The 72089-nt window shown below is 37.1% G+C and overlaps 1 protein-coding gene across 1 annotated transcript; it reads left to right on the top strand.

The window, feature by feature from the left end:
- The first annotated feature begins 19351 nt into the window (after positions 1-19351).
- Positions 19352-67547, top strand: zgc:165507 (monocarboxylate transporter 2). The gene is made up of 5 exons (XM_007229749.4): positions 19352-19554; positions 45579-45811; positions 55598-55741; positions 57313-58113; positions 59285-67547. Exons 2-5 carry the CDS (start codon positions 45598-45600, stop codon positions 59566-59568), a joined length of 1443 nt encoding a protein of 480 aa, XP_007229811.1. The 5' UTR covers positions 19352-19554; positions 45579-45597; the 3' UTR covers positions 59569-67547.
- The last annotated feature ends 4542 nt before the right edge of the window (positions 67548-72089 follow it).

The following is a 72089-nucleotide window of genomic DNA, read 5'->3' as shown; positions in this document are numbered from 1 at the left end:
CACTGCAAAAAAAAAAAAAAAAAAAAACCTAAGCAAGGCTTCATTTAAGTCGTGCTTAACTCATTTTGAGACTTTGCGATTGCTTATTTTAAGAACTCTTTCTAACATAGATTTGCTTACCCCATTGGCAGATATTTTGCTTAACATAAGCATATATATTTTAATATAATTTGTCTCATTTTCCAATGGATTTTTTGGGAATGGTTGTCTATAATACTTAAGTATTTAGTAAAATTTCCTGTATGTGAGAAGTGCAATTTCATCATTTACCTTTTTAGGTATTAAAGATATTGGCTACAGATTAGGGCCAAAAGCAGCTAGTCATGCAATTTGCAGAGCACGTACATTCCAGCGTTTTTCTTAAAAATCGGCAGTCTTGTTTCATGTTTTTTTTTTTCTTGATTGATGGCCTTCCTGTTGCATTCTTACTGTGCTATCCATGTTTTTATATTAATCCATGATAGAGTTAACAAAATATTTGACCAGTATAAATTGGAGAAAATATACAGATTTACAGAAAAGAAAGAGAAAAAGACAAGAGGGGAAAAAGCGAATGATTGCACTTCTGCCAAAGACGTTAACGCCCCTGACTGAGCTTGGTCCACCAGTATTAAGAGCACCCTGAGGATATCACTCCAGACAAAGTGATGATGCAGCACCTCCTCAGAAACAAATGGGAACAACAGTCATGGAGGTGATTCTTCTAGTAAACGTGTGAGTGTGTGTGTGTGTGTGTGTGTGTGTGTGTGTGTGTGTGTGTGTGTGTGTGTTGGGAGGGGCGGGGGTATGAGCGGAGCATATATGTGACCGATGTTATCCATCACACAGCAACATGTCTCTCATATAAGTCTTTTCAACCTGGCAGTAATTCTACACCATATGGTTTTGTCCTCACACTAAGGATTCTTTACAGGTCTTAAGTGAGCACAGAGAGTGTTTGTTGTACACTTGTACTATAATGCACCTTTTTCTTTTTTCTTTCAGCGAGGCTTTTAAGGTTTTAAGTCCTTTCAGTATATTTTCATTTTAAAGACTGCACTCTAAATCAAGGATATCAAGACACTGCTAATTTTGATTTCACCAATGTTATGGTGCACCCATTAATTGTATACAATCATTTTTCCTAGGAAAGCACTCCAAAGTAGATTCTCAGAGATGCCTAAACTCACTAATCCAATTGTTAAACTTCTGTTTAAAGACACAGAGGATACAAAGCAGAAAAACTGCAAGTCCTCTAATGTTGAGCTCCCTTTGAGATAAACTGCAGTCATCCAACAACATTTAACCTTATACACTGCCTGGCCAAAAAAAGTCTCCACCTGGATTTAACTAAGCAAATGATCTGGAATTGCTGCAGTTGGTCAGGTCTAGTTTCAGCAACAGTATGTGCTGAAAGAATGAGGTCAGCTGACTACCTGAATATACTGAATATAGACCAGGTTATTCTGTCAATGGATTTTCTCTTCCCTGATGGCACGGACATATTCCAAGATGACAATGTCAGGATTCATGAGGCTTGTTCACCACAGAGACCTGACCTTAACCTCATTGAGAATCTTTGGGATGTGCCGGAGAAGACTTTGAGCAGTGGTCAGACTCTACCATCATCAATGCTGCAAGATCTTGGTGTAAAATTAATGCAACACTGGATTGAAATAAATCTTGTGACATTGCAGAAGCTTATCGAAATTGTTCTTGGATTAATGCAATACAATGCTACTAAGTACTATTCAAACATCTAGTGTAACAACTTCCTTCAAGAAATGTCTTTTTGATTCCACTTATCTTTTTGATTCCAAAAGAAACCCTGAGTCTAGAAACATTTGGACATAGAGTATACTGAACTGTGTACTGTTGGTGTTCCACATTTGGAATTGGATTCAGACTAGTAATGGTCTATATTTTCTTTCACTGGACGACTAGGTGTAATCCCTGCTCAGGAAACCAACCCATAGTCTATCACGATGAGCAAAAACATTGATATATGACACTCTAATGGAACTTCAATTCAAGTGTTTACATTGGCTGAAGGAATGTTATAGCATGCAAAAGTATAGATTTCACCTCAAATGCCAGACAAAACTGCAATAACTGGGTAACTGGAGATATCCAGAAGTAAAAACAAGACCAAATCACAAATTTCTTCTTCTATACTACTATGGAATAAATGTAGTATATAGTACTGGATGTTTATTCTCAGACGAACAGTTTGCAGGTAGAAGAAATGTCTTTAAAATTAACAAGTGTCTCTAAACTCCTCACCTCGCCGTTCAAACAAAGCCATCCTAACCTCCCGCAGAGTGCCTGTCACCTTAGAAAGGGGTATCTGTAATGGAGTCAAATGCATTGATAAGAGGAGGCCAGCTGTTAAAACACTTTGCGAGAACCAAGCACCATGTGGGCCATTGGTCATGGGGTTAATCGGCGGGGGTTGTTTGGAAGTGTAAACACACACACACAGTGGTTCTCTGTTATCATTTACTAGTTTTAGAAAAGGGCGTAAATTTGTATAAAAAAAAGCCAAACATAAGGTCATAATGAATGTCATGATTAAATAGTTGTGGTGTGAGAATTGTGGTGTGGCATATTGACCAAGAAAGCAACCTACAAAAAATTATAAAATTAACATCCTGAGCTACGAAACACATCATGAGCCAAAAGTATACTACCACTCAGAAGTCTGGATTCACTTGAAACATCCATCATTTTCTTCTAATTTTGTACACTAGACAGCATTGTAGTGTTTTTAATTAGGGCTGTGTATTTGCAAGAATTTGGTGATATGATATGCATCATGATACAAGGGTTACAATTCAATATATCGCAATATATTGCAATACTGTCAGCAAGCAATATATCACGATACTTGTCAATTAATAATTAAAAATCAGTACTCTGAGTTTGAAAATCGATACAGTGTTATCAAAATTATCAAAATTAATATCACAATATGTTATATATTAATATTTTCCTACATCCCTAGTTTTAAAGTGCAAAAACAGCTATTTATTAATTTATAATATATTTTACTCAAACCTTTTTCCAAAGTCATTTCACATCTTATTTTTTTATTATTTTTGTGCCACTTTAAGACATACAATATTATGTATATTTAAATAATCTCTTCTTTAATTGACTGTCTTGTACAGTGTCTCAGTCAGAAAGCTACTCAGGTTGAAGTTTACATCACTACTATAGGTATGTTGGTTGAACCTGAACTGAAGTGGGCTGGCTGAACAAGTTGGAATACACAAACCAGCCATTACATTAAAACCAACTGCCTCAGAATGTGTGGGTCCATCTTGTGTCACCTAGTCTGCACTGACCTAATTTTCTAGCCAAAATAATTTGGCTCTTGTAAAGTGGATTAGATATTTTTTACACTTGCCAATTTTTCCTGCTTTAACACATTAATTCCTTGAATTAATTTGCTGTCTTGGTGTGCATGTGCACGACATATACAAAAGTGTTTTTTTTGGAGTAACTGCTTCTACTGTGCAGAAATGTTCTATGTTTATATGCACAAATGCACAGGGAGTCATCTTGTTCTATCACCATCTTTTTTTTTTACAAGGATTAGACAATCTATGTCTGTGCATTTGTACTTCTGGGTCAGCAATGGGTGCAACTTAAAAGTACTAAATTCATTTATAAGATAATACTACAAATATTTGTTTATAGTAAAAGTTGTGAAAAAGTGTGAGAAAATTAGGTCAGAGCAGATAAGGTGGCACAAGATGGACCCACACATTATGAGGCAGTTGGTTTTAATGTAATGGCTGGTTTGTGTATTCCAACTTGTTCAGCCCACTTCAGTTCAGGTTACTATACAGCTCTGGAAAAAAATAAGAGACCACTTCAGAATTCTGATTTTGCTATTTATAAGTAAATGATTGAGTAAAGTGATTATTCTATAAGCTACAGACAACATTTCTCCCAAATTCCAATTAAAAATATTGTAATTTAGAGCATTTATGTGCAGAAAATGTGAACTCGCTGAAATAACAAAAAAGATACAGAACTTTCAGACCTCAAATAATGCAAAGAAAACAAGTTCATATTCATAAGGTTTTAAGAGTTCAAAAATCAATATTTGGTGGAATTACCCTGTTTTGTAATCACAGTTTAAATGCATCTTGGCATGTTCTCCTCCACCAGTTTTACACACTGCTTTTGGATAACCTTATGCCACTCCTGGTGCAACAATTCAAGCAGTGCAGCTTGGTTTGATGGCTTGTGATCATCCATCTTCCTCTTGATTATATTCCAGAGGTTTTCAATTTGGTAAAATCAAAGAAACTCATCATTTTTAAGTGGTCTCTTTTCTTCAGAACTGTATATGTTAATGTGAAGTTTGATGTAAGACCAATTTTCTAATCTGTCCAATCTGTAGACATGCAGGTTAAATATAACACAAGTATTTGCAAAGTAAATTAAGTGTACTTTGCTTAAAAAAATATACAAGACAATTTACAAAATACAATGTTTTGCAGTTTACTTTCCATAAATGGGCTTCTTCTGCGGACTAGTCAGTATAAAAACACAGATCTAGAAGCCCCTGAAGGTCATTTCAGCATATGGACAGAGAATGCTGTTTAACTCTGTCTGTTTTGCTTGGGCTGGTGCAGAGCGGAGAGCCTCCAGGAGACTGACAGCTAAATGATGGATCATCCCTCCAGCTGGCTGTCAGCGCTTATGTGGTGTTAACTCAAACAAGGACTTGCTGGCAAGGTTTGCCACAGCTCTCTGGTGAAAGTTAACCCTTAGAACTTAAAGTAATTGCAGATGATAACAAAAGCATGTGGAAGAAATTTGCATATGAATTCCTTCCCACTTAAAGCTCATTAGCACAAGGAAAGCCATTCTGATGAAAGTGTGGAGTCTAAACTTTCAGTCAGCACATTATAAGTGGATGAGGAGATATTTTACTGTGATTTGAATTTGATGAAAAGTTATTGAAGTTTGTAACACAAAAAAGGCAAACTACACATTTTGCTGCGTTGTATTATTGACTATTAGTTAAATAAGCTGATTAAATTTGGAGGTACAAACTGTAGGCAAAGAATGTAAACTGAGTCCCCAGTTCAATATACAACTACGGTTATGTGAAAAAAATGAGGACACCCTATCAAAACCTTGGTCTTTTATAACATATATACATTTCAGCTATCACTAAAATACTAAAACTACTTTTAAACATTGTAAGTTGTAAAATGTAAAGAACAAAACCGTGAATTTTTTAACTGGTATTTCTGTCTTTGGCTGAAATGTCCTCAAAACAACTTCTCCTGTAACCATTTACCAGTCTCTGATATCATAGAAAACATTTTCCATTCAGAATTCTTTCAGCTGTGTGATGTTCTGCAACACCCCTTACCTAAGAACACTCCGTTTTGATGTTTGGGCATCAGTTACTTTCATTTCCAGATATTTACACACTAAATATAGGTTAATATAGGAGAGGATCTTTACTACTGCTACTAACAAAGACAAAATGTGTCATGTATCCATGTAGAGTCGCAGAATGTTACTGTCACTGAAAGGATGCTATGGCTGTTGGTTTTGTAAAAAGTTAAAAGAGAAAGAATGTTCATAAAGCTTGGAAATGTGTGTCACATGATGCTAACTAATGTCTAAACATCTAATAGGGTGTCCAAATCTTTGTGCTCTTTTACTTTTACTATAAACTCTAAACTGGCTGGTAATGTTAAAATTTTAATCTTTAACTGTATACATTTTGCATTTTACTAAATTAACTATATTTAACAATATTAAACTCATAATAAACTATATTTAACTAATATTTAACCACTGAATGATTAGATCAAGATCTGTGTTTTTTGTGTTCTGTAACACATCATATTCCCATATGGTCTTGATTAAATAAAGAGAACTGGAGATTAATATTAAAAACATCAAAACAGTTAAGGGGTATACAAAGTTTGTGTTTGGTCTCCACAATTCCCTGAACTCAACCCAACTAAGATGGTGATTTTTGGACAAGTGAAGGAAAAGCAACAGCTGTGTTCAGCACCTCCAGGAATTCCTTCAAGATGCTGAGAAAACTATTCCAGGTGACTCTTACTCATGAAGACACTGAGATTAAAATAAAAAGAGTGTTCAGATCTGTCCTCAAAGCTAAATGTGGTGACTTAGAAGAATCTAAAGTAAATTAAAATGGGTTGAATATATTTTTTATATATAGCCATGACAGTTAAAATAACTGTAGGCTTACCAATGACAGATTAATAAGGCCAGTCCCATTGGGAAAATCTTTTGAACAGAATAGAGCATAAAAGTGTACCAAATAAGCCATATCCCTTATGAAATTGTATCCCTATTGGTGGTAACCCTTATTCAACTTCCACCAAAACATGTATTTTTTTTGTTATAAATTCAGTGATATAAAAATGTCTTTCATTATTTTGTCACAAACATTTATGGCATGAAGTAGATGCCATTATCCAGAATCATTCACATGAAACTTCCAAAGCTCTATTTCCTGGTAGAGGCTGAGACTTGATATAACACAGTGGACCAACACCAGCAGATGACATGTCTTTCCAAACCATCACTGATTGTGGAAACTTCACACTGGACCTCAAGCAGCCTGGACTCTTTGTCTCTCCACTCTTCTGCTCCCTTGATTTCCAGATGAAATTCTTCCAAATGAAATATACTGATGGTTAGTGGTGGCCATATTATAGCCATATCAAGTCCAAATTTTACAGTACTTCTTGCTTCCCTCTGCTGACAAGCTTTATGGAGATGCAGATTTCATTTTCCAGCAGGACTTGCCACACGGCCCACAGTGCCCACAGTACCAATTGGTCTTATATAATATTAAAATATTCTAAATGCTGACATTTCTGTTTTCATTAGCTGTAAGCCATAGTCATCAACATTTGAAGGAATAAAATCCTGATATATATATATATATATATATATATATATATATATATATATATATATATATATATATATATATATAATGCACCGCTATGTGCACGTAAGGTGGAAGTATTTAGTAAAAAATATTAAATTACAATATATGAAGACATTTTAATGATATACAATGTTTACTGAGATACATGTGATTGCAGACAAAATGCAGCAGAAGTCTTAGATCCTTAAAAAATCTAATTTAAATACTTTTATCTACTGAGTATAGTGACTTTTGTTCTGCATATATACTGTAATGTACTGCATTTCATCCAATTACTCTCTTCGTAATTAAATGTACAGTTTGTTTTTTTAAGCATTAATCGTCCTTGATATGTAAAAACAATACACTTTATTACAATATGTGCATCTGAGAAATGAGAAATTCATTTCTTATTAAAAGATTGTTGTAATCGTTTTGGAAGAGTATTCAACTCTGTTGCTAACCCTTTTCAGTTCACTGGTAAATTTAACTGCAAGTTCAGCAAGATGGGAAGATTATTTAAAGTAGCTAAAAATAAATAAGTACAATCATTTTAATAATACTCTTAAATCCAGTTGAGAGATATATTTGATTTTTTTGCTCACATGTAAGTCAGTGTTTGCAGTGTAGGGAGGAATGAGCGAGCACTGGAGAGAATGAAAAAAGAAAGAAAGGAAAAAATCAGGAGGGACAGAGTAAGTTGTGTGGGGGAGCGTTGGGGGTGTAGAGACAAAAAGGCCCACCACCTGAGGAGCAGGGGAAGGGGTGAGGGGGTAGTTTTGTTTTACTGTGGCTGTGAGGTTGGGGGGATGGGGGTTTGCGGGTGTGAGGGGGTGGTTGGTGGTGCTTGACCCCTGTAGAGAGCTGATTATAGGTCACCAGTCTTCCCCCACAAACTCCTGCTGACATCACACCCCCACCCCCGGGCTTTTGTTAAAGTGTGAAAATGCTGTGGTGGTGCTGTAGTCCATCATATGAAGCTGTTAGCTCCTCTTTTGTGTTTGAATGGCAGACAAAGTTTAAAGATGATGAAATGTCAGTGCTGGATGTGCAGTGTGTGTGTGTGTGTGTGTGCGTGCATGCTTGAGGTGCTAGGGAAAAACACAGCTGCTGGATGTCTCATCTCCCACCCACCTTGAGGCAAGTGGTGAGAGGTTTGTGTATGTGAGAGTGTGAGTGTGTGCACATGCATATACATACATTATTGAGAGAGAGTGTGTGTGTGTGTGTGTGGGCACCACAGTTCTAATTCAAACATACCTACAGATTTTCCAGAAGAACACCCACCCACCAACGCACAGACATACACACACTATTCAGACATATGAGATACTCACAGATATAGATTTACAAAAACTAATTGCTGTAATGTTATACAAAAAAATATTTGCACAACTAATTTGATGTGATATATTCCATGTGGAAAAAATACTTTTTATTCTTTTACAGTGGTGATGATACAAACCCATACCTGTCAAGTCTCCCGTTTTGGCCGGGAAACTACCGTATTGTACTCCTCTTTCCCGCCGTCCTCCCGTATTAGTATTTTCCCGTAAATTTCCCGTATTATATTAAAATTAAAAAATATATATTATTGAGGAGACAGGGCACTGACCGCTCTGTGTCTCTTAACCAATCGAGGAGCCGGTTCAAGGAGAAAGTCCCGCCTTTCAGGAGAAACAGCCAATCAGCCTGCAAAGGAGGGTCAGTGTGGGGAAGCCCCCTCCCCCCCCCACCCCCCCCCCCCCCCCCCCGTCGCTGTGAGTTCAGGCAGCTAGTCGGAGCTGCTGATGTTAAAACATATCTGGATATTCAGCGATTTTTCTAAAAGAAAGGTAACGGTAGGCTAATCATGGAAACTGTGATGAGATTTTTCTGATAGCTGCTTAAAAATACTCGTCTCCGAAATAAAACAAACAGATTAAACCTTTTAAAATAAAAACAATTACAGCTTGAGTTTAACCAGAAATGTGGAGAGGACCGAAATTAACTGAACTAATCAGGGGTGGAGTGATCAAAAGAAAGAAGTATTAATTAAAAATTATTAATTGTGTAGGCCACTTAGGACTAATTTTTACAGATGGAATATATCTGGTCCATGTCCTTTTAGTAAAAGCTCATAATACTATTTTAGGTCACCTACAGTCATTTTGCAGAATTTGTGCACCCTTTGTTCAATTTTAAATCTATTAAATAAATAAATAGATATATAATCTAAAAGAGTGCATTTATGGCAAAAATGACATGAAATCTTAACTTTTTTTTTTATATCTAGAAAAGGATTTTTTATTTGGCTGTATTAAAAGAATGAAATATGTAGGAATGTCCACAACATTTCAGATTCTGATAATCTAATTGTAGTGTGTAAGTGGTTCACATGTGTCTTAAAATGTAAGGGATACTGAACCTTCGTTGGGCTGGTGGGACGACTTTATGCGGACAGAGGAAAATATCCCTTATTTTTAAATCTAAAACTTGACAGGTATGCAAACCAGGGGTTCTAGCAACATTATTAGGCTAAAATTTCACAGCACACCAATTTATGACACTGTGTGAGAATTGGTATTCCTAGCTCATGTGCTCCCCCTACAGCCAGGAAGTGTAATTTATGCTCTGAGGCATCCCTAAAGGATCCATACACGTACATTTCTGGACAAGCTGAGAGATACAGAGCTCTCACTGAAAGAGAAATAATAAGCATGATGATTGCATTACAGGATTTAACGCAAACTGGTTGATTTAAGCAGTGCAGTTTTTGTGTGCTGAGCCAGAGTACCAATGAAAGAGAAGGTACATAATTTTGAAGTTGTTATTTTGGGGTAGAAAGCTACATAATGCTGCCTTAAAACAAGATTTAACAGAAAATCTTTACAAACAGCTTTAATGAAAAAAAACTATGTTTTTACATTTGTTATCACATATTTACTTAAATATAATCATATTTATATAAATTATTGAGACCACTAATGACACATTTTTTCTTTTTTTTATGAAACCTCTATGGCAGCATGAATTATATTTTTCGTGAGGAAATACCTCATTTTTGAAGGCTTGGGAGACCCTGTGGGTTTTGATAAGAAGCTAATTGTTTGAATTGGGTGTTTTAGAAAATAGAAGCACCCAAAACAGAGATGAGAAACACTGCTTCATCACCATTAATCTAACAAAAGTGCTCTAACTGCACAAGGCAACAGATATAAAACACTGTATTTATAAGTTTACATCAAGAATATAAAAATAGAAACATACAAATATATTTCTTTATATATTCTTGCACATGTACATATTTTTAATTAATTCACGTGTACATCCAATTATATAGGATGTAATTAGGCCATGTAACATTATATTATATTTAGCAGCTAGCTAGCTAGTTAGACAGACAAAGTTTTTACATGCTATGATTTCTGATTCTGTATAATGTGCAAACTTATACACTGGCCACTCTGATGATTCTGTTTACTGTATTTTATGTTGTGAAAGAGAGAATGATTGTGTAGTAGGAGTTGATAATAATGTTTTGGTTTCTTGTGGCTAAATTAGCTCCAGAGTCTGTATTTACCTCAGTTATAAAAGAAAAAGTGTAATTTGGACAAGGGTGCCAAACGTTTGCAAACATTATTGTATAAAATACTGACAAAAGGAATGGTTGTTAACTTTTGCCACATATATAACTGTACATGACACATAAACTGATGCCATGTGAACTAATAACAGTAAAAAAGTTGTAAATGATTCTTTCAGGTAATGAGGCCTAGTAACTTTTCTGTCTCACCTCAGCAGTAAGGCAGATCACATGATCACTGCAGTCTCCAGAGCTTAATGGCAAATGCTGCCACCAAGTGGTGGGAAGTAACATCAAGTAACGCCATTCAAAATATTATATTCAAAGTTCGATACATGAGTATGATGACCAAACTACACTGCACAGGAACATTTAGTATTGCTTGTCACTGTTCGATGACTAGGTAGAACTAAATTAAACTGATATATTTGCTAGATGTTACTGTAAGTACCTTGGTTCACTGCCATATACACACTCAAATACATTAATCTGACAGTACTTTACTAGAGTTTTTGCATATAACGCAACTCAACCCCATTTTTTTCAGAGTGCCTGCTGTAAAATAATGCTAATAAAAGCCTAATTTCACAGTTGATTCACATTCTGCTTGCTTTTCTTCTCTGCTTGCCATTTTCCTATACCACAATCACATTATAAAACACGTGTAAAAACAGACATTCATTTACAGTTGCAAGAAAAAGTATGTGAACCCTTTGGGATTACTTGGATTTCTGCTCATTATTGATCATTAAATGTGTTCTGATCTTCATTTAAGTCACAACAATAGACAAACACAGTTGTTTGGAAGCAACACACAACACTATGTGTGGAGAAAAAAGGCAAAGCACATCATCATCAAAACCTCGTCCCAACTGTGAAACATGGTGGAGGGGGCATCATGGTTTGGGGCTTCTTAGCTGCCGCAGGGCCTGGAAGGATTGCTGTCATTAACAGAAAAATGATTTGCCAAGTTTATCAAGACATTTTGCAGGAATCTTAAGACCATCTGTCCGCCAACTGAAGCTCAACAGAGGATGAATGAAGCAACAGGACAATGACCCAAAACATAGAAGTAAATCAACAACCGAATGACTTAAACAGAAGAAAATACGCCTAGGGGTTCACATACTTTTTCCACCCTCACTGTGAATGTTCACATGTTGTGTTAAAAAAAAAATGCAACCATATCATTTTTGTGTGGTTTTAGTTTAAGCAGACTGTATTTTTCTATTGTTGTGACTTAGATGAAGATCAGAGCACATTTAATGACCAATTTATGCAGAAATCCAAGTAATCCAAAAGGGTTTACATACTTTTTCTTGCAACTGTAAATAAAGCACCAACAGCTTTTTAACGACTGAAAAATGGGTCTGAAAGGAATTAATGTATTTTGGACCCTACCTTCCTATTGTTAAAATGCCAGAGGTACCTGTTTGACAAATGCTGTACAACTGATGGTAGCAAAAATAAACCTGTCAGAGTACTGATCAAAACTGGGTGTTTGGAGGTCAAACGTCTTTCCCCAGTTTTTGGCATGAAACATTTAGTTTAAAGCTGCAGACAGACACATGACGGGAAGAAGTTTGGTCACCAGTGTATTCATACATGATATTTGGTCTAAAGTGAGTCTTTAGGTAAGGACTGAAGCAATTCAGAAAATTAAGCTTGTTCCATCACTGAGTAGCAAGAACACTGCAGCAAATAAACCAAGGCCAAAGATCAAGCCAAAACAAAACATTTATTCGAACCCCACTCAATGATCAGTCAAGAGATACTTGCCATACCCTTTTTTAAAATTGCTCCTAAATGTACAGTGTATAGTATTAATTCATTCTTCCAAAAATGTCATACAAGTGCTTAAACTAGGAGTATTCAACTTAAATCATTATTTTGCATCAAATAATGGTTGGATTATTGCTTGTTATCACATTAAGCAGTGTTTAAGGTTAAACATTTAAATTGATTTGTTAAGCTAATATTAAAAAGGGCTTTCAACCAACCTTTAGTTTACTATGCATGCTCCAAGGCTCTTTCATCAGTGTCGTTAATGCATACATTTTTTTTTCCGATTGGCTCCTGGCACTGTTTATTTGCATTATGCCTTGTGGTTGTGCTTAGGTCTTTGCTTAAACCTGAAAGCAGGATTACATTAGAAGAGACAGGTTTCACACAAAAAAGGTAAAAAATAAGAAATTTATTTCATATATTTAAATATAAATATACAGCTATTACCTATATTTAATCTATTAATACATTAGCTTTCTTAAATAAATTATTTTCAAAATGTTGGTTAAAGGTTAAACTCATGAACATTAGTGAGGATTGATTTGGCTCTTGGCAGACCAGCTCAGTTACTCCACTAAACCTTCTTAGTCTGCGGACCTGATTAAGAGATCAAATGAGAGATCAAACGAGAGTGTGCACAAACAAGTAACAGGTCCCATAAGGCTATAAATGTGACATTAACAATAACAACAGCAAAAACAACAACAAACATTTTTAAAAGTGAAAGCACTGAGGAGCATCTAGATTTCTGGGATTGTTTATATCAGGCTAAACTTGCTTGGACTACTTTTCTGGAGAAAATATTCTGCAGCTTAATTGCACGTGAGAATTTCAGAGGAGATGGTTTGGATGCCATGTGGTAAACCCCAAAAACAGACTCTTTGTCTAGTTTCATTATAGAGGGTATCATGTCTAAGCCTGTCACAATCATGAGATTATAACTGATGATTAACTGCCGTTTATATAATAGGGATTCTTATCAATGTAATAGTTTTTTTTATTTATTATTGTCTGCAACTATAGTATAAGCCTAGAATGCTCAATTTAATATAGTACCAAATTATATAGAGTTCATAGTACTATATGACAACAGCCTGACTCACAATAGACACAGGTCATATTTAAATAAATAAATAAACATTAGTCGGTGTAGGTGACGTGATAAAGACGTAATAAAGATTTATAGAAATATTTTTGAAGTATGTATTTCAAATATAGAACACAATATGTATGACGATACTTCTATCAGTTTTTTTGTTTAATAAAACAAATAAACAAACAAACATAAACAGATCAACAGTCTTGGGTAATTTCTTCTCTTCGTAATGAATCAACGTTCCACTAAACAACCCAAACCCTGTCCCTAACACTAACCAACCCCCCAACGCACTGAGCATTTTTTTATTTCCCTGCTTTGACACACACACTTTAACTTAATAAGTTAATGAATTTATTACATGCTAAATTTGCTAAGAAGAGCATAATAAACACAAAAGGTAGCACAATGGATCTTTAAGACCAGGGAAATAATGATATCCACTGCATTCTATATATAAAATGTATGTAATTAACACAGGGGGCGATCTTACATCATACAAAAGGCACGTCGTACTGCTTATTACACCCTATTGCATTGTTTAAATAGCATCAGAGCTTATGAATCAGACTCATTATTAATTAAGAGAATTAGTACATGCCTATTGTGTGTTTTCAGCCACATTAAGCTCTCTCTGTCACCCCCCTATCCACAAGCTGTCTCACAGCTGTGATTATCTGTGCGTTAATCACACTCTCAAACAATTAATTACAGATTCAACATGATCACGCTTGCATGATCAAGCTTATCCAACAAATCTGAGAGAATTACATAAACATGTGTTTTTGACCCTGGTATTAGTGACTGCTGACTATTTAGATGCATTAGGAATAAAAACACAAGCATGCCTTCATGATAAAATATGAGATAGACTTAACCTGTTGATGAACAATAAAATATACACCTTGGTGAATGCAAGCAATAGAGCATGGAATAAATGGAAACAGAGATCAATGGTTCCTTCAGACAGTTAAGGAATGAATGTACTTCCCAAGTAATCAGAAAACCAGCTGCATTTGTCTACAACTTGGCTTCAAACACCTAGCCACACCAAAAGTTAATTTTACCTTTATGTCTCACACATTTAATACTCTTTTTTAAACCCTTAAAATGTAATATGTAATGTAATGCCTTTTTTCTTTGTAATTCACCTTTCTCTTCACAGTATATAGTGGTTCAACTTTATTTACACAAAAAACACAAGAGATGGTTGGAACCTATACCCCTAAACATTTTCACATTTTGTTACCTTATAACCACAAACCATTTATTTTGTATTTTATTGAGATTTTAAATGCTAAACCAACACAACGTAGCTCATAATTATGAAGTGGAATTAAAATGATACATGGTTTTCAAAATTTTAATCAAATAAAAATGTGAAAATTCTAATGTGCAAATGTATTCAGCCCCTTACATCAATACTTAATGGAGCCACCATTTGCTGCAAGTATTTTGGGGTATGTCTTCAGCAGCTTTGTACATTTAGAGGCTGAGATTGTTACCCATTCTTCCTTACAAAATAGCTCAAGCTCAGTCAGGTTGGATGGAGAGCGTCTGTGAACAGAATTTTTAATGTCTTGCCACAGAAGCTCAGTGGTATTTATATAAGGACATTGACTGGGCCATTCTAACACATAAATATTTGTTTGATCTAAACCACATGTGTCAAACACAAGGCCCGCGGGCCAAATGTGGCCCGCCACGTCTTTTTATGTGGCCCGCGAGAGCTTGTAAGATCTTAGTGTCTATAATAAATAAGTCAGAAGCGTTCTTTGACCAAAAAATACATTTCCCACAATGCTTGTCGATTGTATTACCCGCAAAGTTACGGCTTACTGCCACTACACGGCAGTGTAGTCATTGATGTGGAAACCCTGCCGGAGGGAAGGTGTAACTTCGCGGGTGGAATTGAGACATACAAATGTTTATCCCATAATGTCCAGAAAAAGAGAAGTTGATGCAGACGGACGGCTGTGCTTCAAGGCGAAAGACCGGTATGCCTTTTGTGTTACGAAGAGTGTTACTGACCAAAATAAACGCTTTTTAGGAGAGATACAAGTTCTGTGTAAAGATTTATAAGACAATAGCTGACAAAATCTGTTTTAATGACGTTAATAAACATCACTGTGACAGCGCTAGTCGCAGTTTCACCGCAGCAAAGTACGAGGACGTGAATCACTTATCTAACCAGCCTTTACTGATTTCTGCCCCCAATAACCCTTTCAATAACCTCCAATAGCCTTTAATAGTCTTCAGTAGCCTTCAACAGTCTAACCTTGCAGCCGTGGTGTGTCCACTAAACTCCGTAGTTATAAACATCCTGAGGTTAGCAGCGCGATAACTGACCTGTTTATAATGTAATCCGAGCAGTGACTCATGCTCTAAACGGCTGCTGTTAGCTGATTGGGCTGAAAGATGAACTGTAGAGAGCTGTATTATTCGGTTACAAAAATCTTTATTTCATACACAGAAGAACTTAAAAATTTTAAAAACGCTCCAGACTGGCTGAGCTGAGCCCTGTAGCCCGTGGCTGGGCTGTAGCTCTGACTCAGTAAAGACTGCGGACTTGTGGTGCTGCTGCTGCAGCTCCCACTAGTGGTTGGATGAGGAACTGCTAAATCTGAGGAAATGCTATCTTAACAGCTCACAATTTTTGATTTTATATTTATTAAGCCTTATTTCAGTTAATAATTTCAAAGTTAATATAACTTGATGTCATTTCTATTCACTTGAATAGTTTGGTTCTTGATTGATGGAGTTTTTGGATTTCATGACATGACAAATTAAAAGGATTTATGTTAATAGAGCAACAAGCAAACATTTTTTCCATGCAACTGTAATATTTGATTGAATAAATAATATATTGAGAGTTATTTAACATTAAGGAGTAATTACATTCATTTACATATATTACATTTGGTTACATTTTCTTACATTTATAAGTTACATCTGGCCCTCAGAGGACAGCCAATATGCCAATGTGGCCCTCGGCCAAAATGAGTTTGACACCCCTGATCTAAACCATTCCACTGTAGCTATAGCTGTATGTTTAGGGTCATTGTCTTGCTGAAAGACACATTTCCTTCCCAGCCTCAAGATTTCACAGCTTGCAACAGGTTTTTTTTTTCTAAAATCCTGCATTTAGTTTTGGATTAGAATTGTAAATACCATGTATATCAATATCATTTTTATTCCACTTCACAATTATGAGCTACTTTATGTTGGTCTATCACTAAATAAATCACTCAATAAAGTTAATCTAAATTGGTTGTAAGGTGACAAAGTGTAAAAAAAAGTTATAGAGATTTGCAAGCCACTGTAGCTTCACACAAATTTTGGAGCCCTTAACATTAAAAAAAAGTTTCTTTGTGTAAATTCATTTCTGTCAGACTACCAGTTTGGTTTTAGAGAATAGCATAGAACAATCTCTGGTACTACACTTATCGTTTAATAGTTATCATTTCTTAAATTAAAAGAGCCTAGAAAAATACATGTTGACCATAATGCTATAGACTGGATCAGCAATTACTTCTGATTGGCTACATGTGGACCCAAGTCAATTAAAACCACTACCAATCACCCATGGTATCCCTCAAGGTTCAATTTTAAGGCGTTACAGTCCTTTTCTGAATTAGTTTTATAAATAAATTTCTATATATAAATATATCAAGCTTGGCTGATTATGTCCAAATTTGTACTACTTGCCCTTGGCTCCTGGAAAGTGTAATTGGTGCACTTTTAATAAAATGAGTCAGCAGGAAAATATTTGGAGATTTGAGAGAGTTGTTACCAAGTTTTTTTATGTTGCACAAGTTCAACAAATTTTACAGTGTGTCTTAAACCTCCCCCAAAAGACACAATATACATAAGTATTACTGGATAAGCTGAATTGTGAACCATGTGGATGGACGTGATAGAGTAATATTAAAGGATTCGAGTCACAATGCATTATGCAGTTCTTGTTGCATTAAGATAACATTAGTCTCTAAGAGGTTCTGTTTTTTTAGATAAGATCACTGAGAGTCACTGTATCTTGGAATAAACATGCTGATGCCTATCACTCCTGAGACTCACCTGCATCTCCTTGCCCTGTCATATCTTGGTAAGGTGGATTAAAAGGACACCAATCTGACCAATGGGCGAGAACAGTTGTACTATTTGTGATGAGGTCAGTAGCACTGCTCATCCCCAGCAGTGTATGTATTGTTAAACCTATCTGTTATACTTACCTGTAATATTTACCTGCTATACCTACCTGTTATACTTACCTGTAATACTTACCTGCTATCCTTACCTGTAATACTTACCTGCTATATCTACCTGTTATACTTGCCTTGTTTACCTGTATGTATGTAAGGGATGGCTTACTCCGTGGGGTAGGCTGTAGGGCCCACGGCTAATTCTGGTGGTGGGGTGAAGGCAATCAAGAGAAACATGTTAATTGTGTACACTGTTTATGTCAGCTGGTTTTGCTAAAAGACCTGTAACTCAGCTGGTTTTAAGTGTTATTACTTTTACCCACCTTCATGGGTTGGAATGTAAATATGGAATATAATGGTTTGGTCCATGTTAAAGGAGTGGGGCTAGGCCCATAAGAAGGGAAGGAAAAGTGACTGTGGGAGAGCTATGTTGGACTTATCTGTCAGAGCAGGAAAAAGTGAGTTCTATGACCTTGTGGTCTGGGCTTTTATACTTACCTGTACTGCTTTTAGTCAGAGCCACATAGCAAATATATTTCCATTCCAACAATTTAGCCAAATGTTTTATGGACTCTTGACATTTATCCCAAAGATACTGGCTACAGCTCATACAGACTTCCAAGTCTCCCAGAAGTTGCAGGAGTCTACCGCATATCAATAATTCCCCCTTATGCCTGCAAGTCAGATAAAATCTGCCAGAATCTGGAACGTGCACAAAGTGTAAAGACTTTTTTCCCCAATTGAGGCGCTCCCCTCGTGTGCATATTCATAAAACGCCTGCAAAACAGAGAGGGTTTTGATTAGTCTGTTCTCTACAAAGAGTCTTTGAGTCTGTGAGCGGGCAGTGTTTTTCCCCTCCTGGACAGGATTCAGTGAGTAGGAGAAGGAACATCGTGGATAAAGAATATTCATGTCTGGTAAAAGTAAAAAACAATGCCCGCTGTACAGTTTGTATTAGTGATTTTAGCATTGCCCTCGGGGGAGGCATGTTGATATATATATATATATATATATATGTTGAAGTATATATAAGTCCACTCCCTGAAATGAATTTTTACAAGTTGTCTGTGTATATGCATTCCACCATTTAACAAATGTTTTTGAACTCTTCACATTTATCCAAAAAAAAAAAGGATACAGCTCTGTTAGCTAAATGTATCTGCCTTCCAACATTTATCCAAATGGTTTTGAACTGCAACATTTAGCCAAAAGCTTGTGGACACATCTGTTAAACAAACATATTTGCATTCCAACATTTAGCCAAGATTCTGGCAACAGCTCTGTTAGCCAAACGTATTTGCTTTCCAACCTTTAGCCAAATGTTTTTGGACTGAAACATTTAGGCAAAAGCTTGTAGCAACACCTCAGCAACCACCTAGCAAGACCTTATCAACCAAAGCTGATATCACAGCAGCACGCTGGACTGCACTCTGTTGTTGTGTGTGTTGTGTTTTCAGCTCGTAATGCGCGTGAGCAGAACTGGATGGGCGGCGTGTGTTTACAGGGCTTTACGCAGCGGGCTAACTTTAAACTAATCCGGGATAAGCCGGACTGACCTACTTCGATTGGCCGGTCCGGTGGGACCGCGAAAGCATCACGGAGGAGAGGCGGCGGTGGGCGGGTGGATGGGCGGATGGAAACCCCTTTAGAAGGGGGAGCTATTACAACCCCCCCACCCTCTCCGTCCCCACCCATAGCAGCGCTGCTTCGCTATTGGAGCAGAGCTTCAGCCTCACCTCCGGCTCTCCGCGCTCGAGCAGCAGGTCCCCGTATACAAACACACACACACACACACACCGCGCGCGCATCAGGCACACGTACACAAACACACACACACCCTCCCCGCGCCCAGCGACGTCACCCTCCCGTCTCGAGAGCGACAAATTAAAACACTGTATATATAACGCGTCTTCCTGCAACACGGGGCAAGGTCATCGGAGAGGAGCGCGGACACGCCGGCTCTCTGAACGCGGTTCACAAGGTAAAGTCTCCACCATTTCTGTTTACCAGGCTTTCGCAGTGAGACCCTGCTCCTCACTCTCTTCATTCATTCGCTGGGTGACCCTGAGCTAGCTTCAGCTTCAGCTCGCTGCTGCGCTTTAATAACAACCTACTGTGGAGAACTGTGGGGTTTCCCGCCATTATATCCTCATAATAACCCGTCCCCAAAACAGACGATACACTTAATAGACAGTCATCGCTGTTACTGAGGACCTACACGCTTATACTGAGCTAATAACGCCTATTCTGCACATACTCGTGTTCAGAGAGACTCGTGTCTTTGAGCGCCATTGGTGTTGCACTTTAAGGCTTAAGGCATCACTGCTATTGCATCATAGGGGAGGACACTGCATCCCTCTCTCCATCTCCTCAGCTGTTCTTTCCTCTGCACTTCCTTTTAATAGCCCACAGAATCACATACAGAATCACAGACAGACAGACAGACAGACAGACAGCCATGCTGAACTGAATGACACAAAGCTTGTATTCTATTAATAATCCGGGATTTGATCAGGAGCCTGTGCCCTAAGCAGGTCTGGCAGTAGAAGAGGATGTTCCATCTGGGTCAGCTGCTGGTGGACTTGTATTATTACAATATGTCATGTGATCCTGACTGCACAAAAGGGGCCCAAGCACCAAAAGCACCCCGAGGCGGGGCAGCACAGATGCACAGTGTGGTTAAGACGGGTGGTTTCTGCACAACCACAGCTCTCCATAATGGATAGTTACACTTCATCTAATTCATAACATTATGTGATCTCAGAACTGGAAGCAACACTGTGTTTACTGCAGAGGACAGCAAGTGTAGAACAGAATGGATATCTAGATAGATGAGCGAGTAGCCCAAGCTCCAGCTATGCACCTTTAATTATTGATGATGTTGAGATTTATTGTCCTCACTGAGGGCTAAAGTGGATGCTTTTGGCCTCAACTGTGTCCAAAGTACAAAATATTTGGATATTAATAAAATGTTGACAGATTTTATTTATCGCAGTATGCTTGTTTTAGAAAATACATTAGTATGTCTATTTATGATGACTCAACAACAACGTTGTTGCTTATTTGCTGGTGATTTAATTGTTCTGTTTTTGGTTTGGTATAAACAAGCACAAAGTAAATTAAGTTCCAGAATGAATCATACATATGAAACTTCAAAAGATTCCCAGTGGCAAACCTGTTGCATTGTGGTAGATAAATACAATATTTTTTACACAATGTGTAACAAATCACAGTTTGCAATTTTGCAATGTTTTTTAAAGCCAAAACTCAAATATGTGTCTTAAACCATTTTAAAGTGTAATATACACTGCCTGGTCATACATACTATACAATGCCTGGTCTCTCCTTACTTATTTATACATTTGGAATTAACAAAACTTCTGTATTGAATGCTACTAAAATGTAGTACAGACAAAAACAGTCTAAAATGAAATATGCTTTTATTTAAATTGCAATTTAAATAGCAAATTTCAGGTAATCCATATTTCTGGGATGCTGTCATGCATGCAACAGCACACTTTAAATACACTTTTGAATTTATTAGTCCCTCATTGACTGTAAGGCATCCAGTCTCTAAGGCAACAAAACATCCCTAAACCATGATGCTTGCTCCACCATGCTTTACAGTTTGGATGAGGTTTTAGTGTTAAAGTTCAGTGTCCTGATCTCTTCAAAACAAGCATTGTGCATTTGAGATAGAAAGTTCCACTTTTCACTTATCTCACCCTAGAACACTTTCCCAGAAGCCATGTGAAACAGTCTTGGACAAATGTGTTTTTTTTTGGATTCATGGATTCATGGTTCCATTAAATAGGACAAGTCGTCCAGGGCCTGCAAAGCAGCCCCAGACCATTACCATGTTTGATTGTTGGTTGGTTGCAATTTTAGCTTTGTGGCAGATGCAACAGAACCCCTATTTTCCACCTCAGACCAGAGAATAACAGGACAGTATTGGCCTTCAGCTCTAATTGAACTTTTAAATTTTTGACCTACAGCTGTAAGTGATGTGCACGCTTCACAATTGTGCATCTGTGCACAGCAGATTTAGTGCAAGGGCTACTAATATGTCTCAGGTGCAGAGAAAACACCACCGTGCAGAACAAGGGGGCTTTACTGGAATGAAACTGTAAACCACTGCAGTGGTGTGTAGTAATAAGAACAAACTGTGCCTAATATTTTCTTTAAAGGGATACTTTTGACCATGATTTTCTCGTTTCCCCCAAAACCAATATATGCTGTTATTGTATAGGTTGAATGACACAGCTCAGGTCACATGCTGGCTTAACACCTGCCATGTTTTTATGCCTTAGGAGTCATAATGGAAAAGTCATGCATGGTCAGGCGTAGTCAGAGGGCTTGTTATTTATAGGTTCAATAACAGCTTATGTGGTGGTACAAAGAGAATAACCGGTGTACTATTAGGACCTGGATCTTTATTCTTAAACCTACAAACCTGGCATGGCAAATAATTAGAAACCTACCTTCTATCTACATTTATTGGCCAATTTATTATGTACATCTACCATACGGGTGAACTTTGTACAGTTACTGATTGCTGGTCAGTTCATTAGATTCCTTCTACAATGCCCAGCAATACAAAGTGTCCACCACTGACCAGATGTTAATATTAGCTTACATAGGTACACAAGCACAGGCACCAAGTAGGGAAAAGGTCAATGAAAAAGGATCAATGACATATTGATTATCACAGGGAAATTCCTGTGGCTTTGGGTTTGAAGTAACTGTTTTTGCCCCACATCTCAATGGTGTTCATTGTTCGTCTGAAGTCATTCTTTATGAGTGCTTGTTGTTGAACTTTGCTTCACTTAGCCTTACTTCACACAAAGAGCTTCAAAGTGGCCTGTGAACCACCCATCTAGCCGCCTTTCTTATTTCACCAGGCAGATATGTGCTGAGACATAATAAGAGCCATTGTTATAACCCAGCATGCTGTTATTGACTTACACAAAAAAGAGTGCAATGTTGTGGTTAATGTTAAGCTACAGCAAACATTAATAATCACATTAGTGAAGTAGTACCATTATCAACCAAGGTCACTGCTGAAGGAATACATACATAAGTCAAATGGTAAATGGTTGCATTTATGCTACACATACTGGATATACTGTATGAATCTAGCCTATATGCTGGAGTTGTAATTTGCCAATGATTAAACTTTTATTTCATTAATTGGGAATTTTACATACATAAATGTGACTTTTACGCTGCAAAATATCTATGATTATAGAATAAAAAAAGCTTTATATATTCTTCTGAAACAAAGTTGAATCTGTGAAATTATTATGCTATTATTCCATTTTCTGTTTTTAAAATCACAAAAACTTTTAGACCAAATGCCACATTCTTCAAATTAAAGTAAGAATTCAAGACTTTACCACAACAATTTCTAAGGCTCTTAAACACAATCTTAATTTGTGCCTAATTAGCTTGGCAATTAGCTAATTAGTGTAACAAGTATGCAGAATATTAAAACATTTTCTTAGTATATTATATGTAATTAAGGAACCAATAAAACCTCAAACTCTCCACCCACATTGAAAGAGTAAGGGTTCTTTCACACCTACATATGTTTAGTCTGAACTGTCCGACTTTTCAGTTTTGACTGAACCAAAACAGTGGGTGTGAGAGGTGCTGGGAACCACAGTCCAATTCATTTGCAATATAAAAGCATATTTCTAGATGGTTCAGACTTTTAGACCAAGAACAGAAAGTTGAAGCATGTTATTAACACCCATTAAACAATAGAATAATTGCCAAATGTGACTCCCCTGCACATCACACAGCAGTATGGATGAAAAACAACAAGAAATATATATATATTACGATCATTCTGCGTGTGATGTACATGCACAAGAAGGAGAGTCAACTTATGGCAGGACTGCCAAGTTCAGCACAACACCTGAAAAGGCAACTCACTGAACTAAAAACACACTGACATCTGACGCACGTCCTTCTAAAAGTCCTTGTAAATGCCAATCAGTGTCAAGTTCAGGGGGAGGCAGCCCACATAGGTGATAATGGCAGTACACAGCAAAGTTCTGTTTTACACTCACTTACATTGCAGTGCGAAACCAAATATAACCAGAACAAATGTTTACAAAGCAAACAATTGGCTATACACATATCCATGTAATTCATTAAGTGACCAAGTTTAGTATTTCCAGCTAAATGTAAGTTAAATTTAAGCAAAAACTCAGTGGGCCCTATTTTAGTAATCTGTAGCGCACTGCTTTATTAGACTTTGGTATATCGTGAGGGCACAAAAAGCATGTCTTGCACGGCTCGAATCACACAAAAGGCATGAACCAATTCTCTTAATTAACCATAGTTGTGTTTTCGGCACTATGTGAAATAAACCAATCAGTGTGTCAGTTGTCATTTATTTAGGGGACCAGCAATGTTATTTTATTCTTTATTCTTTTCATTGCTGATATAAAAGCTGGATTTGCATCTATATGTTTGTGTAATGAGTTTATAAACTTTGACGCTATTTTAACGGCGCAGATGTAAGGCATGAAAATAGACTGCTGGTGTAAGATAGCAATGAGCATCACGACGCACCTTGTGCAGGGTGTACAATAGGGCCCAATATCTGCCTAAACTTAACATCATGATGAAAAATTACCCTTATAGAGCAAGACATATCCTTACCCACACTTATTGCCAAAACATTGTGATTAACTGTGATTGGTCATGTTGCATGTCAGTCGAACTGGCTGTTTCTAGCAAAGTAGGCAGGACACTCTAAGGATAGAAGAGTGAAAGAAAGTCTTGATTACGATAATATTGGTTTCAGCAGTGGTTAGTGGCTTTTTTAAAATATGGTCATTAGAAAGATTATTACTTATGATTGATATTTCTGTTATAACCACATTATAACAGATATTTGAGCTCTTTAGAACAGCAATATATCTCTTCAGAAATTGGTTTCTTACAAAATTGATTAGTTAAGCATAAAAACAACTAATCTAAGGTAATTCCAACTTATACATTTCTATAACTGTTTATGTAATAACATCAACACAAATGTATTTGACAAAATGTTGGCACATGCAGACTATATAAATCAGCAAAGACGTAAATCCCTGTTTCAATCCCTGCCCATTCCACAACACTGGCTCTGCTGAGTTTAGGGGAATGTCAGACTCAGTCTGTGTATCAGGTGAAAAAATAACACTTGTGTTTTGAAAAGCTAGAAGTAGAGTACTGACGTCTGTTTGCAAAACCCTTTCATTCAAATAGCCCTGCCAACTGGAACAACAAATACAATTCAGCAATCCGCTAGTGCATGCAAACAGTGTGATGTGGATTTAGGGGCAGTAAGTACAATGCATTTTATCACCTATTATTAGTGATGTCTTTATCACATAGAGATTTCGATTTCATCACAGAATTTAATACAATAAAAAGTAATTTGAGATTAATTCTTTCATGAATCAAATATCTCTTGTTTTTCAATTTACGTTTTTGTTTTGTTTCTGGGTCAAATGTTAAGACTGATTTGTCACAGAATGTAAATTTGACTTCACCCTGAGTTAGTCATTCTCCAGTCTAACTTAATCCAGATGTTTTCATAAAAAAAATCAGTTTTCTTTTAACACATCTTTCCCAATAGGTTTTTACATGTAATGGTTCTAGTTCTATTTTTTTTAATCGAGCAAAAAATGTATTCTGCTATTTTTGGTCTTGTTTTGTTTTGTTAAGACAAAAAAATATATATATATACACTCTCTTACAAACAGTTCCTACAGAGTTTTTTTTTAATCCTGCTGACAAGGCACTTGTTAACAACTCACATAACTGTTTTGACACTCAAATGGTTATTTGCTTGGTTACAGGTTTCTATGGCTCCTTTAATTGGGTATTCAGTTATAGTTTATCTAATGGTTGACTGCCTGGCTGCGCTGTTGTAAGAGCACATTACCAATTTCTTTACTGAAAAGTGTGACTTCATGGTAGATAAAAAATACAAAATAGGGAAAAGAGACATTTCACCCTTGGTAATAAATAATTATATGAGCTATTATTGCCTGAATAAAGTAATTAGGTAATCTTTTAACAGTAATTAAGTATATTTAGTAGGATATTAAAAATATATAAAAAATATACAATGTATTACTATAATATACTGTAATGATCTTACTATATAAAGTACTAATCCTTTAATTTTTGCGGGGTATTAACCAAAACATCAATGAAATGTAGCTCTTGTTAGTAAGATTACACACTGATGGTGAGTTAGTAGTGGGGGAGACACCCATTATTCAAATAAATAATGCCATTTCATGATAATGTTACTATTTAATGTCATAAAGTCAATACAAATGAATTGAATTGAGTAAATAAAACTCCGTTTTAAGTACAATTAAATTAGTGATGCACAATGATAATTGAATTATTTTGGTTATTGGTTGATAATTGGCTGATATTGTTTTTAGAATCATCAATCAAAAGTTTGATTGATGATGCATCCCTAATGTACTATTAGGCTTTACTGTAGCATTGCAATGCACTCAGAAGGGAGACACTGGGTGTAGCATTAACTCTGAGCTTTTATTAACACCGCTCCACTCTCTACATTGTACATACACATCCAGGTACGTTCCTCAACTGTGTCCCACCAGATACCTGTACTATGCATAGGTTCCCATGCTCTCAGTACATCTCCCCCTTTTAGCTATATGTCCACTTTTACAATTCTGGAACTTGTTACACTCTATGCTTGTAGAAAACATTAAGTATTTTCAGCCTAGAACAACAGCAATAAACATTCTGTAACCACCTTTTCTTCCCCCACTTAGAACTCAAACTCAAATGTCCGTTGACTTCCTGGATACCCCAAACTGTGCAGGGATTATTCTGCCCTGTGATTCCACAGTTTGCTATGTGAAACGCTGGTGGTCACAAGTTCATCCTAACGACTAGTTGGCAAGGGGGTTCTGATGTTGCGTCCCATCAGCAGTTGTGCAGGAGACGAACCATGAGCTAAGGGCGTAGCTCTGTAAGCCATGAGTGCTTTGTGTGGATCCTCCCCCTTTTTCAGAAGCACTTTCACTGTCCGTACAGCCCTCTCAGCTTCACCATTACTTTGAGGATAGTGGGGGCTGCTGGTCTTGTGAGTAAAGTCATAGTCGCTGGCCCTAGAAAGTGTGTCCGCAGCAATCAAATTCTTTCCTGGAACATGTTAAATTTTGTACCTGAAGCGAAGTAGTCGCAATCTGAATCTCAAAATGCGCGGGGGCAAATCATCCAGTGCTCTGCTTCCTAGCAAGGAAATGAGTGGTTTGTGATCAGTCTGTATAAGAAAGTCCATTCCGACCAAATAAGACTGAAACCGTTCACATGCCCATGTCAGTGCAAGTGCTTCTTTCTCTATTTGCGCATATCTGCACTCTGTTGTTGGCATGCTGATTCCACAGTTTGCTATGTGAAACGCTGGTGGTCACAAGTTCATCCTAACGACTAGTTGGCAAGGGGGTTCTGATGTTGCGTCCCATCAGCAGTTGTGCAGGAGACGAACCATGAGCTAAGGGCGTAGCTCTGTAAGCCATGAGTGCTTTGTGTGGATCCTCCCCCTTTTTCAGAAGCACTTTCACTGTCCGTACAGCCCTCTCAGCTTCACCATTACTTTGAGGATAGTGGGGGCTGCTGGTCTTGTGAGTAAAGTCATAGTCGCTGGCAAAGGCTGTGAATTCTGCTGCGGAGAATTGTGGTCCAATGTCAGTGATTAATGTCTCCGGGACTCCGTGGCGGGCAAATATAGACTTCAGCTTGTCAATCACTGATACTGCAGTAATGGATGTCAGATTTGCCACTTCCACGTAACGAGAGAAGTAGTCAATAACCACAATGTACATGGCACGGTTCCACTGGAACAGGTCCGCTGCCACCCGCTGCCATGGTCTGTTCGGCAAAGCTGTTGTCAGCAGTGGCTCTGGTGCAGTCTGAGCCTCCCGTGCACAGATTATGCAGTTCTCCACCTTCAATTTGATTTGTCTTGACAGTCCAGGCCACCATATAGACTGCTGTGCTCTAGCAAGACATTTCGTCATGCCCTGGTGACCCTCATGTACTGCATTTAGCATTTCTTCCTGCATTATTTCAGGAATGACTAGTCTCTCACCTTTCAGCAGTAGGCCATCCACCACTAGCAAATCCTGGTGATACTGCCAGTAAAGCTGGAGTTCCGGTGGAAGAGCTTTCCGGCTGTTAGGCCAGCCTGTTTGTACAAGTTCCTTCAGCCTTCTGCAGGTGTTGTCAGAGTCTTGCCTGTGTCTTATTTGTGCTAGCTTTCCCTCTGATGCTGGCAACTGTCCAACAATGTGGTTGACGGACACGCAGACATCCTCTTCCAGCTGCTTTTCCTCTATAGTGGGCACCGACCCTATTGGGGCCCTAGAAAGTGTGTCCGCAGCAATCAAATTCTTTCCTGGAACATGTTAAATTTTGTACCTGAAGCGAAGTAGTCGCAATCTGAATCTCAAAATGCGCGGGGGCAAATCATCCAGTGCTCTGCTTCCTAGCAAGGAAATGAGTGGTTTGTGATCAGTCTGTATAAGAAAGTCCATTCCGACCAAATAAGACTGAAACCGTTCACATGCCCATGTCAGTGCAAGTGCTTCTTTCTCTATTTGCGCATATCTGCACTCTGTTGTTGTCATGCTGCGTGAGATGAATGCCACAGGGCGCCAGTCTCCTGATGACTGCTTTTGAGACAGAACTCCTCCCAATCCGAAGGAGGAAGCATCTGCAGCGACTTTTGTCTCTTTGTCTAGGCAGTTAGGGCTGCCACGATTAGTCGACTAGTCACGATTATGTCGACTATTAAAATAGTCGACGACTAATTTAATAGTCGATTAGTCGTTGTTTTTTTTTTCTTTGTTTTTCTCTCCAAACTGCTGCGACTGCCTTTCTGTCCTGGACGCACATGCGCAGTAGTGGAAACCGGGGTAGGTAGTGGACGACATCTCAGGACATTATACAGACAGGCTCTGGTTTCATGGCTACCCCGCTACAGAACTCAAAAGTGTGGGATCACCAAGAAAATAAAAGTGAAACGCGTGCAATGCAATATCTGCAATGAAGAACTTGCCTTCCTCGGCAGCACAACCGCGATGCACGAGCACCTGAAAAGGAGGCATGTTGTGGCTGATTAAATGACGAAGAAGCTAAATTGCTATTTAGCTGCTAAAATTAGCGTAAACAGAGCGTTAACTTAGTACTTAACTTACTCATCTTGATAGCTTTAAAACAGAGGTCACTAATAGGCGGACCGCGATCCGGATCCGGACCCAGACGTTGTCACAAATGCCGTCCCAAACCGATAAACTACAGAGAAAGATTTCATTCTGACAGTGGCTTCTGTTTTCAGTGCTTTTCGGTGCAGTAAACTCACAGATCAGTCATGTGTGGTGTAAAATCACCAAACGCTCTCCTCTGCCAATCAGATCTGTGCAGACCGCTGCCCTGTGTACGGTAATGTACACAATATCTGGACAGAGAGGCATTTTTTATTAATATACTTTTTTTTCATAATAGTTCAAACAACCTCACGGTTGAGATGTTTCATAAATGCCAGTGCCTTATCCTTATTTTACACAGTTGTTTACACTTTATGCTAAACAGTAAAATAATTGTCTGTTACAACAAGCTGCATATTTCATTAAAGGTTTAATGAACTATGATTTTAATTGTTTTTATTTTTAGTTAGCATATAGCTGAAATCTAATGATGGTTGTATAATAGCAGCTGCATTCTATTGTGATAAACTGTGTTTTATATTCAATTAACGTATGATCCGATTAGTCGACTAATCATAAAAAATAATCGGTGATTAGTCGACTATAAAAATAATCGTTTGTGGCAGCCCTATAGGCAGTACTGGGCTAATACTGTGTGTGAGCTCAGTTCCTGGCGTAGCTCGTCAAAGGCTCGCTGTTGTGCTGTCCCCCACACCCAAGTGGTGTCCGCTTTAAGCAGATCTCTCAGTGGTTGTGTGAGTTCTGCTATGCGAGGGGAAAACTTTCCCACATAATTAACCATGCCCACAAATCTTTTCACGTCAGCAACTTCTTTAGGTGTTGGCATTTCCCTGATGGCTTTGATTTTTTCCGGGTCTGCTTCTATACCCTGTGCCGAAACAATATGGCCCAGAAACCTAACTTTCTCCACTGCAAACTGACACTTTTCATTGTTGAGGGTGAGGCCCTCCTGCTGCAGCCGCTCCAACACTCGGTGCAGTCGCTGGTCATGTTCTTCTCGTGTGGATGCGAAGACAAGAATGTCATCGGCGTGGCACACTGTACCTTCCAGGATGTAGAGGCACCTGCCAGAACCCTGCTGTAGCGTCCAGCTTTGTGAAGACTTTTGCCCCTGCCAGCTTGGCCAGGGTCTCATCTACAGCAGGCAGTATGTGTCTCTCTCGGCAAACATACTCATTTAGATGAGTCAAATCTGAACAGATTCTCACCTTGTTATTGGGCTTTGGAGCCACCACCATCCCGGCACACCACTCTGTAGGCTCCTCAATTGGTTCGATCACTCCTCTTTGCTCCATCCTTTCAAGTTCTGCTTTGACTTTGTCATACAATGGTAGAGGTACTCTTCTTGGCAGTGACAATGCATAAGGTTTGGCATTTTCTGTCAGTTTAATTTTGTACTCTCCTTTAAGGAGTCCCAGTCCTGTGAAGACTTTGGGGTATTGTCTTTTCATGTCAGCCTCCAGTTCTTTAACACTGTCCACCGGGTGCAACAGTCCTAGCTCTGTTATAGCTGGGAAGCCCAACAGAGGTGTAGCCAGTCTCTGTATAACAAACACTGGTTGTGATGTAGTGCTGGGCGATAAAACGATATCGATAGTTATCGAGGAAACTATATATCGCGATAAGTCGGGGCGAGAAATTCGATAAACTAAATTTTCTATTTCCCGTTTAAGTAGCGTTGTGAAAAGGCGCAGCACGAGACCAGGCAGCACGCTGAACTGCTGCTCAGCCCAGTACAACCCCTCCCCTCCCCTCTCCACCATCCCCCTCCGCCCCACCCCCCGAGCCCCTCCACTCTGAACTCCTCACATAGCGGCTCCTTCTCTCCCATTTACTGGATAAACTTCATTTATACTATTCAGCGGCGCTACACTGGAAAACTCACCTTTTAAATATGAGGCATGCGTCTCCAAGATATTTAGAGAGGTGAGCTTGTTCAGATTTCTGAAGGCAGGTAAACGCTGCTCTGTTTGCTGCTAGTTAGATTAGCTTGTCTCCAGTTTAAAGTTAGCGATGTTTAGGTGTAAAAGGGATCTGTGCAATCTGTCATCATTAGCTAAGATGCTTTCACTGCTTTTTACATTCTAATAAACTAATGGGTAACGCACGTTAGCCGTGTTAATCCACGTTTCGTGTAAATTAAGGTTAACTTCAGCACGAGTGAGGGGTTAGTATATAAACACACAGAAAGGAAGCACTTTCCATCTTTTTTCCTAACTCTCACTGTTTCTGTTAGAAAACCCTGAGGGCAGCATTCTCCTCTGTCTTTGTGTTTTATAGTTTTTAACAGATAGAGAGTCTGTTATGCTGGATATTTTACTAAATACAGAAGATTATATAATCTGTCTAGCTGTATTTGAACTGAGCTAAACATTGCTGTTACTGAACTGGAGTTTTAAATACACTTAAGTAATGTAAGTCTAGTCTACTGAAAGCCAGTAATGTTAGTATAAATCTGTACTGCAGTAGAAGTGGATCATTTCAGAAACTTGACTTTATTCCTCCCACCTCCATTATAGGCCACTTTTTTAAAAATATTTAAATGTTAGCTTAATTTAAATGTAAAAAAAACTAAAGGCTCTTATTTAAAAAAAACATAAGCAGTAAATTATCTAAAATTACAACAAATAGAAAATAGAAAAACAGTAAAACATATGTAATACATACTTTTTATATGACCAAAATTAAACTAGACTGAAATCTGACTAAAACTAATAATATCCGATAGACTAAAATGTAACTAAAACTATTATAAATTTTAGTGAAAAGACTAAGACTGTATCAAAATCACCTGTCAAAATGAACACTGTGATATACTCTTGTATTTTGCTTTATGTAGTTGCCTGCATTCAGGGAGGGGAATGATCTTTTGATTAAATATAATTTTATAAAAATAAATAAAGTGTTATTGCAATTTAAATTAAACAGACATATAATGTAAAGGGTCTTACATATTTTTTAGTTTATATATTTGTCCCCTTTTTAAAATTAATTTAAAAGCTGTACCCACCTGGCAAGATGTTAACATCCTAGTGTCTGTCCACAAGGCTCTGAGCCTGCTAGTGATTTTGTCCATAACTCCCTTATTCTGTCACTTCTGAGTAAAAATAGAAACCTTTAAGTGTAACAGAAAGTGATTTGATTTATATCGTGATACATATCGATATCGGCTGATATGAAAAACTATATCGTAATAAGATTTTTTTCCATATCGCCCAGCCCTATTGTGATGTTGTCTTGTCCTTGTATGTTAGGACGGCATTAAACTGACCTCTTAATTTCAGTGGTTCCCCACTGGGGCCACACAGGGGTTTTGTCGCTTTGACTAGCGGGCCGTACAGTTCTTTGGAGTAACTTGATGCTGGGATCACAGTCACATCCGCCCCTGTGTCCAATTTAAAAGTGATGTCTTTGCCATTTACTTTTAGTGTCTTTCTCCAGCTCTCAGATTTTGCTCCTGCTGATACTGCTCCAAGGAAAAGAGTATTGTCCTCATCCTCCATAACAGCTCCAACTCTGCCTGACCTGCAGACAGCAGCAAAATGTCCCTTCTTTCCACATTTTCTGCACTCTGCCTCTCGTGCAGCACAGCTAAGTTTAGCATGTGCAGGTGCTCTGCCACAACGTCCACATTTCCGACCTTTTTGGTACTCTTTTGGACCAGTACTGTTAAAAGTCTTTCCCGGCTGGTTATCTTTGTAGGCCTTTTTCTGGAACTTTAAAAAATCCACCTTGGCCTCTTTTTCATTTTGAACTGTATTTTCCCGAACCACAGATTGCTGTCTCTTTATTTCTTCATGTTGTCTTATTTGCAACACTGCTTTTTCCAATGTTAATGCACTGTCCAGTTGCAGCTTTTCCGACAGCCCGTGATGTAGTATGCCCACTACCAGTCTATCTCTTATCATTTCTTCCTGTAGTGCACCATATTGGCAATTCTCTGCTAGTTTGTAAACTGCCGAGATGAAGGACTCAGCCGATTCCCCTGGTTCTTGGCACCGTTTGTTAAAGCGGGCCCTCTCATAGATTACATTGTGTTTTCCAATGAAATATCTGTCAAACGCTACTTTTACAGCTTCATATTTCTTCTTATCAGCTTCGCTTAATCCTAGTGTGCACAAAATGTCGTCAGCTTTATCTCCCATTGTGTACACTAAAGAGTTCACCTGGTATTCTTCGTCTTTACCGTCCAGTCCCGCAGCCACGCGGAATCTTTCAAAACGACGACTCCAGTTGGGCCATGAAGAGTAGTCCGAGAAGTCGAAGTTTTCTGGTGGATTTATGGAAAACAAAGAAACCATCGCGTTGCTTTTTTTTTAATAGACCTTGATCTCAGCGCGGTCCTCTCGGCGGTTCTCCCCCGACCGACGGCGTATATCTCACTAGCCTCTGCTAGCTTTAGCTTAGCTCGCCCCAGCACTGGCTGCCTTTTTTTTTTCCTCTGCACGCAGCGCGGTCTTTCTTTCCCCGACAACTTCTTCCGAACGATGTCCAAGACGGGATTCTTCACTTCTGACACCATGTACTATTAGGCTTTACTGTAGCATTGCAACGCACTCAGAAGGGAGACACTGGGTGTAGCATTAACTCTGAGCTTTTATTAACACCGCTCCACTCTCTACATTGTACATACACATCCAGGTACGTTCCTCAACTGTGTCCCACCAGATACCTGTACTATGCATAGGTTCCCATGCTCTCAGTACACCTAACATAAATGGTAGACACTGTTTATTTACAGTAAGCTTAGATTTCTGGATTTCCACTGAGGCAGGAGCATTAGCAGCTAACTGCTAATGCCACCTAACCGCTGCCCGACACTGAGGTACCCTGAGTGTTCCGATAAACCAGGGCAATATTAGCTAGCAGTTCATCCCACATAGCTTGTTCTAACACGGTAAACACGCAGACTACAGGCCGATAATATTCGCATCTGAGCAGCTGAATGGCTAACATGGTTAGCGAGTAATGCTAATGTTGCTTCAGCAGTGCTAGCCTGGGTTGGCAACAGGCTACAGGCTGATAATACTCACCTCTAAATAGCGAAAAGGCAAACTATTAAGGCTAATACTGCTGGAGAACTAAACTGAAACTTCTGTATAACGCTGTTCTTCAGCAGAGTAGCTTTACTGCTCCTTACAACTTGACCGGTAAAATTCTTACGTAAATTCTTGAGAAAATAAAAGTATTTTAAGTGCACATTGTAGTGCGAAAAATACGGTTTCCAGGGCGATCTGTTTCCCAAATTCTTTCAAGTAAAATTAACTTTACTGTGTAAGTTAGGCCCACTTTTTATGTATATGGTAATGAAATTATCAGTCTGTACTGCTTTTCCATAGATGCTCAATATAGTGCTTAATTACTTATGTCTTAAAGGTATATTAATGTAAGCAGGCTTAAGGGTATTATAAAAGATTGGATAATAGTTGAATACCTTGGTACATTGTCATGTGCTCTAATAATGGTTCATGTGAAAATGTGAATATGGGTCTTTGAAAAGCATTCAAAAATGTAAAATATAAAAAAGGTATTAACATTAATGTTAGTGTTGACTCTTCACTGATATTAAAACAGTGTGCAGCTGCTCGTAGATAGCAGTTTATAGACCATAGTTTTGTTTCAAATGTCCCAATCCTCCCTTTAAAGAGATTTTAACTGAGCTGTGTTTGCCCTATGAAGCACTGGCAACAATACTCTGAATGTTAATTAAAAATTCATGACACACTATCTTTGAGTGTGAGTATAGGCACAGTTCCAGACAGCACTTTCTGTAGATGACCTTGAAGCAGGGTGAAGACTGCGCACGCACACGAACAAAGATATAGTGCGAGTTTATGTGTTGTCATGGCTTTAATCACATGCATCAACAGCGGATTAGTTCTTACAGGTACTTACATAACATACATACACGCATACTAGATGTATTACAAGTTACTAGTATTGAGACGAATCATTAAGTAAATTCTACAAGTGTCTGAAACTGGGCTGAAGGGGGATATTCTAAAATATATTCACTCAGTTGGTGTATAATAATGTTAGTGAGACATACAAATCTCTCATCACTGTTGTTCAGCTGGTTTGTTGGTCGTCTGGTGACTGTGAAAGACACTTCCATCCTCTATTAAACTAATTAGTAATTAGTAATCCCCCGTGAAGGGGGCATTATATACCCAGAGGAGACCACTCCCATCCCTGCTGTCACTGCAGTAACTGAGTGTGTTGTCAGTGTTCATGACTAAAATCTTAGGGGCACACATCTAAGGCATGATGTATTGTTAAGACTGCTCATGGATTTACAATAATATTTGAACAAATATACAATATGCTGTGTTTGATACTATACTTTGTTAACCCTCCTGTTGTCTTCAAGGGTCAATTTGACCCCATTCATTGAAATACCATGATTGGCATAATTGTTGTGCTTCATATTTAATGATTTTTCCCACATTTACTGAGGAAAACCAAGTAAACATACAATTAACATTATATTGCTGTGTTCATTGCTGTGTTAAATAAATTATTAATTTCAATGTCCCATGTTTTAGCTGTATAAAACATAATTCCTATTAATTTTTTAAACTCATTTGGGTTGTATAATATTGAGAACAATATGACAATTTTATGACTTCACCCTTCTTTATGCCCTGACCTAACAACAGAATATCTACATGTCAAACAGAATATCTACATGTAAAACAAGAACCCATAAAACTTTTACATAACACATTTAAATATAATTATTTTCTGGATGTAAACCACATGGTTCAAACTGACCCCAAAGATTTAGGGTGAGAACATGTGAAGTTAACAGGAGGGTTAAGGGTTTTATTATATTGCACAGTACAGTACATGTTTGTGAGAAAGATTAAGATTTTGTCTATTTTCAATATAAGCAAAATGTATTTTTTTGTTTTTGGTTATTTTAAGACATTTAAATAATATCAGGCATTTTCACTAGGTGTTCTTATATGTCTTAGCAGCCAGTGTTCTTTCTATCTCTCTCTATCTCTCTTTTTCTTCACGTCTACATAAATAAACATAAAAACACTAGGCCTGTCCTTATAACTATTTTTGTTTGGACAATATACATTACCTGGCCAAAAATGTTCACCACCTGGATTTAACTAATCAAATAAGTAAAATAAGTGGATATTTACAGCATGGATGATTAAGTTTCAACTGGAAACAAGTTATTTAATGCTAATTGATGCAGTAAGTAGCTTATCAATTGTTAAAAAAAACATGTGGAAAGTGACTATCATGTGGCTAAGGCCAAGGTGATTCAAAAGGGTTCAATTATTGGAATGTATCAAACAAAGAAAACATCTAAGGAGATTGCTGAAACTACTGAAATTAAATTAAGAAATGTCCAGCGCATTTTAAAAAGTGGAAGGACTGTGGGGAAACATCATCTTCAAGGAAGGAATGTGGTGAAAAAAAAATTGGTGAAATCAAATAATAGAAAAACAACCCTAGAAATTAGTTTAACGTTTAACAGTAAAAGAAAGAGCATTTCCACACACGCTTTAAAGGGAGCACACGGGATTGGGTCTAAACATCTGTGTAGCCTTAAGAAAACCACTTATCAGTGAGGCTTACTTAATGTGCTAGGGAGCATAAAGGTTGGACTCTGGAGCAATGGAAGAAGGTATTGTAGTGTAATGAGTCCAGATTTACCCTGTTTCAGAGTGATGGGCACATCAGGATAAGAAGAGAAGCAGCTGTAGTGATGCACCTATAATACCAAGTGCCTACCATACAAACCTGTGGGGGCAGTGCAATGATCTGGGGTTGCTGCATTTTGTCAGGTCTAGGTTCAGCATACTTTGTGCTCAAGAAATAAGGTCAGCTGACTACCTGAAATTTCAATTTATTAAAGAGTGCTCCAAATCTCCCATCACCAATTGAGATCTTGGTGAAATATCAATCCAACTCAGACAGAACTAACTGTTGTATCATTGCAGAAGCTTGTGGAAATGATGCCGTAAACAGTCTGTGACCTTTGTTTTTGACCAGGCAGTGGTTACAGTACATACAGTTCAGAAAACCTACAACAGTCAACATACTGGCTCATTCACATTAATAGGGTCACCTTGCTGAATAAGCAAAATGGCCAATGTTAAGGTTAGCAAAAAATATTGAGGTTATATCCATATATTGTACAATTGTATTGTACAGGAATTTTGGCCCGCTCTTCTTTACAGAATTGTTTTATTTTAGTCACATTTTTAAGCCATTCAGAGGTGGAGTTGTTTGTGCTCTTTGGATCATTGTCCTGCTGCAGAACCCAAGTAACCTTGAGGTCATGAACAGATGGCCAGATATTCTCCTTCAGGATTTTCTGGTAAACAGCAGAATTCCTGAGTCCATCTATTACAGCAGGTTGCCCAGCTCCTGAAGCAGCAAAGCAGCTCCAGACCATCACACTACCACCACCATGTTTTACATTCATTATGAGGTTCTTTTTTCTGAAATGATGTGTTAGGTTTATGCCAGATGTAACGGGACACATGCCTTCCAAAATGTTCCATTTTGTTATGTGAGTCCAAAGAATATTTTCTCAAAGTCCTGGGGATCATCAGGATGTTTTTTGGTAAATATGAGATGGGCTGTTGTGTTCTTTTAGGTAAACAGTGTATTTTGCCTTGGAACCATTTTCAACCATTCTCTTTCTTATTATTAAATCATTAACACTGACCTTAACTGAGACAAGTGAGACCTGCAGTTCTTTAGATGTTGTTTGGGTTCTTTTGTGACCTCCTGGATGAGTTGTCCATGCCCTTTTTGTTTGGCCGGTCACTCCTGGGAAGGTTCCAGAGTTCCATGTTTTCTTCATTTGTGAATAATGGCACTTACTCTGGTCCACTGGAGTCCCAAAGCCTTAAAAATGAGTTTGTAATCTTCCCCAGACTGATAGATGATCAATGATTTTATTTTCTGTTTTTAAATTTCTTCAGATTGAGGCATAATGTGTTGCTTTTTGAGATCTTTTATTATGCTTCATGTTGTCAGACAGGTTCTATTTAAGTGATTTATTGATTCTACATGTCTGGCAGTAATTAGGCCTGGTTGTGTTTAATAGTAAAATTGAATTCCAAAAAGCTTTCCAAAAGTGTGATTATTCACAGTTAAATTATTTTTCACAAAGGGCTAGATTAGTTTGGATAGTTTTTCCCTCAATAAATGAAATCATCTTTAAAAAAATGCCTTTTATATTTACTCAGATTATCTTTGTCTCAAAGTATGTTTGATAATTAGAAAAATGTTAATATGACAAAAATGCAAAACCAAGAAATGTATATTTATTTGAAATATATATATAACAAGCACCTAACAAGTGTCTGGCTCTCCTACTTGCTTCACTTGTCTATGAAATGTCTATGCATGTAATTTTTTTAGTGAAGCAGTTCCTGATTTTCTACTGTAAAATCCTGAGGCGGGGTTTGTTTACCTGGGGTGTGGAGTAACCTCTGTTTCCGTGACTCGTGTAAGAAGAGATGTCACATGGACACGTTTTGATTACTACTGGTTGCTTGAGAGGGTTAACAATGGCCTCAAGCACGCCACTACAGGAATTTCCTGCAACCTGACACACCCTTCTAAACACAACACTTCATTGGTTGAGTAATTTCAGTTGATCTAACTCAGCAGGGGTGCTAAGATGCTGAAAATGTTAGTTTATGTCTGTGTGTCTGTGTACAGTAACAGACCCTGGTGTTTTCCCACAGTGTGCCATTGAGGGAAATGCTGCTCTTATAGGAGTAGATTTAGCTTGCTATGTTCTCTATTAAATCTGTGTTCATTTCAAGATAGAATGAGCAAGACTTTATACCTCTTCCACAACATTCATGTTATGAAAATGGGCGGGGAATATAATAATATGACTTTTATTTATAATTATTGTGATGATTATGCTACAGTATTATGCCCCAAGTCCCAAGACTGTTTTGCTAACTTCTAGGTAACAGCTGCCCCTTATTGCTTCATATAGTAGTAAGAACAAGCTGTGGTTATTGGGGGTGGGACAAAACATCAGTATTGCGGTATATTGTATCAGTTTTGTTTGTGATACATTATCGATACTTTTTTTTATTTATTTTGATTGAAATATAGGTGCTATAAACTTCCTTAGACTCACCCACCAATTAGCACTAATCAAATAAATACGATAAACCTGCGGTGAAGAATATTGGTTGTCGATTTCTGTGAAAATTCATAATTGATAAATAAAAAATGTTCTTTAGTTACACAGATGTCATGAAGTATTGAAAAAATTGTGATATATTAAGTATTGCAGAGGGCAACTTAATATAGTATAGATTCTTATAAGTGTCACTTAATTTTCATTGGCTGTGTGAAATTCTGTAAAAAATAAAAATACGTACACTAACATGGTTAAGGTCATGGACTGCAGTGTTGTCTTGGGGTATGGCTGGGGAACACCCACACCTGTGTAAATTCTGAGGTGTTATCTTGTGAATTGGGTTATGTCAATTATTGGACGTTCGTGTGAGGCCTGTTGGATGTCCCGAAGCTGTTTAGGCAATAAGCATTATTTAATCCACAGTGTCAGGTATATACCAGGAATACATCATAGTAGACATTACCACCCACAGTTGACAGCGCAGTGGGTGGTAATGATAGTGACTGGCAGTGTTAAATGCCCTTACAAAAACAGACAGAGCTTCTAAGTACTAAATAAAGCATCCAAGGCCAACATAATAAACACATACTCAAATGTTCTAATTATTCTGAACCTACAGTGCATTATAGACTGTTCATGTCTATGTCTGTGGGCAAACCTACAAAATCAGCAAGTGATCAAATAATTATTTCTGTCACTGTACATATGATGTGTCAGAAAATATCTTCAACTATTGTGATGTTATATTTGGGATAAATTTCCCACAATTGTTTATGATACAGATGTTCTAATTACTAAAACCTAGATTTTATGCAAAGTTGTTTTGTGGCTTTAGAGTCTTGAGATCTCAGGGGCTTGTGTTTATAGTTCCACCCAAGCAGTCGGATATTTATGTTTATTACCCACATTCAATAATAACCCAAAATAAGGAATTACAAAATCATAATAATATTGCTCTGTATCAGTGTACTATCACAGCATAATGAATAGGCTGTTTGATTTGTGGCACACAATAGAAAGGAAAACACAAGCTTACCTAACCAACGGCCTTTTGTTCAGGGGTGTACAGTTTAAAAGGTGTGTGTGTGTGTCTGTGTCTGTCTGTCTGTATGTGAGCCTCTTATTTCACATGCTCCAGCTCACAAGAGGTGTTGTTTGGATTGTAAATACAATTGTGATTCGGTTACAGTTATTTTGCCAGCCCAGATTTCCATGAGCTCTCACACCAAGGACTGAGAAGCGAGATAAGTCGGGGGTGGGGGTTATTGTACGGATTAGTGTTTCCGATTGGCTGCCGAATGTAAACAGTGTTGCTGTGGTGATTACCTTACACTGAATGACCTCAGTCACTCAGGTCTGGCTTAGTGGACGTCCTTTCCAACTCACAAATTACATTTATGAAAAACGTAAATGCTTTAAATACTTTAAGTTAGACTACACCCTGTTTAGTGGTAGTCTTTAGCATTGCTTTGTTTCAGAGTTAAACATGTTGAGGAGCATCATTTCTATTGTTGGTTCAATTTGCAACACAATTTGCATTTGCACTCACTTTATTTGGGCAGAGTTCATATTTTGTGTAAATGTTCCCAGCTGAGACTCAAAAATAAGTAATGTCTAACTAACCTTTCTTTGTACACAAAAAGTCCATCTTTCCTATTGGCTCCTAGCATCATTTATTTGCATATTGTGTGTGTCCCACCAACCCTCACACCATGGTGACTTTCCCTTGGGTATTTAGTTGTATATTATATAATGGTTGACTGCCTGTCTACAGTGTTGTAGGCAATAAGAGCAAGCTACCATTTTTTTTTTACTGCAAAGTTTGACTTTATGCTGGTGGGCAGGATAAAAGCAGGGCCATATTTTGCTGTATTAGGAAACACAAACACAAGCTAACCCAGCTAACCTATTCAGTAAAGTTGGGACAAAATGTTGATACTGTAAAATTATGTACAATTTTAATTTGTCATACGTTATTAATTGATGGCATCAAATATCAGTAGTTTTATTGAAATGTACAGTGAGTCCAAGAAGTATTTGATCCCTTGCTGATTTTCTTCGTTGGCCCACTAATAAAGACATGATCATTCTATACTTTTAATGGTAGATGTATTCTTACATGGAGAGACAGAATATTAAAAAGAAAATCCAGAAAATAAATCTAAGGAATATATATTAATTGATTTGTATTTCATGGAGTGAAATAAGTATTTGATCCCTTAGTATTCATTAGCAGTTCTGGCTTTTACAGACCAGTTAGACACTCCCAATCAACTTGTTACCTGACCTGAAGGCACCTGTTCTCACTAATCACTTGTGTGAAAAACACCTGTCCACAGAATCAGACAGATCACACAGATTTCAAGTCTCCAACATGGGTAAAACCAAAGAGCTGTCACAGGACCTCAGAGTCAGAATTGTTGACCTTCACAAAGCTGGAATGGGCTACAAAAAGATTAGTAAGGTGTTGGATGTGAAAGTAACAACTATTGGTGCAATTATCAGAAAGTTTAAAGAGTATAACATGACAATCAACAGACCTCGGCCCGGTGCTCCAAAGAAGATTTCGCCTCGTGGGGTGGCAATGATGCTGAGAACGGTCAGAAATCGTCCTGCAACCACTCGGCAGGAGTTAGCAAATGACCTGAAGGCAGCTGGGACCACAGTTTGCAAGGAAACAATTGGCAACACTTTGCGCAACAATGGATTCACATCCTGCAGTGCCCGAAAGGTACCCCTGCTGAAGAGAGCACATGTGGAGGCGCGCCTCAAGTATGCCAATGATCATTTGAAAGATGAACCAAGTTATTGGGAGAAGGTTTTGTGGTCAGACGAGACCAAAATTGAAATTTTTTGGCCTCAACTCCACCCGCCATGTGTGGAGGAAGAAAAATGCTGCCTATGACCCCAAGAACACTGTGCCCACCGTCAAGCATGGAGGTGGAAGCATAATGTTTTGGGGGTGTTTCTCTGCCAAGGGTACAGGGCTACTTCACCGCATCACTGGGAAGATGGATGGAGCCATGTACCGCACAATCCTGAGGGACAACCTCCTCCCCTCTGCCAGGGATCTGAAAATGGGCCGTGGTTGGGTCTTCCAACATGATAACGACCCTAAACATACAGCAAAGGATTGGCTCAAGAAAAATCACATTAAGGTCATGGAGTGGCCCAGCCAGTCGCCAGACCTCAATCCGATCGAAAATCTACGGAGGGAGCTGAAGGTCAGAGTTGCCAAGCGACAGCCCACCAACCTTCATGATTTAGAGAGGATCTGCAAAGAAGAGTGGGCCAAAATTCACCCTGGTGTGTGTGCTAAACTTGTGGTTAACTACAACAAACGTCTCACCGCTGTGCTTGCAAACAAAGGCTTTGCCACTAAGTATTGAGTGTGTTTGGCAAGAGGGATCAAATACTTATTTTCCTCATTGAAATACAAATTAATTAAAATATATTCTTTAAAATTATATTCTGGATTTTTGTCTTGATATTCTGTCTCTCCATGTTAGAATATATCTACCATTAAAAGTGCAGAAGGATAGTGTCTTTATTAGTGGGCAAACAAAGAAAATCAGCAAGGGATCAAATACTTCTTGGACTCACTGTATATAATATACATCCTCTAGACTCACCCCCAGTTTAACTTAAACTTGTAATCAAATCCATTAGAGTAAACCCTTGGTAAAGAACATTGGTTTTCAAATTCTGTGAAACCGACAACAATAAACACATAATTTCTGGTATGCGCTTATTTAGGATTATTTGAAGTAAAGTATTATAAAGAATTGTCTGTGTAATATATTGATAATTGCAGAATCACAGTATTGTGATATTAGTGTTATTGTGGGTAATGCATCATGATAATATTGTAATGTGGGGCGCCTTGTGATTCACACCCCTAATATTCAGTGGCTAATAAAAAAATATGACGTAGATGAAAAACTGACTTCTGGCAATAATGATTTTTGTGTAGCTGAATACCCATGAAAAGGAAGCCCTGTTCTAGGGCAAGACTACACACTGATGGTGAGTTATGGGTGGATACCAATTATGCAAATAAATGATGCCAGGAATTAGGAGACATATACGGTTTTTGTGTGCTTCTCACTTTTAACTCCTAAAAATATTTAAAAGATAAAATAAAATAAACTCCCAGAGAAGGGGAGAAGAGAAGGGTCTCTCTGATGGTCACACATATTCATTTCAAAATGCATTTATTTCAAAAGGCAGAATTTGCTGTGTATGTTATTTCAGTTGTGGAGTGCTCAGGACTAGTATGATGAGGTGAAGTATATCAATAATAGGCAATAAAGTTCTGAACAATGAGACATTAAGAGACAGCTTAGTTTCTGACTCAATGTCAGCATGACCTGAGCCAGTCTAATCAGAGTAAAAGGGAGATCTGCCAAGAGCAGGGCCCAAGACAAAGCACTCTCTTTCTCCTGTTTTTCTCTCCATTTTCAAGGTCTTCACTGCCTAGTTTATTTTAGCTTTATCAGAAACCAAATTAATTTACAAAAGACTTTATCTCCTCAACGTTCTAGTTTATCTATAAACAAAAAAAATGCCTAATGGACACTAGGGAGGTCTCAATCCATTTTTGTTACATAATGCAATACGTGTATCTGAGTTGTGCTGGGTTTAATCTGAACCTCTCTGATTCTTGTGATTCTATTACACTCTAAAAATAAAAAAAGTTAAGAAAACTCAAAATATTAAGGCAACTTACTGCACTACATTTTTGAGTTTTGAGACCAACTCAGTCTTTTAAGTTTTGAAAAAAAAAAAAAAAAAAAAAACATGCAGTTGTGCCAACCAGAAATCTTTAGCCCAGATCATATGTATTAAAACTTTAAATATTAAATCTCACCAACTTAAAAATGTAATTTGTGTCTTTTAATGGCCTGATTTAAATTCTACAAAATGTGTATTGTAAGTTTTGCTGACCATCCTTTAGGACCAACTAAAAAAATAAGTTGCACCAATAAAATGTTTTACATGAATCAAAATAATTTAGTGGGTGCAACGCTATACTTTTGTTAATTTAACATAGCAACTGGGTAATTGGAATTTATGACTATCACATATCCACCTTATTGTCAGTTAGGTAAAACTAGTGCAATTAATGCAAATGTAACCAATACAGACTTGGCAACACAGAATATAGTAACCTGCTCTTACGAGCTTCAACACTGAGGCCAGGCAGTTACTATTATATAACAAATATGCAAATTCCAAGAGAAGGCAGCTTGTGGAGAATGCTTACACACTGATGGTGAATGAAAGGTAAAAGGACACTCCCAATATGCAAATAGTGTGATTAACATTGCTCCATAGACCCCAATCAAATAAAGGGTCAAACTGAGCATGTGCAGAGTAGTTGGCATGGCCTCGACTAGGGTTAACTACAATATGTAAATTTTGCCAACACAGATTTTTTATTTGGACCAACTTTTAACAAGAAACTTAATAAAGTAAGTTGGGGTGATTAGTTTACTATATTTTAGGGTGCAATTCAATATTTCTCATTTAGATTACTTACAAATCACATTAAGCAGAACAATTTTAAGTTTTGTTTTTTACAGTGTAGGGATGCACCGATACCACCTCTTCCCTTCCCTCCCGATACCACATTTTCAAGTACTTACCGATACAGAGTACAGATACTGATACCAATTATAACTTAACTGCTTTTTTATAGATTTTATTTTGAAAAAGGCAACATTCTGTGTCCCAAATATGATATAATTAGCTTGAAAGTAAAGCATTTACTGGTTGAGTAACTGCACATTTGAAAAGCACTACTGCTGAGCTGTGTTAGCCTAAATGAAGATGCTGGTTTCTGGCGTGGTTTCATTTTGAACACTTGTGACAGGCATGTGTGTCATTCTCTCATACTGCTGCTTTAATATTTAAGTAACTAATATAACTAATTGCTTTTTTAGCAGAACACTTATACAATGTGACATTATTTACTGCTATACATCCCCATTTTATCACTCACTGATTTTAAAATGACAGGCAGTTTTAGTCTGTTTAATAACAGTATTATAATTTGACTGCCGTCCGTTATCATTTGCCTACCTGTTGTATTTTAAATATTTTGTTATTAATAATAGTATGTACAATCAAAACACATCAGTCTGAATAAACGGCCTCATTAGTTTTTCTATCTTTATTCATTTTTCAGCTCTCCTAACATTTGTACACACCCATAAGTTCAGTATGAAAAGCATGGGCTTTAGTTCATTTCTTACATATTTTTGTAAAGTGGACAACAATGGCATAAAACAGAGAATCAGCTTGCAGTTGCCTGGGTTTATATAAAATACAGATTCCTCTAATGCATTCAGACATTACAATTTCTGATGTTATGTTATGGTGATACACTGTAGTCTTTAAAATATTGTTACCTTGTGACAACAAGCCTCACTGTTGCATGAATAAAATAGCAGATACCCAATTCGTGAAAATATGTCTTGATAATCTCTGATCTCCTGGATCTGATAAGAAAATCTCAATTAGAAAGCAAAACAATTCTAACTGTTATGTTTCTTCCTGTCTCTTTTCTGTCCATAGCAATAAACCGGGGTTTACAATGCCTCCCCCAATTGGACAGCCAACTGTGCCCCCTCCAGATGGAGGTTGGGGCTGGGCTGTAGTGTGTGGAGCCTTCATCTCTATCGGCTTCTCCTATGCCTTCCCTAAAGCCACCACTGTCTTCTTCAAGGACATCCAGAGAATTTTTGATGCATCCTACAGTCAAGTAGCCTGGATCTCCTCTATCATGCTGGCCGTCATGTATGCTGGAGGTAGGGATTAATGCTTCCTCCCATTATGTTTGTAAATTCATAAAATGTAGTGAAAAAGCTGTTTGCTGGTGCACGTGAATAAACATTTTTGGCACTTCAATCTGAATTAATAACAGTATCTTCTGAAAAGACTTTGCATGTTTTGTTTGAAGCCTTTAATAAACATATACCTTATTTTTTTATCCAAGTAATTTCTTCTCCTGAATGTGTTACAGCTCATTTGCTGGATTCTACCCAGATACTACGGGAAAAAAATCATTCTGGGACTATTTTTGCTTTCTATCAGACATTAAACATAGTTTTGAAATAAGTGTTTTACTACAGTTACTACAGTACTTGCAAAGTTAAAATGAATAAGTTATGTATTAACAGTTCATCTATAAGGGATGTTATTTCAACAAACAGCTTCACTACTGCTACTTCACAGAAGTTAAATGTTACTGATGCTGACGCAACCCCATTTCTAATTTGTACCCCTATACCCTGAACCCTTTGTTTTCAATTATAACTCATAACTTATGTGATAGCGTCTGAGCACAAGTTCAGCAACCTAACTGCTGGTTAACTAGTTAACTTTAGGGTATTTTATGTCTTTAGAAAGATGCTGTTGGGTCTTGGTTTGTGGTTTAATATTCTTCTATATAGTGCCTCCTGAAATAAGGCGTGAGATAACGTCATGGGCTTTTGTGTCATAGCGTAAGTCTTAATTCCTCATTGTCTCACGCATTAAGGTACACACTAGACAGGTGGCTATACTCCTTCAGGAAAATTGACAGATGGTTCTGGGCCATAATAACCTCTAAGATGAAAACAAGAGCAACCTGAGAGGTCTAATTCAATATGTAGACAATGAATATCCTGGCCCTACTTGCTTACTTGTCATTTCTAATTAGAGGCTAGCTTGGCCTTGACATCATCATTGCTGTGAGACAGGATGGATGCAGATCCACATCTAATTTATTTTGAAGGCTGCCTGCTGTCTTTAAAAATCTCGGTAATGATTTTGTAGCGCTCTCATTACCCGCACAGAGAGGATTTTTTTTTTGTTAATTGTGTCAAGGCATTAGTCTCCTTAAAGTTTCTTCTTTTATCAGACAATTTAATAAGACCTTCAGATTCTTTCAGAGACTGGTCTTTTTTTTATAGGGTGATGAAATCTAAACTTAAGAAGCCAGCTGCCCCTGGTATTTTTTTCATGATACCAAAATTATGATATATATATATTTCGATGCAATGTCTAAATATCTCTATACCATGGCAAAAACGTAAAACTCTAAAAAGCCGAAAGTAAACAATTTAAAGCTAGCTGACATTTAAACTTTAAAAGCTGATATTTTGTGATTTTTTATGTAATCTGTGCAATGTTTGGATGTTTTGAGGAACTTACAGGATGGGTGGAGTGTAGAATCGACTCATTAAGTGAATTGGTTCATGAATCTAGTACAAATTCAAATCTGTGATTTGAAACATTACGTGCAAGCCCATGCTCTTAGCTAACTAAGTTTAGCTAACCAAGTTAAGTAAAGCTAAGTTAAGTAAGCAGAACTGTAATAAAAAAAGACTTTCTTTGAAAGTCAAACGAGCACTGGATGTTAAGCTACACAGATTTCTCTTCTGAAAACTGTTTATTTGGGTGAGTAATAGTCGTGGGCGATATGTATCGTTTGCGAAATTATCGTGAATGTTGATTTGACGATGTGTAATTTTGTAATATCGAGGTTTTTTTTGTTTTTTTTAAATCGGCAAAAATTAATAAACTGCATCGTATTTTAAGGCTGTTATTTATATATTTATACATATACATAATGTAAGTAAAAACAACTGATTAACTAAACTCAGAGTGCGTTGTGTATAAAGTAGAGACCTGCACCCGCTGGACCCAATGCATAGTAGTGCAGCGCAGGGCAAATTTTGAAAGCTCATTGCGGGCGGATGAGGCAGACGGAAAGTCTCGGAAAGCTAACCTTAGCTGCTCTTCCTTTCGTTGTGCTGGTTCTGGTTAAGCTGGTGCTTTGCCAGTCGTTACATTGTTGTTTGTTTATTTCTTTGTTTCTGGGTGATTTATTGTATTTGGTGTCGTCCAGACGCAGTTTATTTACTTTATTATTTACTTATTTATTGTTTTCCTACTTTTGTGTGACATTTTTATTTTTCATCTTTTGCAATTCGTTAGATTATAGTTTCGTTAGTATTTTGGATTTAGTTTAGTTTGTTTGTTTTCTAATTTTATTTGTTTTTGCGATTTATTATTCCTTTATTTTCCTTAAAGAGAGGGCCTTGGCCTGTGTCTTGTGTCTTGGCCTGCAGGCCCTGTTTGCTTTCAGTTGTGTTTGCTTTCAGTTGTGTTTGCTTTCAGTTGTGTTTGCTTTATTGTGGCGTTTATTTGTTTGGGTCTGTAGGTGGGTTTTGTTTAGTTACTTCTTTTTTTTAGTTCTAATTGTTTACTTTTTAGTTTGTTTTGTGTAAGAATGTATTTGTTATTTTGGTTAAATATTTCTGTTTATTTGAATATTTTGTCATTGCAGCTAGCTTAGTGATGTGTTCAGCTAAGTACATCACTTTTAATTCCTCAAGCCAATGACAAGAACTGCCTTGAGCAGTAACGCGAACGTCGGAATCATGCGGGAATTGCGGGCGGGAGTGGGACTGAAAATCATATTTTTTTGCGGGAGCAGGACTGGAAATGCTGTCCCGCGCAGGTCTCTAGTATTAACACGCCCTGTCCCGCCGGCGGGCCAGAAAAATATCATAATTCATATCTGGCTGTGTTTGAGTAAGTATAGGCTCAATATAGACACCCAATATGCCATTTTAAAGCTAAGAATCTCTACTTTTCAGTCACATTTAGCTGTATTTCGTTTTAGAGCTGAAAGCGTGCGCTAGACGGTCCGGTTTGTGATAAAAACACGCTCTTTGATCCGCCCGGGGTACCTGCAGAACACCCCCCACCCCCATCAGGTGGCGAGTTATGTGGGACAGAGGTGAAGCCCGCTCTGAAACCGGACACTCTGAGAGCGCTCCCCCCTCCCTCTGGAAAATCTGCTCCAGCGGGTCTATTCTATAGGGAGAGAACAGGCTGAGAGACCTTCTTTATTGCGAAATAAGTTATAAAATTAATAGTTTTTATTCTTCTAAAGTTTCCAGTCCTTTTCAGAAAGAAAGGACCATCCCAGGTTCAGATCTCTATCATATCTAGGGAGCAGTTTATAATTTTACATGGTGATTTTAAAACTTCTAATAGCAGAATATAGAGCTACTAAAACACTTCATCCACATAAATATATCATTTTATGGATCTAAAAATAAAAAATAGAAATAGAAAATCTGAAAAGCGCCTAAAAAATTTCCTGTTTTTTACCATATTTTGAACCTTACATGTTCAATTGAATACTTTTTTTAGAATAGTTTTGTATTTTTTGGAAAATATCGTCAAAATATCGTTATCGCAAAAATCCAAAAAAATATCGAGATATTTTTTTTTTGCCCATATCGCCCACCCCTAGTGAGTAAAGCGCTTTCGTTTATTATTTATTAACCACTGAGGAACCCTGAGTGCTCTGGTAAGCCATGACAATATTAGCTAGTGGTTCGTCTCACGTAGTTTGTTTTAACATGGTAAACGCAGAAGCTACAGTCTGAAATATTCCCCTCTGAACAGTGAAATAGCTAGCACGGTTAGCGGGTAATGCTAATGCTGCTCCAGCAGTGCTTGCCAGGGTTAGCAGCAGGCTACAGGCAGATATCGGCGAAAGAGCTAGCGCAATTAGCGTGTAATGCTAATGCTACTCCAGCCTCCATGCTAAATCGAAACTCCTGTATAAAGCTGTACTTCAGCAGAGTGGCTTTACTGCTCCTTACAACCTGACTGATAGAATTCATACATAAGGTGCACTGGATTAAAAGGCGCACTGTCCTTTTTTGGGAAAATTAAAGGATTTTAAGTGCGCCTTATAGTGTGAAAAAATAACACTTTTGTTACCCATGGATCAAATTTGCAGTTTGACAAAGTTAAAACTTGTTGTAGAGAACTATAATGAGATTAAGAAAGTATCAGGAAGTTCATCATATTAGGAAGATTTCTTATTATTATATCACTGACATTTCCCCTATAAGGAAAAGTAGAAAAACTAAAGTTTATATTCTGAGTAAATATAACAGAGTCTAGTTTAGTTTTTCAAGAACTCTTGGAAACTGCATCAGTAACTTGTTATAATCCTCCACTTTAAGTAGCTAAAGCCTCTTTAAGCTTGAAGGATTATTTGGGAATCAGCATATATCTGTAATTATATGGTGTTTAGCAGTGTTTCGTGTTGTGGGAGATTTCCATTAACAAAACTGTCATATATAAGAAAGGTCCCTTCAAATAAGGAGAGCTGGGACAAAAGAGAAACAGAAATGTTCAGTGGAGATACCAGTCATAACAAAGCTCTTTCCCACCAAAACATTCTCAGGATGTGCTGCATATCTTCACACACCTATATCAGATTCTGTGTGTGTTGAAAAAGTTTTATATTCTTTAAGCACGTTTGAGGATCATGGTTTAGTCTGGCTTCTGCTGTCATTCAATAAGGTTCTTTATTATTTAAAAAAAACACACTTTTGCAACAATACTGTAAAAATAAGCTTTTTTTAAAATCAGCAGTATTTCTAATCTACAGTATCAACAAGTTTGGACACACCTTCTCATTTAGTGCTTTTCTTTATTTATTGAATAATATAGAATATTAAAGACATACAGATAATTAAGGGACACAAATTGAATTACATAGTAAATAAAAAAAGTAAACCTAAACCCAACAGAGATGGTGATTTGAGGTGATTTGGGATGAGCTGGAGTTTCACAGCGTGAAGAAAAAAGGAGCAGCTATTGTTCAGCACCTCCAGAAACTCCTTCAAGACGCTGAGGAAACTATTCCAGGTGACTCTCCCTCATGAAGACACTGAGATTAAAATACCAAGAGTGTGCAGATCTGTCCTCAAAGATAAATGTGGTACTTAGAAAAATCTAAAGTATGAAAACATATTCAGGTTTATTGAACACTTTTTTATTTACAAAATAATTCCCCATCTTTCTGTATAGCTCAACATTAAATTTGCAATGTAAAAAATGACAAAAAGAAAAAAAACACGTGTCCAAAAGGGTGAAGAGGTGTGTCTAAACTTTTGACTGGTACTTATTTACCTGTTCCGTGCAGTTGTCTCTGAAAGCGTCATTTGTGTTTTTTTTGCTTGTTTTTTTGTTTTTCATAAAAATGACCCATACATGTTTTTTGGTGACACACTAGGTTATTTTTTCAGTAGATATATTTCACCCTTTTTTTCTTTTGCTTATATATTTGCCATAATAAAATACAGATTAATCAAGAGTTTATGCAATATCTAACTGTCCACTAGGGATCAACAGGTTTAGTTGATATGTTAGAAGAGTAAAATGACCAAACTGCATTGACTGTGACCCTTTAACCCTGCATTCCCACTTGTAGGCAACAGAATGGGAGATGAGCAGTCATTTTTATGATGATGCTATTTGTATCTGTGATTTAATGACAAACCGCAAGAGGCATAACAAAACATAGAAAAGTTGCAAATTGAGTTTCCTGAGCTTAATGAAAAAATTATAATGTGGTGAAGAGACATTCTAAACTAATTGGACCAATACATTTTCAGACATATTGCTGAGATCCCCAGCTTTTTGTTTCTACAACACCTTGTTCCTATCTTTAGTACTATGGTTCATGACATGGAAGAGAGGCTCATAACTGCTGTTCCTTTTTTTTTCTGTTTTATTTTTTTTATGACCATTTGGATAAAAAAAATGAACTGTGGGAAAGTAGTGGATATCTCAAAGAGTATTTGCTAGATTAGCCAGCATGCTCACTGGCCATGCCTATACACACCCACACACGACAACGCAAGTGGCCTCAAACACAACCACAAGAGACAAACTTGAGAGTCGTGAGCTACTTGTTACCTGCCAGTGTGAACGCAGGGTTATGATTGGTCCATGCCATGAGAAAGACTTTCATGTATTTTCTGTTCTTCTTTACTTAAACTTAAAAGTCTTTATTATTATTTTCACTGTGATCCATATGATCCAGAAAATAGATATTTTTTATTTCAGCATCAGTGCACAATGCTGTTAACCTGAAAGTCAGGCAAAAAAAGTGCTATCTGAATGCTGTGTGAATAACAGGCACAGATTTTGACTTTGAAATATTGTTTTTTAGCTAGATATTAGTGCCAGAAACTAAGAATGCCAGTGGTAATATAAATCCAAATTGCACTACACAATACACTAACACAGTACACTAACAAAATTCTATATATATTTTTTTATTTATGAAAAGTAAGGACATGATAAAACATCTTTCACTAATGTTATATCTTTTTGGTGCTCTTGTAGTGATGGAAAACTTTCAAAGCAGATTGCCTTCCTAGATACACATTAAGCTTTAACTTAATCATGTGTACCTGCCTGATTATATGTTAAGACCAAGAGAGATTAACACTGTTGTGCGTCTTGAACATCACCAGGCAACAGGCTTTTCCTAATGTTTATATTGCACCAGTCCTTCACTGTGCAACGAGCCACATAATGTGCATTCATTAGCCTTTGCCTCGGTCATGCATTTCAAGGAGGAACTGAATGGTCTATTGTCACACATGCATTAACATGCAATTTTTCTCATCTTAGTGCTCCATCCATAATTAAAGCATCCAGGTGTGAACAGAATTAAACCCGTGTCATTTAATCCAGTATATTTAAAAATGCCTACATACATCAGCAAGACTTGTTCTCTAATTTTGTCAGGTTTAAATTGCTTATATCTGGAAAAACACAGTAATTAAGTGGATCTGCCTGTGCAGCCTACTACAGTTTGCCCCCACCTGTTTATGCTAAAGTTATAAGTTATTAGTGTTGGAGCACAAACTCTGTTCTGAATGAGGTACGACACATGGTAGCCAATCAGAACAGAGATTAATTACACTCATAAGAGCCTGTACAACAACAGCCTGTTCGATTCTAAGGAAGGCAAAATAGTTGAAAAGGGTTATATATAAAAAATATGATGCATTTTCTACATAAATTCACAAAAAATGGGAGAAAAAGAAAAATCCATGAGTGTTACATTTTACTGAGATCAGTAATAACCTCAGCTGCTCACTTGATACTTCTACAGTCTGTGTTGTCTGGTCATGAAAAAAGGATTTGATGACACAGGCATAGCTGAGCAGGATGTTAAGCTTATTAATATAATGTTGGCTACTACAGGCTTAATGTTCCTGTACAGCAGCCAGAGCGCATTATTGACTCTGACAGTATAATACTTGCATTAATGGGAGGATTGATCCTATCTGTATCCAAATAATTAAGCTTCATACATGTGCAGTTGCATTGTTTGCAGTGCAACCCAGGATATTTCATGTTTTGTTTGTTTCAATTTGGTTGGTTCATAAGTAATTGTTATTTCTAGTGCTAGTGTCTATTTTTAGTGTGAAGTGACTTAGAAAAAATATCTTTGCAAATGAATGCAAATTAATTGCATTAGTCGCTTTTGGTAAGAAATTATTGATAAACTGTTCAATTCATATTGAATGGCATAGACTTAAAAGCTCCCTGTAATGAACATCAGTCAGTAACAGCTTTTGTAAATACTATACTGTATAAAGTACAGTATAGTACAGTATAGTACTTTTCTTAAGTTATTGACCTCAGAACACCGGAATGCAGCTAGTGTGCCTTGGCAAGTTAGCCCCAATGCTAACTGTTTTGTGAGTTGAATTTATCAGAGTTACTGTGCTGGTCATATACTATATGAGAAAGCTGGGTTTAAGCTGCAGAGCTGTTTTTGTGGAACAAACAGGGTCTGTAATAATGTAGGGATGTGTTAGTACATTTCTGTGATCGCAGCATTAATGCAGAAAAGTACACTGACATTTTTGATCAACATTTGCTGTCTTTCGGGTGATATATTTTATGTCCAAGCTTTTTTCAATAATACAATGTAAAATCACATGCTGCACACAGTAAAGAGTACACTTTGTGTGGCTCAAATATAAAAGGCATGTATTTTATTAATAAATCGAGGGTGTGTTTTGGTTATAATTTGAAATAAATCAATCAGCATTTCACTTGTCATTCCCTTTACCATTCCCATAAACATCTGATAGTTGTATGTTGTTTAGGTTCATTTCAGTCAGTGGCGCATCTGTGTTTTCTGTTATCTTTCTGCCAAGATAGCAACACTCCAAAAATGTACTTGAATATATCTCACTTCCAGACCACAGTTATTTTCGGTTCAGATATATTCACAAATGTCTTTGTTAGGCTCAAGGCCTGAAAGTAGACTGTTGACAGGGTGCAAGGTAGCAATGAGCATCGCAACGTGCCGTGAACAAAGTGCTACCTGCAACCATATTCTACTTTCTCTGGAGAGATAAATAGCTCAGATGGGATCTGCAAAAGTAATGGTGGTACACGCTTTACTCATCTTATCCTTTATGTTAAGCAGGCTAAGGATTCTTTAGAAGGGGGTGCTGTTGGGCTATTTATGACTTATTTTTACATATTCTTACTTTTGCGTTTTTTTCTACTGCTAAAAAAACAAGCATAAAGGAGCAAATACTGTAATTTTGCTCTGAAGTCTTTCTACAGTTTAATTTGTGTCATTTTAGGTTCAAGGATTTAATCATTACTGCTCCCAGCCAAGCACCTCATGCTAATTTTAGCTTGGGCGAGTTCTATTTAGGGGTTAAGCCATGAGGGAGGGACGACTACGTTCACTGCCTTCATCAAACTCCAGAGCACGGAAGAGTGTGACATTATAAGCCTTTTAAAGCAGAGATCATTTGAAGGCCTGAGTGTAAGGGCTGCCAGTGAACCCTCACTCTCTCTGGTAAAATTCTCTAGCTGCTCTGCATGCAAATGAGGTGTTCCTGCTAGCTTAAGGTCTAATGCAAATTTATATGGGACAAATTAAGCGAGGCAATGCCTCACCTAACCTTGTTTCCAGCCGCACACTTTTTTTTTTTTTCCAGCGGAGGTAATAACGCCTCTCGTGACATTACTGGGACGGTGCAGATTATTTTTTTATTACCGCAGGCCTCTCCTTACGGTGCCATCCTCATTTTACTTTGAAATGTGTTTCACAGCAATTGTATGGGTAACTATTCATGATGATGATGCTGAACCACTTTTAGAATTAAAATTAATCTTTTAATACTCTATTCCTATTATTTGCAGTGCTATTATCCCTGCATATGCCAATTAAGCCATCAATAAAAGCAGACTGTGTTGAAGTAGATATGTTTTATGCTTTTGGTGTTAGTTGAGTGAGTGTCTTGTTGAGTTGAGAGCCTTTTCTTATTCAATATTAAAGCATTACAGTTAGTGTAAAGAGGTTTAATCTATGCAGTGGAAGTGCTTAAGCCATATTCCATTTAAACCAACTGAATTAGAAGGACACATTTTCTCCAAGGACACTTTTGCTAAAAGTGACCTCTTTTATTCCACCCCACCTTATAACCACTCTTTGGTTGTTGCTTATAATTAATTGAACATCACACTCAAAACAAAAGCTGCCCGATTTAACATTTTCTGCGAACTTGAAAAGGACTACTGCATGTTAAATCTAGTTCAAGTGATGTAGACTCAATGCCATCCCATTTTAACGAGTAATGAGCTTATGTCATTAACAAACCATGTTGTTTTTTTCCTTTATTTTCCCAGGCTGGAGCAAGTAAACATCTGATTCCCTTCTTAATCGTTTTTCTTCTCTATTTTAGGCCCCATAAGCAGCATACTGGTGAACACATACGGCTCGCGTCCAGTAATGATGGCGGGAGGGGTTCTGTGTTCACTTGGCATGATTGCTGCCTCTTTCTGCACCAGCGTCATACAGCTCTACATCTGCATCGGAGTGATCGGGGGTGAGTGCACATAAATTCCACCTAAGCTTATCGCTCTAATTTGATTAGACTCAGTACTTCAAGGAACCCGCCATAAACAATGTGCTGTCAGTAGTGCCCTGGCAAAGCCACTGCGCTCTGGAAGATCATGTGACCTTGAGTTTTAACTGTGACTGACACTTTAGAGGATATTACAAGAGCTTTGTAAGACTTAGCCAATGTTTAATAGTGAGTAAAGTGTTTATCACACATAGGTAATAAAATCTTAATAATGACAGCTACTGTTTTTATCCTTGTAGCTGTTATTTTTATATCTAATTCATAGAATTTATTTTAATATTCACATTTTCTTAGTGGCTAATTGTTCTCCAGTGTTTTTCAGTGCAGTCTCCTGTATCTGTGTCACAAAGTCCATAACTGTAGGCAGTTGTTTTCTATAAATTTGTTTGTATTTAGTTAAGAACAGTAATAGAAAAATATGGACAGTTGCTGAATACTATTTAATAAATGATTAAAAAAGTGACCACAGTGTGTATAATACGCTGCAGTAAGGGCTACTGTACCTGTTCACATTGTCACTTGCCATAGCTGTAATAATGCTAAGCTTCTATGGCTACAATATGTTACATTAACACATACAGCTCTGGAACAAATTATAAGAGAACTTCAGTTTCTGAATCAGTTTCTCTAATTTTGCTATTTATAGGTATATATTAGAGTAAAATGAACATTGTTGTTTTATTCTATAAACTACAGACACAATTTCTCCCAAATAAAAACATTGTCATTTTAGAGCATTTATTTGCAAAAAAAATAGAAATGGCTGAAATAACTAAAAGATGCAGAGCTTTCAGACCTCAAATAATGCAAAGAAAACAAGTTCATATTCATAAAGTTTTAAAAGTTCAGAAATCAATATTTGCTGGAGTATCTCCTGTTTTTTAATCACAGTTTTAATGCATCTTGGCATGTTCTTCTCCACCAGTCTTACACACTGCTTTTGGATAACTTTGTCACCCCTGGTGCAAAAATTCAAGCAGTTCAGCTTGGTTTGATGGCTTAGATTCCTCTTGATTATATTTCAGAGGTTTTCAATTTGGTAATATCTAAGAAACTCATCATTTTTAAGTGCTCTCTTATTTTTTTCCGAGCTGTATTTTTTGTCATCTTTAATTATAAAATATCTTATATTTCAGAGCAGATTATAGCAAACAAGACAAAATGGCAATGTAGATTACAGGGCTGTGACTGTTATCCATTTCATACTAAGTATCATCAAGATTTTTATTTTCACAACAAAAACTAATCTTCCCTCTTTTAAATCAAACCTCCAAATGCACGTAAACGTAGTTAAACATAAACCAATACATTCTTAATATTAGAGTAATGAAACTAAATTTGTAGAAGTAGTAAGCAAATTGGGTCAGTCTTTGTTTAATTTTTAATGTCTCTTGGTGTTACTTAAGAATATATAAATAAAAAAATGGCCGTGATAATTAATGTCATAAGGAAGGTACTGATTTAGGTTGAAAATACATTAAAGTATTATTTAAAAAATTTTTTTAATTAATTTCCACATTATTCTTTTTAAGGTTTTGGTCTTGCCTTCAACCTTCAGCCAGCGCTGACCATGATTGGAAAATACTTTTACAAGAAGCGTCCCATTGCTAATGGCTTTGCCATGGCAGGCAGCCCCGTTTTTCTGAGCACACTCGCCCCTCTAAACCAGTACCTTATCAACGCTTTTGGCTGGAGGGGCAGCTTCCTTATTTTAGGGGGGCTTTTGCTGAACTGCTGCGTTGCTGGATCTCTCATGAGGCCTCTGCCTCAGCCTCCGAAGAAGGACAAGGACGAGGAAACCGCTGTCGTTCCGGCGACCAAGACGGAGAAGCTCACAGCCTGGGAGACGCTCAACAAATACCTAGACCTTTCACTTTTTAAACACAGAGGCTTCCTCATCTACCTGTCCGGGAATATGATTATGTTCTTAGGGTTCTTTGCCCCCATTGTCTTCCTGTCTCCTTATGCCAAAGATAACGGTGTAGATGAATACTCTGCAGCCTTTCTTCTCTCCATTCTGGCCTTTGTAGACATGTTTGCCCGACCCTCCATGGGCCTGCTAGCAAACTCCCGCTGGGTGCGCCCAAGGATCCAGTATTTCTTCAGCTTTGCAGTTCTTTATAATGGGGTGTGCCATTTACTGTGCCCACTGGCTGAGGGCTACACAGGCATGGTGGTGTACGCTGTGTTCTTTGGGTTTGCTTTTGGCATGGTGAGTGCAGTGCTGTTCGAGACGCTCATGGACCTGGTAGGAGCTCAGAGGTTCTCCAGTGCGGTGGGACTCACTACCATCGTGGAATGCGGCCCTGTGCTGATCGGACCACCGCTGGCAGGTAAGGGTCATTTAGTAAGGTGTTGTTTGATCATATTTAAAACTGTCAGTGTTATATAACCATTTCAACAATAATGCTTTATGATTTTAAGGCACAGAACTGGGCATTTCTATATATTCTATAACTGTAGATATATATATATATATATATATATAATTTACAGTGGCTTGCAAAAGTATTCACACCTCTTGAACTTTTTCACATTTTGTCTAATTACAACCACAAAATTAAAATTATTTCATTGAGATGTGATCCAGGGGGTTGCTTTAATACTGTTTTTATCAATATCAAAATTATACTGTATCAACTGAAATTAAGAAATACTTCATGGTATATGTTTTGGCCATCATTTAACCAAACCATTCTTGGTGATTCCATTAAAATGTAATATTATTATGTATTGAAATATAATGTAACTTATATCTATTAAAAAAAAATACTTGTGGAAGTTAGGTCGACATTTGAACTTGCGGTGGAGCAATCCTTTCAGGAATCAGAGCCATAAGGGACAAAGTGCCAGCAATTGAGAATTTGGATAAATATTTATAGTTTTACATGTGTAAACTTAAATAATTTTAAATATATATATATATATATATATATATATATATATATATATATATATATATATATATATATATATATATATATATATTTAAATATGTATAACTTTAAATATGTATATAAATATAATTAAATATGAATATGTGCTTTTAAAAAAATGTCATTTATTTATTTTATTGGCTCAAAACTTGAATGTTTTAGTATAGTTGTAGCACACTTGCTTTGGGGAAACAAAATCTAATGATCAAATGTTGAAGTGACCAAATGGTGGAATATTTATTTTCTTGAAAAAAAATAATAAATGCCATAAAGGGTTAAGTCAAATAATAATCAAGGAGTAACAGCATAGAACAAAATTATTTATATACTATTATTTTATATAGTATTATATACTATATACTGTTATTATACTACTATACGTATATGGGACAATACATTAATCTTGATCATTTCTGGGACCTTTTAGTTTTAAAGGTAGTATGTAGCATGTATTTCTTTATGTATTTACTAAATGTTAGATCACTAGCAGTATCATCATTAGTATCACTTTATATTTTTGGCAGCAATGATGTTATTATGTCCTTCATTTGCTTAATTTGTTTTGCAGGGAGACTAGTTGATGTCACTAAAAGCTATAAATACATGTACATCTGCTGCGGGACTGTGGTGATCTTCGCCAGCATCTGGCTCTTCATCGGCAACTTCATCAACTACCGTCTGCTGGAGAAGGAGCGCAAGAAGGAGGAGATGTATAAACGAACTGAGACTGAGGACCCAGACAAGGACAAGGACCGGGCAGAGGCAGAGCCTAATACAGAAACAGATGCTCAGGCTTCAGAGGATCTGTGTGTGAAGGATGAAGAAGCCATGCAGCGGGAAACTAACATTTAGACTTCTTCTGAGACGACGCTGCACTTATACCCGGCCATGTGGCCTCAGCAGGTGAGGAGAGGGTCACACTGAGGTTCACAACCCAACACTCGACTGCCAAAGCAAACCGTAACTCCTCTGAGGGGTTAATTGGTAGGAAAGACATTAACACTTGTATGTTAGCATTCAATTATTTGATGTAAATCAAGAACTGTGAATGTAGGCCCGTAAGGGTCTGGTGGTGGAGAGAGATGTACCGTGGGCAAAAACCCTGCATTATGCTGTATCATTAGAAACTGTTGATACATGAAGTCTAATAGCACTTAGATTTCTTGTAGCAATACTCTGCAGATCTTGGCTGTACAGTTTGTTTTAAATTGCTGATTACCATGGACAGCAATTTTGACTTTTTTCTTTGTACTGTTAAAAGAACAGAGAACCTGCTGACTTGAAACCTGTTCATAAAAGAATCATTTACAAAATAACTCAACAAGGAACTAATGAGAGTTCTGCATGGGTTCCATTAGCATTTACATACAGAACTCAGCAGCTTGAGTCTTCTCTTTTCTTGGTAGAGAAATGATTGGTCAAAAAAGACTGTCTGTGGTAATCAGCTGTACACTTTAGATGAGCCAGATAGATAATAGTATAGATAGATAGGATTATTTATTAATTCGCTAATTAAAGGAAAATTCCACTGATTTCCAATGTTTAAGATGTGAACACTCATTCAGAGTGGTTTGGTGTAAAACGCTCTTTTCTGAAGAAATACACAGCCTCAGAGTTGTTCGCAGTGGCAGTGCTAAAAACCAAATGTTTAAGGAGTTGAATTTCTAGTCTACTTCCAGCAGTACAAAACATTCTGTCTGTTTTCTAAAACAGAGGCTAAATATTTAGACACATACAAATCAGACAGATGTCCAATTTAAATGTTTGTATAAAATCTCTGTTGGTGCACCTACCGCTGTTAGATTATGGAAATATTATCTTATATCCAGTTAGATTCTTTTTTTTTTTTCTATTTTAGGCATTAATTTCTTTTATTTGTGAAGATTATGTATACCAGCTGATAAAAAACCCAAGAAATCTGGAATATTATATAAGACCAATTGGTACTTTTGGCAGTGTGGGCAGTGTGCCAAGTCCTGCTGGAAAATTAAATTCGCATCTTCATAAAAGTTGTCAGCAGAGGGAAGCATGAAGTGCTGTAAGATTTTGTGGGAAAACACTGTGCTGACTTTAGACTTGGTAGAACACAGTGGACCAACACCAGCAGATGACATGTCTCTCCAAACCATCAGTGATCATCAGTTAAATTTTACATTTCATTCGTAAATTAAGGGAGCAGAGTCTGGAGGAAGAGTGGAGAGGCACACAGTCCAAGCTGCTTGAGGTCTAGTGTGAAGTTTCCACAATCAGCGATGGTTTGGAGATCCATCACAAATATATTGCAATTACAGATAACTTCACCACAGATATCTTCAGGCACTGAATTATAAGACTGGCCTATGTTTCAGTCTTAGCTGTTGTTTTTGGATAAACATTGGTCTAAATTATACTGTTTATACTAGAGATGCATGAATAGCCATGATCACAAACAATGCTCCAATACCAACATCCGACACCACGTGCCCAGTGCACATTGCTTGTTGCCAGCAACTTCATCGCTCAGGTTCTAATTATATATATCCAGTCCCAAATCCACAGCACTGGAGATGACACAAGCCAGAGAATGAGAGAGAGACTGTGAGTGAGAGGCAAGTGAGTTGGGAAGCCGCCACAACAACAAAAATACACATACTTGTACTCGGTATACAAAAAAAATGATATCTGATATCTGATATTCCTAGTTTAAACTATTCATTCACGCACTGAGCGTGCACGTCGGACCAGTCAGTGTCACCTGAGACACCTGAGTTTTCTGTTGCCAAGATAGCAATACACCAGAAATGTACCTGAACTCACATCACTTCCAGACCACCAAGCCCATCAGTGTACATATATTCACAATTTAAATGGTGCAGGCAGAAGGTGTGAAAATAGACTGTAGATATGGAGTAAGATAGCAATGAGCATCGCAACGCACAGGACATAACATAAGACCCAATATGAAAGATTTTAGGTGAAATTTAAGTTAATGTTACTAATTAATAAACATGCATTACTGAGTCTCAGTCCCTTGAAAATAAAACAGTGTGATGTTAGATTGTGATGTTACTTACCCCCACAAAAAGTGTTACACAGTGTTTGTATGACATTTAAACAAATATGCTGTAAACACAAAAGGTACATTTTACTAATACTGACCCAATTCAAAACCTTGATTTTTCAGATTTCCACGATCAGCATCACATGTTTAAACCCACATAAAACAGGGAGTTTCAGTAATAGTTTTGACTTTGGTTCATATTGCCAGTGTTATAATGATTTCTGTGTTGTGAAGTTTCTTTAAAGTGCACAGTTTCACATCAAACCACTCTGATTTACTTTTTCTGCTTTTCAACAATTTAACTATGTGTACATATTTGAAAAATCGGTTGAATTTTCTTTTAAGATGAATAATTTAGCTCAGGAATCAGTCAGAAACACTTTCCACCTTGAAACTTTTCAGAGAAACAGAATTCACTCTGCTGAGGATTGAGACTTGCTGTCATCTGAGCACTGTGTTTAGGATTTGTTACATGTCCAACCTCTGCAGAATCTGAGCTGCATTCACCAGCGACACATCAGCCATCCACTGCTGTAAGTTGCACGCCCATATCTGCTGCACTGTAATCTATGATCTAGTTGAAGTTGTACTTTCAGGCCAGTGTAATATGGTTGAATGTAAATCATCATGCTTGTGGTTTTATTAAGGGCCTTACAACACATTCCTGACCAAAATGTGGGGAATAAAAATACATATTGCTGGGTAACTACCAAATATAGAACCAAATTTTATATTTATATACACTGATGACCAAAACATTATGACCTCCTGCATAATATGTAGTGTATCTATTGTTTGCCACAAAAACAGCTTCAACTCGAGCTGCGAGACCACGGTATATGCCTTGTGGTATCTGACACCAAGACACGCTAGCAGATCTTTTAATTCCTGATTAATTTGTCTTTGAGGTAACTTTTTTTTCTTTTCCAACACATCCCACAGATGCTCAATCAGACTGAGAGCTGCAGAATTTGGTGTCCAGATCAACACCTTGAACTATTTATCATGTTCTTCAAACCATTCTCAAACAATGTTTTCAGCAGGAAAGAGATTCTGCTGAAAGAAGCCGAAACCATCAGGGAATTCCATTACCGCGAAGAGGTAAAACCCTGTTTTAGGTAGATTAAACATGTCAGTGTATATCCAAATGAATGCCTGAAGGACAGTACACAGCTAAAAGCATTACAGTCCCTCCCCCAGCTTGTCTTTTTTCCACCGTGCATTGTGGTACCATCACTTTCCAAGTAAATTCCTATGACTATGAAGCTGCCCACGTGATATAACAATCAATGGAACTTCTTCTATTCCAAGATCCACTGCCAGTGTTCATTTGTTCTTTGTAAGCACTTTTGACGGTTAAACAGGGAATAGCATGGACACACTGAGAGGTCCTCAGCTGTATAGCCCAATATATACACTAAATTGCCAAAAGTATAGACTCTGCTGCATTGTTTGTTATGCTCTACTTAGTGCTGGGTGGTATGACCAAATAAGCATATTTGTAAGGTTACAAATAAAGAATTTTGCAAGGTTCTGACAGTTTCACGTTATATCATGGTATTTTTTATTATTATTTATTATTTATTTATAGGTTTGTGCATAACTGGGCTTTAATATAGGGTTGTGACTTACTGTACTGTTATGAGTACATATAATATCAAACAATATAGCTTTAAATTAAGGCTTTTATTTTTACTATGGGGTTTACTTTGTCCCAAAAATTACACAATATATGCAGAAATCAGACTTCATTATCAGAAAAACAGCTGAATAATGTAAATAATAGACCTTAAAAAGAGATACGCCGACAACTTTAACACAGCTTTTTTTTTTTTTTTTTTTTTACAAATTTTAATATTTTAAATAGTTCCATAAACACTATGAATAAACCTAATATATATTTTTCAAAATCTTTATTGCACAAATAAGAAAGAAGTTTAATATCAATTTACAATGTTATTATTTAGGCCATTAGAGGAATTAAAGTATTTAAGCAGCTGTTTATCAATTTATCACAATTGCCTTGGTTTTCCACTTAATTTAAACACAGTTATAGTTACTCATGTTGTAAGGTATAACAGCAGAAGCTGCAGGAGTTCTGTTCTCATATTTCTGGACCGTGACCGAGTGAGGCACTGCAGAGCTGCCAGTTGCTTCTCTGGCGGCGCTCTACACTTCTACACAGTGCTCTGCAGCGCCTCTAGTGGTGTGGCGGTATGGGAAAAACGCATACCGGTTCCCCCGCAGTGCACCGTATGAACTGGAATACTGCCCAGCACTAGCTCTACTGTTCTGGAACTTATCTTAAGGCCACATGAAATTTGGAGGTCTGTAGTGATTGACACCACTTTATAATTTTTGATACATTGACAGATTGAGTTGCTGTCATTCCGTGTCACTTTCACTTTGTGATAATAGCACTAATAGTTGACTGTGGAATGTTTAGTAGTGAGGGAATACCACAACTGGGCTTGTTGAACAGGTGGCAGCCTATAACTGTGCCACATACTGGAATTCACTGATCTCCTGAGAGCAAGGAAGTGATTGAAACCTGAGTTCAATGATTCGGATGGGTGAGCGAATACTTTTGGTAATATAGTTAGTGCAGCAGTGTGCTACCGTAGCACTCCTCCAATACCCATCATTAAACCATCACAACCTTTGTGCCTCATTAAGCCTGGGATGCCCAACATCATATCACCAATTAATGGTTTGTCTTTTCCTCGACCACTCTTAGGCTATGTTCACATTACCAAACCAAAATGACTCAAAACTGATATTTTGCCCAATGTTGCTCAGATCTCATTTTTTCATGGCTGTGTGAACGTGACAAATCCGTTTTTTTTTTCCAAATCAGATTTGAGTCTTTTACATATGTGCTCATAAATTGATATGTATCTGATCCATGGACATGCAACATGAATGTGAAAGGTTAAATCAGAATTCATGCGTCTTTTTGCTGTTACACATTACCTATGTGCTTCTCTCTCGTACCCTCGTATACATCTCTTGGTGCAGCTGTGCAGCTATAAAAAAAAAACAGCAAAAGCAAACCACCTTGTCTTTTTTCTCCTCCTCGACCTAGGTGTGTACTTCAGACCAGCTGTTTGCTCTCCACTGGAGTAAAAGATGCTCCACATATGAGCTGCTAACCCATCCATTATGAGTTGTCTCATAAATATGATGTGTTTTTGTTGTTTGTGAAGAAGGCAACGTTAATACACGTATCAGTGTGCACATGTGAGGCGTTTTAGGGATGGATTTGTTCACATTACACACAGATACAGATGACTTATATTTGTGAATGTGAACCATCAAGATAGCCAAATCTGATCTAAGCAAAAAAATGTGGGATTTGAGCGTTGTGGCTTGTACTGTGAACATCGCCTTAGTAGATATTCATCACTGTTGGAGGACTCTAAATGGTTTAGCAGACTAAGTTGCTTTTACTATGATCTGAGGATTGCTGATTTGAATATGAGGAAACTGCTTGCCAAAGCTAGGTCACTGTGCTGTGCTCTGAGTTCGCTGGCTTCCAACTAATGCTGTAACAGCAGCAGTTTGAAAAAAGGAGGCATGTGCTTGTCTTCACCCTCTTAGTGATAGGAAGAGTCCTAATGAATGGGTGGGCTAATTGGCCCCAGGTATACACCACTGCTGCTCAGAAATATATTACGAGCATGGCAGTCTGGAAATAATGGATTTGGCTCCTGTTAGAGTCGCTCAGGTCTTCACACATGCCTGTTTCTTTCACATCCAACTACAAGAGCCGACTGCTTGCTTACCAACAATCTTGACATGTTTTCTAGTGTTATTAGATTTATCTGTTATTTCTTGTCTTAATGTTTTGGTTCATTAGTGTATCTATAATATACCTTCCATTGTGTAAGTGTTAAAACCTTAAACCAAACAGGGATATTTATGATACTGTATGGGGAGTTTTATTTTGGGAAAGAGAGGTAGAGAGAGAAAAGAGAGAGAGAGAGAGTGAGAGAGAGAGAGAGAGAGAGAGAGAGAGAGAGAGAGAGAGAGAGTGTAAATGTATAAAACTAAGTATTTACAACTTATGCTTGCCTTAAATGTAAAGAGCGTAACTAACAACAGGTTAAAACAGTGTATAAAGATATCTATATATGATGTGTATAGAAATGCTTATTGATGTAAGATACTAATTAACCTACTAAATTAAGAAATAATAAGAAATTAGGACATGTGATAAAGGTTTAATTTAAATGCACTTATTGTTGGGATGCATTATATTTTGTAGTAACTAATTGAAGGAAACTTCTGTACTTGAATGACATTTCATTTTTCTTTTGTAAATCATTTTATAAATGTCATGGCCAATTAAGTATTCTGTTCTGTTCTTTTTTTTTTTTTTTTTTTGTCATAATCTACTTTCTGTTACGCACACTATGTATTTAAGGGATCCTTTTAAAAATAATCATATAAGCCCCAGGCACAGGGTATTGATAAAATATTGTAATTGTGTCTTATTAGTCTACATACATTTTACATCATGGTGTTTGAAATCGGCTGCCTGCAAACTGCAGCAGTAACTGTTCTTGTGATGTGAAAACAAAGAGTTGTGTATTAATGTTTGTATGTACTGAACACACACAAAATAACATGTAGTCCAAGCCATATCCATGTGACCTGTTTCCTAGAACTGTGTATGTCCACTGATTCCAAGCCTGTACGCCACAAGGGGTCACCAAAGGGAACCAAACACAAGACAAGATATGTATGACAAGACAAGATCTGTAGGTCTATATATGTATATATACACAGCTCTGGGGGAAAAATAAGAGATCTGTTTCTCTGATTTTGCTATTTTTAGGTATATGCTTGAGTAAAATTAATGTTGTTTTATTCTGTAAACTACGGACAACATTTCTCCCAAATTCCAAATAAAAATATTGTCATTTAGAGCATTTATTTCCAGAAAATGAGAAATGGCTGAAATAAATAAAAAGATGCAGAGCTTTCAGACCTCAAATAATGCAAAGAATACAAGTTCACATTTATAAAGTTTTAAGAGTTTAGAAATCAATATTTGGTGGAATACCCCTGGTTTTTAATCACAGTTTTTATGCATCTTGGAATAGTCTCCTCCACCAGTCTTTCACACTGCTTTTGGATAATTTTATGCCACTCCTGGCGCAAAAATTCAAGGAGGTCAGATTTTTTTTCAGAGCTGTATATATATTAATTAATTCAATTAAAATTAAGTTAGTTTTGCACATTAGTCAGTGATCTCAGATATAAGAGGTTCATCATTGTTTCATTCCTTGTCAGATTCACTCATCAGTTTATGATAACTGGTATATGCTGCACACAAGTTTATACATTCACAAAAATAGACAAACAGACTCAGTGGGTTTGATTACAGAATTTAGCAGTAATTTACAGACACTTATTAATATTAAGTATGTACATAGTGTCCGCATGTAGTGCAGTGGTCCTAAGGGACATACATTTCTGCTCGATTCCTATGTGTTGCAAGTTTTTAAGAATTTGAGAACAACTGATCACTTGTATAATGTTCTTCACTTGTATAATGTTCAATCTTCTTCATTTGACCTGCAGTTTTCAATTCCTGTCAAAGTTTTTTAAAGGGTAGTTCATAGTTAGGGTAATAATTAGGCAATGAGTTTTATGACATTTTCATGTACAGTATTAACCAGTTTGTCAGTTTGTCAACATCTCTGATTTTATTATGCCATATATAAATGTCAGTAATGGACATGTTATAACACTGTCAATAAACTCAATTTATGTAGTGTCTTTACTCGCACCCTTCTGGCCATGTGTTCTGCTACTGGTGTAGCTTATACTCTGAAGGACTTTTCCTGTTTCATTTCATTATGTTTCATTTTAACATGTTTACTTAAAAAAACACATATAGTTGACTATTTCTGTGATGATAAATCTCTTTTGTTAATCTTTAAAGTTAACGGATGGAGTTTCTCACCTTAGCACTTATAAATCTACACATTCTGATACTTCAGTCAAATGTACATGATTATTTTGTCTTAAAATGTATTTATTTTATATTTCTAAAACTTCACCATTGGCAGTTTGGTATAGAAATAAATGTACATAAACACCAACTAGCTTTACTGAATAGAACAGTCTATATGGCATAATCATGTATTATTTTGAAACCTTCTATGTGTTTTTTTATTTATATACAAAGACATTTCTGTGGGCTGTGTGTGGAAAAGACAATTTGCTTTGAAATAACAGATGCAAAATTAACAAACATTATAATTGCCCACATGCTACAAACACACGCACACACATTCAGTTTAATAAGTGTCTAATACAATCATGACTACCTTTTGTTGAACCTTCATACTATTCTTATCCAACTTTCTTACTCCACTTCCTTTTCTTCTTATCTGTTGCATTCAAAATTAACTTGCATTACAAATGGAAACTTGGTCTACGAGCAAATGCTTTCAGCAACATACTTGAATAACTGTGACATTGCCTGTTACATCCCTGTGTAAATGTTACTGGTATAATCATTATAACAAAATCTATATATATATATTAGTGATTTATCATGATCATGATCATTTAACACAAGTACTGTACAATAATATTTAGTATCAATGTGCGGTGGTGCCTTTTTATATATCAAATATCATAAATCATAAACTATTTGGCATTTATTTACTTATTTATGGCGTATTAAACCTATATATGTATTTTAAAAAAGGTTCACAAAGCCATTTATTCATTGTATGCTGTCTTTTGCCTGCCTTGGTCCCATTATACTACTGTACACCCTTAAAACAAGTACTTATTCTTCATAAGTTCATAAGCAAAGACAGTATTTTAGAGAGCCTCATTTGCGTATAGTTTAATGTGCGCAGTTCTTCAGTAAACTGCACTACACTTATGTAGAATCCTATGAGTCAAAAGACTCTGAATACAGACTGCACAGGGTTAAGTCTAGGTTTTGAGTGAAGGTTAAAGTTAGGAAGGGTTAGGATGGTTTAAGTGAATTTAATTGACAATTTGGTAAATGTAAGTTTGAGATAAGTATGCTTATCAAAAGAAAGTATTGCCAAAAAAAACATACATTATTGGTTTGAATTGATTTTTTTTTAGTAACAAGATTTGTTGGTGTAAAACAAAAAAAATATATCGTTTTTATGTTCATTTGTTAATATTTTTTATTTTAGGCAACCAAAGAGATGTCAAACTGCCTCATCAAATAAATCAGGTTTTACTAGCATTCTTTATCAAATGTCACTGTTAGAATTAACAACAGTGGAACAAATCAGAATGTTTTTACAACTTATAACAGAAGATATGGGTTTAATTATAAAATCCTCCAACACTTGACTGCACCAGTGCATCCACTACCTCTTTAAATCAACTGTAGAGAGACAAGAGTCTACATTTCTGTTAATACAGTTGCACTGTTATTCCACTCCAATACTCCAATAAAGCTACTATTTACTAATACTGGTGTCTGAAGTCTTCTTTTGTCTCCAGTAGTAGCATTATGGTTCACCTCTGCTGTTTAAATATTACAGTCCATAAAACACACTTTCCAACAATTTAGCATGGAAAAATACACTGCCTGGCCAAACAAAAAGGTCACACACTAATATTTCATTGGACCGCCTTGCATTCATTTTTCACCAAGATCTTGTATTAATGATGGTAGAGTCTGACCTCTGCACAAAGTCTCCTCCAGAACATCCCAAAGATTTTCAATGAGGTTAAGATCTGGACTCTGTGGTGAACAATCCATGTGTGAAAATGATGATCTCATGCTCCCTGAATCACTCTTTCACAATTCCAGCCCCATCAATTCTGACATTGTCATCTTGGAATATGTCTGTGTCATCAGGGAAGAAAAAAATCAATTGATGGAATAACCTGGTCTATATTCAGTATATTCAGGTAGTCAGCTGACCTCATTCTTTCAGCACATACTGTTGCTGAACCTAAACCTGACCAACTGCAGCAACAGATGATTTACTTACCTAAATCCAGGTGGTGTATGCGATCATGTGAAAACGCATGGATTTTAACCACTAAAACTATCTGAGATTTTTTGTAAGGAAAACATTTGCATTATTGTGGTTGAGGAAATTTGGATGCATAAGTGGCTTGCTTAATTTTATGCATAATAAGTTGATTAAGTTTAACCCCGAAATTTATCACTGTCCTTCTGAGATCCAACCTTTTAGATAGTAGGACCTAACAATTATAAAAATTAAACTTTGATTTGAACAAGAAGTCTCCTCATATGTGGACAGTAAATTATTTTTTAATTATTGATTTTTTTTTTGTAGCTTCCTATAGTTTCAAAAGATTAGTTAAAATGCATACAATAAGACACTAGATATTTTATTGTACATAAATAAACTAGTTTCAAACTAAAAATTTGAAAAAAAAAAATTGCCTGGCCCATGTTTCTGTCTGGACTGGCTGTAGAAACTTTTGACTGGGATTCCCAGCATCTTGTTTTCAATCATTTGAGTGTAATGTTGCAAAGTGACCACTAGATGATACAGGCAGTGTTTCCATATAAGGCCAAAGGTGGTGTAGATAATCTGAAATGTAATGTCCCCATTTAAGGACACAGAGTCTCAGGGGGCTAATGTAGGCAGCATTATTAGCACATCTGTTTTTATATTACAAGGAGAGAAAAGAGAAAGCCTTCCTTCAGATATGTTTTTTTTAAATGAGAACTGCACGATTTCACATAGAACCAGTGCACACATGATCATTTACAGGTCTTAATGAACCTATGGACGAGCAGCTGGTGCTGGTGATAATAAGCAGGAGGTGACAGACCAGGAGCTAGAACCACCCTGTGGCAAATCCAGACTTGAATGATGACTGTGAGAAACCATCACTGTGTTCAAAACGGTTAACTTTACATATAATTCAATACAACACAGCTTATTTACATTTTAAAAACAGTACATGAGAACTGATATGAAAATTCACTATATTCTTTTTTAACATTTAATAACCTAGATAGACATTTTCAAACTGCCCCACAGAATAGACTCTTTTAGAGTAAATCTGTTATTCTTAGAAATCAGGCTATTAAAAATGGTTAAAAGACTTGATTCCATGTCACTAAATTTAATAAAATATAATTATTATTAATTATTATCACTACTACCACATTTTAGCACACTTTGGCTTACTTGTTCTTATAAGAACACTGTGTATTTCTGCCCCTCAAAAATGTACTTAAATTATTACTAAATCTAAACTTTACTAAAAATACTTAAATTTGGGAATTTAGCTAATTTTATTAAAAATAGTATTTATATATCCATTATATTATATATCTATTAATATGTGTCCAGGAATTCCCTGTCTACCCAGTTATCTTGGGCTAACCCCTCCACTGTAAGAAAGCAATCTGTGATACCAGTAACATCCCAACATCCATACTGTTTATTTCCAAGCAACTGAAGGCACTTACTGCAGCGATTAATTAAGCTGCTGTCAGACTATAGGTACAGATCCCTCCATCAAATAAAGTCTAATTCTAAAACAGTGTATAAAGATATCTATATATGATGTGTATAGAAATCATTATTGATGTAATTACTAATTAACCTACTAAATATTAAGAAATTAGGAAATGTGATAAAGGTTTAATTTAAATGCACTTATTGTTGGGATGCATTATATTTTGTAGTAACTAACTGGCTAATCTTGCTGTGTATGGCTGAGGTTCTCAACCAGCAGACAGAAGTGGTGGCTCGTCAACTGATCTAGCACATTACACATCAACACTCATCCACATACCGGTGAGAAGCAACAGCCAATAGCGCACAGCGTACTCTCAACCGGAAACGACCGTCCACCTGGAGTATTGCACCGTGCACTACAGCATTTACCCAGGACAATGTGCCAATCCATATCTGGGTACAGACATATATACATTTACACACACACACACAAACTTACATACATACCACACACTTTACACACACCAGATCAATTTAGAGTATCCAATTTACCAGATCTCCATGTTTTTGGACTGTGGGAGGAAACCGGAGTCCCCGGAGGAAACCCACGCAGACACGGGGAGACCGTGGAAACTTCACCCAGAAAGGGACTTGAACCCAAGAACCCAGTGCTGGGAGGCGAACGTGCGAATAAGCGGAAAGCTAAAAAAACAGTTCTAATTCTGTTGCTTTAATAAAAGGATGCACAAAACCTGACAACATTTAAGGATTAAGAAGTAATTATATAATTTTAACAGAAGTCTGTGTTTGTAATAAGCAGAATACATACTATTTTTCCAAAAGCATTGGTTTAAAATGCTAAAATATTG

This window comes from Astyanax mexicanus, chromosome 2 (genome assembly GCF_023375975.1).
Source record: "Astyanax mexicanus isolate ESR-SI-001 chromosome 2, AstMex3_surface, whole genome shotgun sequence".
NCBI lineage: Eukaryota > Metazoa > Chordata > Actinopteri > Characiformes > Acestrorhamphidae > Astyanax > Astyanax mexicanus.
Note: the sequence above shows the minus strand (reverse complement) of the source record. Positions and strands in the feature narration are given on the sequence as shown.

Coding starts and splice junctions, on each gene's coding strand:
- zgc:165507 (XM_007229749.4), top strand. CDS start 45,598: ATGCCTCCCCCAATTGGACAGCCAACTGTGCCCCCTCCAGATGGAGGT. Junction 45,812..55,597: donor GGCCGTCATGTATGCTGGAG/GTAGGGATTAAT, acceptor TCTCTATTTTAG/GCCCCATAAGCAGCATACTG. Junction 58,114..59,284: donor GATCGGACCACCGCTGGCAG/GTAAGGGTCATT, acceptor TTTGTTTTGCAG/GGAGACTAGTTGATGTCACT.